The sequence below is a fragment of the Arachis ipaensis genome, chromosome B9 (genome assembly GCF_059453495.1).
Source record: "Arachis ipaensis isolate K30076 ecotype BB chromosome B9, ASM5945349v1, whole genome shotgun sequence".
NCBI lineage: Eukaryota > Viridiplantae > Streptophyta > Magnoliopsida > Fabales > Fabaceae > Arachis > Arachis ipaensis.
In genome coordinates, this window is record NC_142444.1 from 128,647,720 (window position 1) to 128,719,808 (window position 72,089).

Below are 72,089 nucleotides of genomic sequence, written 5' to 3' on the forward strand. Positions count from 1 at the left end.
TGATTCTGTCCCGCTTTTATTTTGTTCCGCTGTTCTGATTTCATTGATGTCTCTACTATCCTAACAGATCGAATTGCTGCTGGTTATTACTCCTTTGATAATCTGTTCTGTTTTGTCCTTGCATTTGCTGTAGCCATTATTAATTTCCCCTTCAAAGTTGCTGTTGCTGCTACTAGAGTTGTGGTTAATGTTGTTATCCTCGCGTTAGAACATAGAGGGCTGCTGCGTTTCCAATTTTTGTGTGGTTAATGCGACATCGAGGTAGGGATTTTCTTAAAATTTATTTTATCTTATAGAATTTTTATAAATAGATATTAATATGACAAACATATATCTGTGATTATGATTGTCTTGTGAATGTGGTTTGTTTGCTGGAATGAATGACTAATTGCTTGGTTGCTTGAGTGGTGTGTGACTTTTTAAAAGAAATTAGTTTGAAAAATTATTTAATTGATTATTATGAAAAGTGGTTTTTCTTGGTTTTGAAGTTAATTTGATAAAGTAAATGACTCGGTTTTGGAAATAATTTGAGATAGGAAAATGAATTAATTTTGGAAGCGGTTTAATTTTGAATTAGTTTGACTTTATAAATGATTTAATATTTAAGCTAGTTTAATTTTGAAAAAGATTTATTATTGGAAATGGTTGGATTTGAAAATAATTTGATATTAGAACTGGTTGAATTTTGGAAAATGATTGAGATTTGGAAATGGTTGAGAAAGGGTTTGAGGAATGTTTGGATGGGACCCGAAAAGGGTGGCAGAGTCTGAGTTTTAGAGAACATGCTGTCGAAATTTTATAAAATTGGAAGTTTCACTTAAAGTAATTATTTAAAAAGATTTGGTTTCAAATGTTATATGTTTTAAGATTGATTTATTTAGAAAAGAAAGGATGATGTTTTGAATTTGATTGTTGATGAACGGAATGCAAAGAACGATGATGAGAATTGATTTTAAAATATGATTTCTTGAAATGAATTTGGAAATGAGATATGGATTGATAAATGCTGATGATATTGAGAACGACTTAGATATTGATGAATGTTGAATGAATTATTCATATGGCTTATGAATTTGAATTATCTGAGACACGAGTTTCCCTGGATAGACGCAGTGGCTTGCCACCACTTGTTTCAGGTTGAGACTCGATACTCTGTTGACACTACGATGTAAGGGTGACCGGGCACTTATAAATTCTCGGGAATGGTGCCCCCATTTAGCAATTTGATATATATATATATGAGAAAAAGCTATGCATAGACTCATAGGGATGCGCATCGGGGGACAGTCCAAAGGTTTAGCAAACCGGACTTGTCGGGTTGGCTGTATAACCGACAGATGAGCTCATTAGCCATAGGATAGGCATGCATCATATGCATTTGTATGCTTTGCTTGGGTTTGAAATTGTTTTGGTTTGCGTAATTGTTAAAATGTTATTAACTGCTACCTGAGCTATTTACTGTAACTGTTACCAAAACCTGTGCTTTCCTTTTCTGTTTTGCCTATGTTTGTCCTGGTGTGCTACTTTTGAGAATGAGCTTCAGTGATGAATTGATGATTGTGTTGATTGATTGCGTGGTTGGTTTCTGATTAAGATTTTCTTATAAGAAAAGAAAGGTTTGGATTTCTGGATATTTAAATATTGATTCTCGAAAAAGGTTTTTGGATGACTACTTGGTTTTTAAAAGATTCAAAGGACGAACAATAATCACTGAGCTTAAAAATAGATTTCTCTTTAAATATCTTATTATGACAATTCTGAAACTCTGTGGTGAGACCGTGTGGTTAGGTTCTCACCCCCTACAGCTTTATCTTTTCACGAGACGGGTGAAAAAGCTCACGAAGGGTTGTATTGTGTTTCGATTAGTCGATAATGCTGTTTAGTTTTTATTTATTTACCCCTCGCCATCAATATTATATTTTGTAAGAGGGATAGGATTTTGTTTTATGTAAAGCTTGTAAGTTAATACTATGCATAAATATGTATATGGTTGTAAATATGGATTTTTGTTTTGTTTTAAACGGTCTTTTGAAAAATTTGGTTTAAGTTTTAAACAGGTTCATATTTCAATATTAAATATTTTAAGAGTCGTAGTAATACCTGAGCTATCAGAGTCGCGCAGCCGGAAGCATGACATTTTGATAGTTAGGGTTTTATAGCCTTCATCCAAGAATTACCCTACACGACCTGGCTGGCAAACGTCGTGCTAGTAAAGAAAGCAAACGGCAAATGACGAATGTGCGTTGTCTACACAGCAAGGTTGCGAGAACCAGACCGGTCAATGAACCGGTGAGGTGACTGGTTCACTGGTTCACAGGTTCAACCGGGTTCAACCGGTTTAATTAAATATTAAATAAAATTATTAAAAATTTAGTATATAAACACATTAAACACAACACGAGTTCCATAATGCATTGAAGAGGAAATTATCCAATTGCTATTAAATGTACAATGATGATGCCTATACCAAATGAATTATGTAAATGGAACACAAACTTAAAAAACAATCTATAACCTCTAAAGCTCTTAGTGGCTTCAGTTCCCTGTAAACTTTTTCATCTGCATTACTTATTGACTCCCCTGCCCTGTTGCATTCTTCATTGCTCTTGACCTGCTCCTCTGCTGTGTTGCACGGTTTATCAAGAGCCATTCCATTTCCATCTTTACATTCACCATTCTCTCTACAATCTTTAGGTGGAGATGCATGAGGACATCCTCCTGGCAGGTTCAGAAGCATCACTTTCAGATACTTTCACCACCAACATTCAATATAGCAGAATTCGATAGAGCACAATTGAACTTATATAGCGAAATTCAATATAGAAAAATTCAAAAACCAGAGTCCCAAAATTGAACTTTTATCAAATTTATATTCGATAAAATTCAGAATTACAAAATGATTAATCCATATAATTAACAAAATAAAAAAAATTTGAAAAGCAGAAGAACTCAAAACAAGAACTCTGCATCTGAAGTTATAACTCAAATCTACCCTAAATTCCTCACTGAATAAAAAATTAATTGAAAAAAAACAAAAAATAGAAAAAATTTCAACATAAACAATGTAGTGAAGCAATCCATCATAACACCATCAACTGAGAATCAAAAAAATCAGCAACAAACAAATGAAGTAACTCAGAAATCAGAATAAATAAAATTAACAAACACAACAGAGGAAACAAATAAAAAACTAACGTGAAAAAGGGAAGAAATCAGTGTAAATAAACAAGACCATGAAGATGTTGAGGGAAGATGCAAATTGAAGAACTCACTGGCGACGGCGAACAGCCCACGGCGGCATAGGTACGTTCGCACTTCAGACAGAAAGGTGCTCGACATAGACAGAGGAGAGATGTCTCGGAGACAGAGGCATTTTTTATGACGAGAAAGAGGCGGCCGACCACGGGGACAACAGAGAAGACTGGCGGCGTCTGAGACTAAGAGCGAGATAGATTGGGGGATTTTGCCATTTTGGTGAGACTGAGAGTGAGAGAGAAGAGAGAAGAGAGAAGCAAAGAAGCTCGGGAAGCCATGCACATCAACCACAGCTCCACCGCCTCCTTCCTCCGCCGCTGCCATGCTCCGACAAGCTTCATTCTTCCGCTACTCTCCAAAGAACCTTTGAATTAGGGATTTTGATTTTGGTACGTTGGTGACACTGAGAGTGAGAGAAGGGAAAGGGGATTCGGGGGCATTTGGGCTACGTGTTTTTTTTTTTATTAAACCAAAATGACGCCATTTGGTGTTGAAGGGAGGGAATCGGTCTTCAAAAAAATCGGCCAGTTCATTTGGTTCACCGGTTAACCACCGGTTTGGCCAGTTTTTTCACCAATTTTTTGCAGGCCGATTTTAGGCATTGACCGGACCGGCTAACTGACCGGTTTCTGGTTAACCCGGTCGAACCAGCCAATCCGGTCTGGTTTTCAGAACGTTGCTGCACAGACTTGAACAAAACTTGTGCAAAAGACACCTTCCCCCTGCCAAACATCGACGGACTGGTGGACGCCGCCTTAGGACACCAATACCTCAATTTCATGGACACATATTCGGGATATAGCCAAATACCCATGCATGAGCTGGACGAAGAAAAACAGCATTTGTAACCCCTGAAGGCACGTACTGCTACACAGTCATGCCCTTCGGGTTGAAAAACGCAGGTGCCACCTACCAAAGACTCGTCACAAAGATCTTCAAATACCTCAACAGAACAAAACTAGAAGTTTATATTGACGACATGCTAGCCAAAACAGAAATAGGCGATGAGCTTATCATTGACCTCAAATTCATATTGGGCACTCTGAAGAAGCACCGAATTCGCCTCAACCCGACAAAATGCGCATCCAGAATAGAGGCTGGGAAATTCTTAGGCTTCATAATCACACAACGAGGAGTGGAAGCAAAGCCGAAAAAATGCAGCGATATCTTCGAGATGAGTATCCCTGCAAATATTAAGGATTTCCAAGGGCTAACTAGAGTACTAGATTCCCTCTCGCATTTTCTCGCAGCCTCAGCTCAGAAGGCTTTCCCCTTCTTCAAACTCATGAAAAAGGGTATAAGTTTCAAATGAGAACCTGAATGCGGAGAGGCCTACCAACACTTTAAAAAAGTATTAGCGGAACCTCCCATACTTTCAAAATGCAAGGCAGGAGAAACATTGTACCTTTACTTATCCATAACATAGGAAGCGCTAGCAGCGGCGCTAATATGGGAAGACAAACAAAAAATGCAAGGTCCCATATGTTTCATAAGTAAAGTTTTTCAGAACACCAAGACGCGTTACTCTAGGCTAGAGAAACTTGCCTACACACTACTCACAGTGTCCCAGCGGCTCCGACAATGGTTCCAAAGCCATCCTATCGTGGTCCGAATAGGCCAAGCCGTCAAACAAGTACTTCAAAAGCCAGACCTGGCAAGTTGAATGCTCTCTTGGTCGGTTGAGCTATCCCAGTATGAAGTCCGGTTTCATCCCAGAAACGAGATCAAGGCTCAAGCCATGATGAACATCATCGCTGAGATTACCACGGGAAGCGATACTACCGAACTGTGGAAACTTAAAGGACTTCTTCTGAATGCATTCGACACCTTTTTTCATCCCAAGAAGCAATGGTGATGATGGGATTCGCCTCAAGGTGTCAGCACTCTCTGATTTAACTAGCCTTTTTCCCTTCTTCTGTTCCTTACTTTCCATCACCTTATCAAAGTTGGGAGTTCTATTTCCTTCACTACATATGCAAGTTTCTTTAGAGTAATCTTTGTTTCCTGTTGCCATAGATCTTCCAACTCCTAAGTTGATTATGTTACAGGGCCTAACATGTCGGGTTGAGCTTTAATTTCACACACTTTTTGATAGTATTAGTGTGGCTTTTTCAACAAGCCTTGAATGAAGAAAAGCTGTTATTTTAGAAATCATTGTAGGTCAACCAAGATCTTAATCAGTTTGAGATACCTGATGCAATAGAAAAACTCGAATCAACATTTTCAATATTGTGATACATGATTTGGACTTTGGGTTGATCAATCAATAGTTTGTCCTGAATCACAACATCGGGACCATTTGGAAAGAATTCTGGTTTAATGATATTTAACATTCTCCACAGAGAAGACATCTAATGATTCGGAGAACCCTCATAGCTACAAACAATTATGCAATTTAGTCATTCAAAACAGAAAAATTATGTAACAATATTTGAAGAATGAAAAATTAATTTTTGATTTAAGAATATATGAATTCAATTAAAAATAAAATCAACTTCAAAACATGAGATTCAGTACATTAAATTATTCGTAGCTGGTAGTTAATATTACAACTCTCATGTCTCTCAAGGATAAGTCTCTAGACTATTTATAAGTGAGGGGTATCCATAGTTAACAAGCTTTCATGAAGAAATTTTAAAAGTAGAGTCCAAATAATGCCTTCAATTTTTAAAAAAAAATCATGTTTCTAGCATGAAAAGAATATATTAGTCCTTGGTGAACTTTGGTGTCTTGTACTCTGGAACAATTTCTTGAAATTGAGTTTTCACTATAGAAAATTTTGGGGCAACCCGTTGTTTTAAAATTTCTAATCAAAGAAGCATTTACAATACAGGAGCATAATAGAACCATTTTCTATAATCAATTATCTAATCAAATCAAAATCTTTAATACTCCTTTTAATCAAATCGAGCAGAACTTTTTTTAAAAAGCAGAATTTACAATCATACCCTGAAGGGTGCTAATCATCCCCCAAGCCTCTTTCTATGATAGTTGTTCCTCCAAGGTGCAACAAACTGCAATGGTTCTCACTTAAGTCTTTGTTCAAAACATCAAACTAAAGAAAATATTCCCAATATCACCATTGTCAAATCCACATCTTTTTATTTTGCCTCCATGATTTAGCAGAAGGTAATGAACTTAATAAGTAAGTAGGCAACAAGTGATGCAGCATTTAAGTTCCAGTAAACACAGAACCATGAAAAAATAATTATTTCCTTTGGATAAGCAAATAAAAATGATTATGCTGTACTTCTGATAACTAGAATCACCCAAATCGAAAACAGCATAAAAAGTCCCTTTTAGCCAATGCTGGCTTAGGCTTCTCTGAAGAAGATACTTCCAAAAGACCTAAATATGCAAAAGAAGAATTAGAACAAGAATGAAGGAAAAGGAGAGAACGAAGAATATACTAATCTATTTAGAAAATTGAGACTCAAATGTAAATTAAACTCAACAATCTTTAGATGCATATAATAGCATCCCTATCTCAAATTCTCAATTCAAATTCTGTCCTTAAAACTAATCTAGGTCATGAACAATTCCCATTTTGGAGTTGATCCAACTATGAAACTAACTCATAATCAAGCTAAAATTAATCAAGTTAAACTCATCTAAACATTGAAGAATGAAGATGCTTACCTCCGATTATCGTTCTACATAGAACAAATGCTTTTCTATATAGATTTCTTGGCAAATGACCTAAAATGTAACCAAATAATCATTAAAATGTTATAACAACCATCTCTAATTAACAAGAGAGTTTTCTAATGAAAATGAATAGAAAAACTTGTTAATTTCATGGCGTGAGATATCATGAAGATCCTTAACATTAATTTCCTCATAGTTTTGTGAAAACAAAACCAAAAATAGAAACAAAATAATATGCCACATTTTCTGCAACAATAAAAGGATCATGAATTAAAAAATAAATTAATTAATTAACACACCTTAGGCAAATCCTACAATAAAAAATCTCATCACAACATGGTGCTCTAATAAAAAATCTCAACACAAATACAGAGATTCAATTTCTCGAGTTTTGCTACTATATGGAAACGAACAGAGCCAAAAGCGAAGAACAACGAAAATAGTTCAAAGTCAATAATAATATACATATCAGCTTCACTAAAAGACTATTATTGTTGTTGCCGGAGAAGTTACCAGCAGAGGCGGCAGTGAGAAAAGAACGACGCGATAAGAAGCAACAGCAGTTCTAGATGGCGATGCGACGATCTGTGACAAAGGAGTGAGCAGAGGAGCCAGTGAGACCAGAGGAGGCAACAGTGAGAAAAGAACGATGTGACAATGAGCTACAGTGGATCTGGAAGTGGATCTGGACAGTGATGCGACGATCAGAGGAGGCGACGCGACCAGAGAAAGCAATGGTGAGAAAAGAATGGCACTATCTGAGAAGATGACGATGGTAACTCCGTAACTGGGGAAGATGAGAATGGTGTGTGTGAGTTAGGGTTAGTGAGGGTAACTCGGTAGCTATCTTACTTTATTTAAATTTGCGACCAATTAGTTTATTTAAATTACTTTTCTTTAGTCACTAAAAACAACTAGTAACCGATTTAGTGATTAATTTAGTGATTTTACTCTTTTTTATCGGTTGCAAAATCGGTCGCTAAATTAAAAAATAGCAACTAATTTTGTGACCAAAAGTTCCAAAGACATTACTTTTTGTTTTGGTTGTTAATTCGGTCGCAAAATTGAAAATAGCGACCGATTTCAGTGATCAACTTTATTTTAGTTGTATAAAAATTTATCGGTTGTTATTAGTGACAGATTTTGTTGGTTGCTAAAATCGGTCGCTCTCTTAACAATTAGCAACCAATTTAGTGACCAGGACATTAGCGACCAAACAATTGTTCACGCTATTTCATTATCAGTTGCAAAATCGGTTGCTAAAATAAAAAATAGCGACCGATTTTATGACCAACTGTCCCAAAGGCGTTACCTTTTGTTTTAGTTGCTAATTCTGTTGCTAAATTGAAAAATAGCGACCGATGTTAGCGACCAATTTTATTCTTGTTGTATTAAAATTTATCGATCGCTACATCGGTTGCTATTAGTGACCGATTTAGCGACCAAAATTTTTTTGATCCTAGAAATTCTATATCAGTCCAAAAAAATGGTTGCTATTAGCAACTAATTTTTTTGGTCGCTAAAATCGGTCACTATTCTTGTAATTTCTTGTAGTGAACCTGCATTTGGCAGGTTTTGAAAGCATAGCGTGGCCTGCGTTTTGCAAAGAGGAAGTTTTCATGTTCGACACGTGTATATGAAGGAATGAGAGGGGTCTTTATATCTCGTTTTGCATTTGATTATGAAGGTAGGTAAGGAGTACATTATTTCTGCGTTTTGCTTGAGTCAAGGAAGGAAGAAGAAGACTCATGAACAGGAACAAACTTGAGTGAAGAGTAAAATTAGTCAGAAAAAATAGTTCGTGATTTTACATTACCGCAAGAATATATTATTTAGTATCTGAATCATCCTCAATGGTAAGTATTTTTTATATTTTAATTATGAATAAATTAATTTATTTGTATTATTATTAGAGTTATTAGTAAATTTTTTCTATATAATTTAATTGTTAGTTTTATTATTATTAGTAGAATGTTATTATTATTGTTAGTAAGTAGAACTACAGTTATTATTACTATTACGGAATGTTGTTATTATTATTATTATTATTATTATTATTATTATTATTATTATTATTATTATTATTATTATTATTATTATTATTAGTAGTAGTAGTAGTAGTAGTTTAATAGTGTTAATATAATAGTATTTTTTTGTAAGCTATCAGGAACTTGCTGTCCAAAAAATTTGATTTGCCATAAACTTATAATGAGATAGCTGCAGCGGCCCTAGCATTAACTGAATTTCATCATGTTTCATGAATAGACGAAATGAAAGGACATTCTGCACTGTTGAGTGCTTTAGTGGAGTGATGGAAGCCTGAAACACACACGTTTCACCTTCCAGTCAATGAAGTGACTGTGATACTAGAAGAAGTCATACATATACTTGGCCTCTCAGTTAATGGGGAGCCCTTGATAGGCAAAACAGAGAGTAGTCACAAGTTCTTAGTGGAGAATAGCTTAGCAGTTTTTCATAGGCCACTCGGTCCGGATGATCACACATTGGAGAAGGTAAACCTTGCATGGGTTCGACGATGCAGAAACACTAAACCGTTAGGCACACAGGATTTGATCTAGCGCTATATCTAGGCTCACAAATTATGCATGCTTGGAACGGGTGTGTTCCCAAACAGGTCAACAAAATCTGTAAACTTGAAGTTTTTACCTCTTCTTCGAGATTTCCACCACATTCGACTCTACAGTTTGGGGAAGTTAGTCTAGCACATCTGTACAGGTCATTGTGTCATGCATTGTGATACAACTGTAAAGAGATAGATGGCCCCCTTATTTTGCTTTGTGTTTCAGCGTGGAAGCATATGCCATTTTTAGCACATATTCCTCGCAATGAGCTTCCCGTTGTTGGTGTTCTAATTGGGCAATGGTAATAGTTATTATCATTATTATTTTTACTATTGTTGTTAATATTATTGTTACTATTTTTATTTTTGTTATTATGTTGATTATAACCATTCTAAATTTATTTAGGTAGATTCATTGGCGCCGGCTAACGAGATATACGCGAAGGTCTAGGGCGCACTTTAGGCAACAACTAGATGACATGGGAGTCAATGACGTACGTATTAACAATTTTTGTTAAGAAGTTTATTATGTCTAATAATTCAATTTATTGTCGTCGTGTTTATTGATGTCCAGTTTATATGACAGCCATATATGGGAGTGGTGGTTCCTGAGGACCTATCCTCAAATTTGGTAGTGTACTCCACGAAGTCTCCATTAATGTCATTTGAGTGTATAGAGTAGCACCCAACAAATCGAGCAAGATGCCAATTCAGGCTTGTACAACTTCAACCGGAGGAACCATTCTAGATTGGTGTTGCTCATTGTAGGCGGTTGACCGGAATATAAAACATGACTGGAGCGAAAGGAATAGAGTTTGGGTTATTATGTGAAATTTTGACAGCTATAATACACTGCAAATAGGGGATGAGATTGTTGAATTTCATCCTCTTCCGGTGTACTATGAGTGGTGCACACAATGGTACGAAAATCACCTACGGTTGTCAGATAGAGTTGTGTATCCAGAACCCGAGGTGAATGAACTACAGGCGCAACCCTTGCCACCACTTGGACCTCAGCAGCCAAATCCCCCTTATGGCAACAATTTCAGGTACTGGGCTATGAGCAACAATATCAGGTACCGATATATGAGTAATAGTTTTAGGTACTGGCTTATTGCCAATAGCATCAGCTTCCGGTTTAAGAGCTAGAATAACAGTTTCCAGCTTTTGAGCAACAACAGTACATACTAAAGCCATAACACGAGTTAGAACCGAAACTAGAACCACAACCACAGCCGCCAATAGAGCCATACATACCAATGATGGTAATTCCAGTAGAAGGCCACTTCAGTCTGTTGGTTGGATTTAATAACATCATTTTGTCTCAGGTACTGAGAGATATAGATTATTTATTTCAGCCATCTCAACAAAAGCCTATTGCTTCTGAGTCGTCTGTTTGTTGTCGCTCCCTGGTACACGAAAATGTGATTCACATATTTCACAACTCCGCACAACTAACCAGCAAGTGCACTGGGTCATCCAAGTAATACCTTACGTGAGTAAGGGTCGAACCTACGGAGATTGTCGGCTTGAAGTAAGTTATGGTCATCTTATAAATCTTAGTCAGGCAGATTAAAATGGTTATAAGTTTTGATAATTAAAAGATAAATAAAACATAAAATAAGATAAAGTTACTTATGTAATTCATTGGTGGAAATTTTAGATAAGCGTCTGGAGATGCTTTGTTGCTTCTGAACCTCTACTTTCCTATTGCCTTCTTTCAACCATGTGTGCTCCCTTCCATGGCAAGCTATAGGATCCTCTCAGTGAAAATGGTCCTCTACGGTTTCTGCACGGCTAATCAACTGTCAGATTTTTCGTCTCAGATGAAAAATACCAGGTACAGCTACCGCATGGCTAATCATCTGTCGGTTCCCGCTAGCGTCAGAATAGGATCCATTGATCCTTTTGCACACTGTCACTGTGCCCAACATTCACAGGTTTGAAGCTCGTCACAGTCATCCCTTCCCGGATCCTACTCGGAATACCATAGACAAGGTTTAGAATTTCCGGATCCCAGGAATGCTACCAATGGTTCTAGCCTATACCACAAAGATACTAATCTCACGGACTCGGTCCTTGTATTAGATATCCAAGAGAATATACTCCGGCTGTCGTCCAATGACTACGTTGAACATCATGTAGACCGCTTTGTGGTTGTCAGGCACGCGGATCTTGGCTAAGTGAGTAATGAAGATTGGGTGATTGTCACGGGTCACCCCGTTATTCTAACTTAACTGAATTAAGAACAAGAGTATATCTTGGAGAAGAAGTAGGCGTGAATTGAAAGAAAAACAATAGTACTTGCATTAATTCATGAAGAACAGCAGAGCTCCACACTTAATCTATGGGGTGTAGAAACTCCACCGTTGAAAATACATAAGTGAAAGAAGGTCTAGGCATGGCCAAATGGCCAACCTCCATGGTCTAAGGACTAAACATCCAGAGATACAAATACAATGGTAAAAAGTGCTATTTATACTAAACTAGTTACTAGGGTTTATAGAAAATAAGTAACTAAGTGTAGATAGTGCAGAAATCCACTTCCGGGGCTCACTTGGTGTGTGCTTGGGCTGAGCATTGAAGCTTTTTCGTGCATAGGCTGTTCTTGGAGTTAAACGCCAGCTTTGGTGCCAGTTTGGGCGTTTAACTCCAATTCTGGTGCCAGTTTGGGCGTTTTACGCTAGAAAGTTTTAGGCTGGCTTTGAACGCCAGTTTGGGCCATCAAATCTCGGGCAAAGCATAGACTATTATATATTGATAAAAAGCCCAAGATGTCTACTTTCCAACGCAATTGAGAGCGTGCCAATTGGGCTTTGTTAGCTCCAGAAAATATATTTTAAATGCAGGAGGGTCAGAATCTAACAGCATCTGCAGTCCTTTTTCACCCTCTGAATCAGATTTTTGCTCAAGTCCCTCAATTTCAGCCAGAAAATACCTGAAATCACAGAAAAACACACAAACTCATAGTAAAGTTCAGAAATGTGATTTTTGAATAAAAACTAACTAAAACATACTAAACTATGTAAAAATAATGCCAAAAAGGGTATAAATTATCCGCTCATCACAACACCAAACTTAAATTATTGCTTGTCCCCAAGCAACTAAAAACAAAATAGGATAAAAAGAAGAGAATATACAATAAATTCCAAACTTATCAATGAAAATTAGTTTCAATTAGATGAGCAAGACTTGTAGCCTTTTTGCTTCTGAACAGTTTTGGCATCTCACTTTATCCTTTGAAGTTCAGAATGATTGGCATCCATAGGAACTCAGAATTCAGATAGTGGTATTAATTCTCCTAGTTCAGTATGTTGATTCTTGAACACAGCTACTTTATGAGTCTTGGCCGTGACCCTAAGCATTTTGTTTTCCAGTATTACCACCAGATACATAAATGCCACAGACACATAACTGGGTGAACCTTTTCAGATTGTTACTCAGCTTTGCTAGAGTCCCCAGTTAGAGGTTGGTGCACGAAATCGTGATCATTCATTCCTTGGTAACGGCGCTAAAAACTTAATACGCACGTTCATAATTTTAGTTCTTTTTCACAATTTTGATACAACTATCCAGCAAGTGCACTGGATCGTCCAAGTAATAAACCTTACGTGAGTAAGGGTCGATCCCACGGAGATTGTAGGCTTGAAGCAAGCTATGGTCACCTTGTAAATCTCAGTCAGGCGGATTCAAAAGGTTATAGAGTTTTAATAATTAAAATATAAATAAAATATAAACTAGGATAGAGATACTTATGTAATTCATTGGTGAGAATTTCAGATAAGTGTATAGAGATGCTTTCGTTCCTCTGAACCTCTGCTTTCCTGCTGTCTTCATCCAACCATTCCTACTCCCTTCCATGGCAAGCTTTATGTAGGGCATCACCGTTGTCAATGGCTACATCCCATCCTCTCTGTGAAAATGGTCCAATGCGCTGTCACTGCATGGCTAATCATCTGTCGGTTCTCGATCATACTGGAATAGGATTTACTATCCTTTTGCGTCTGTCACTACGCCCAGCACTCGCGAGTTTGAAGCTCGTCACAGCCATCCCTTCCCAGATCCTACTCGGAATACCACAGACAAGGTTTAGACTTTTCGGATCTCAAGAATGGCCGTCCATGGGTTCTAACTTATACCACGAAGATTCTAATATCTCAGACTCGGTCCTCTGTATTAGATATCTAAGAGATACTCATTCTAGCTTGTTTGCATGTAGAACGGAAGTGTTTGTCAGGCACACGTTCATAGGTGAGAATGATGATGAGCGTCACATAATCATCACATTCATCATGTTCTTGGGTGCGAATGGATATCTTAGAGAAGGAATAAGCTTGAATTGAATAGAAAAATAGTAGTACTTTGTATTAATTCATGAGGAACAGCAGAGCTCCACACCTTAATCTATGGAGTGTAGAAACTCTACCGTTGAAAATACATAAGTGATAAGGTCCAGGCATGGCCGAATGGCCAGCCCCCATGATCTAAGAACTAAACATCCCCAGATGTCTAATACAATAGTAAAAAGTCCTATTTATGCTAAACTAGTTACTAGGGTTTACAGAAATAAGTAAATGATGCAGAAATCCACTTCTGGGGCCCACTTGGTGTGTGCTTGGGCTGAGCATTGAGCTTTACACGTGTATAGGCTTCTCTTGGAGTTGAACGCCAGTTTGTAACCTGTTTCTGGCTTTTAACTCCACTTTGCAACCTGTTTCTGGCGTTTAACTCCATAATGCAGGATGGAGCTGGCGTTCAACGCCAGTTTGCGTCATCTAAACTCGGGAAAAGTATGGACTATTATATATTTCTGGAAATCCCTGGATGTCTACTTTCCAAAGCAATTGAGAGCGCGTTATTTAGAGTTCTGTAGCTCCAGAAAATTCACTTTGAGTGCAGGGAGGTCAGAATCCAACAGCATCTGCAGTCCTTCTTCAACCTCTGAATCTGATTTTTGCTCAAGTCCCTCAATTTCAGCCAGAAAATACCTGAAATCACAGAAAAATACACAAACTCATAGTAAAGTCCATAAATGTGAATTTTAATTAAAAACTAATAAAAATATATTAAAAACTAACTAAATCATACTAAAAACTATGTAAAAACAATGCCAAAAAGCGTATAAATTGTCCGCTCATCACAACACCAAACTTAAATTGTTGCTTGTCCCCAAGCAACTGAAAATAAAATAGGATAAAAAGAAGAGAATATACTATAAATTCCAAAATATTAATGAAACTTAGCTCCAATCAGATGAGCGGGACTTGTAGCTTTTTGCCTCTTGAATAGTTTTGGCATCTCACTTTATCCATTGAGGTTCAGAATGATTGGCATCTATAGGAACTTAGAATTCAGATAGTGTTATTGATTCTCCTAGTTCAGTATGTTGATTCTTGAACACAGCTACTTTATGAGTCTTGGCCGTGGCCCTAAGCAATTTGTTTTCCAGTATTACCACCGGATACATAAATACCACAGACACATAACTGGGTGAACCTTTTCAGATTGTGACTCAGCTTTGCTAATGTCCCCAATTAGAGGTGTCCAGGGTTCTTAAGCATACTCTGTTTTTGCTTTGGACCTTGACTTTAACTGCTCAGTCTCAAGTTTTCATTTGACACCTTCACGCCACAAGCACATGGTTAGGGACAGCTTGGTTTAGCCGCTTAGGTCAGAATTTTATTCCTTTAGGCCCTCCTATCCACTGATGCTCAAAGCCTTGGATCCTTTTTATTACCCTTGCCTTTTGGTTTTAAGGGCTATTGGCTTTTTGCTCTTGCCTTTTGGTTTAAAGAGCTTTTGGCTTTTTCTGCTTGCTTTTTCTTTTTCTAGTTTTTTTTTCTGCAAGCTTTTGTATTCACTGCTTTTTCTTGCTTCAAGAATCATTTTTATGATTTTTCAGATTATCAAAGAACATTTCTCCTTTTTCCTTATTCTTCAAGAGCCAACATATTTAACATTCATAAACATCAAATTCAAAAGACATATGCACTGTTCAAGCATTCATTCAGAAAATAAAAAGTATTGTCACCACATCAAAATAATTAAACTAGTTTCAAGGATGAATTCAAAACCATGTACTTCTTGTTCTTTTGTAATTAAAACATTTTTTATTCAAGAGAGGTGATGGATTCATATTCATAACTTTAAGGCATAGACACTTAGACACTAATGATCATGTAGTAAAGGCACAAACATAAATAACACATAAGGCTCAAAAACTGAAAAACAGAAAATAAATAGACAAGGAGATTAAAGAATGAGTCCACCTTAGTGAGGGTGGCGTCTTCCTCTCCTTGAAGAACCAATGATGCTCTTGAGCTCCTCTATGTCTCTTCCTTGTCTTTCTTGCTCCTCCCTCATAGCTCTTTGATCTTCTCTAATTTCATGGAGGATGATGGAGTGCTCTTGATGCTCCACCCTTAGTTGTCCCATGTTGGAACTTAATTCTCCTAGGGAAGTGTTGATTTGCTCCCAATAATTTTGTGGAGGAAAGTGCATCCCCTGAGGCATCTCAGGGATTTCATGGTGAGGAATTTCCTCATGCTCATGTTTGAGGTCTATGATCTCTTATTTGCTCCATCCTTTTCTTAGTGATGGGCTTGTCTTCTTCAATGAGGATATCTCCCTCTATGTCAATTCCAACCGAATTGCAGAGGTGGCAAATGAGGTGAGGAAAGGCTAACCTTGCCCAAGTGGAGGACTTGTCAGCCACCTTGTAGAGTTCTTGAGGTATAATCTCATGAACTTCCACCTCTTCTTCAATCATGATACTATGGATCATGATGGCCCGGTCTATAGTAACTTCAGACCGGTTACTAATAGGAATGATTGAGCATTGAATGAACTCTAGCCATCCCCTAGCCACTGGTTTGAAGTCATGCCTTCTTAATTGAACCGGTTTGCCTCTTGAGTCAATTTTTTATTGAGCTCCTTTCTCACATATGTCTATGAGAACTTGGTCCAACCTTTGATCAAAGTTGACCCTTCTTGTGTAGGGGCGTGCGTTCTCTTCCATCATTGGCAAGTTGAACGCCAGCCTTACATTTTCCGGACTGAAATCTAAGTATTTCCCCCGAACTATAGTAAGCCAATGCTTTGGATTCGGGTTCACACTTTGATCATGATTCCTAGTGATCCATGCGTTTGCATAGAACTCTTGAACCATTAGGATCCTGACTTGTTGAATGGGGTTGGTGAGAACTTCCCAACCTCTTCTTTGGATCTCAAGTCGGATCTTCGGATACTCATTCTTTTTGAGCTTGAAAGGAACCTCAGGGATCACTTTCTTCTTGGCCACAACTTCATAGAAGTGGTCTTGATGGACCTTTAAGATGAATCTTTCCATCTCCCATGACTCAGAGGTGGAAGCAATTGCCTTTCCTTTCCTCTTTTTAGAGGTTTCTCTGGCCTTAGGTGCCATATATGGCTATGGAAAAACAAAAAGCTATGCTTTTACCACACCAAACTTAAAATGTTTGCTCGTCCCCGAGTAAAAGAAGAAAGAAAGAAGAAGTAGAAGAAGAGAAATGGAGGAGAGGGAGAGAGAGGTTGTTTCGGCCAAGGGTGAATTTAGGGTTGTGTTGTGTGAAAATGAAGAAGGAATGAGGGGTTTATATAGGAGTGGGGGAGGGTGAAGTTTCGGCCATTAGGGTTGGGTTTGGGAGGGAAATTAGTTTGAATTTGAAGGTAGGTAGGGTTTTGGGGAAGAAAGGATGGATGTGAGTGGTGAAGAGGTGATGGGAAAGAGTGATTGAGTTGATTGGTGAAGGGTATTTGGGAAAGAGAGTCATGAAAAGGTGTGAAGAGGAGAGAAGAAGGGTAGGTGGGGATCCTGTTGGGTCCACAGATCCTGAGGTGTCAAAGGTTTTTTATCCCTGCACTTTTTAGACGTGTAAAATGCCCTATACATGCAATCCTGGCGTTTAACGCTAGACTGCTGCTTGTTTCTGGCGTTAAACGCCACTTTCATGCTCTGTTCTGGCGTTTAACGCCAGGTAGATGCTGGTTTCTGGCGTTAAATGCCAGCTTGGTGCCTGTTTCTGGCATTAAACGCCAGACAGATGCTTGTTTCTGGCGTTTAAATGCCAGACTGCTCTCCTCCAGGGTGTGCTATTTTTAATGCTGTTTTTCATTTTGTTTTTTATTTTTCAGTAGTTTTTGTGACTCCACATGATCATCAACCTAATAAAACATGAAATAACAAAGAGAAAATAAAATAGATATGATTAAATAACATTGGGTTGCCTCCCAACAAGCGCTTCTTTAATGTCAATAGCTTGACAGTGAGTTCCCATGGAGCCTCACAGATATTTAGAGCATTGTTGGAACCTCCCAACACCAAACTTAGAGTTTGAATATGGGGGTTCAACACCAAACTTAGAGTTTGGTTGTGGCCTCCCAACACCAAACTTAGAGTTTGACTTTGGGAGCTTTGGTTGACTCTACAGTGAGAAAAGTTTTTCATGCTTCCTCTCCATGGTTACAGAATGAGATCCTTGAGTTTTAAACACAAGGTTGTCCTCATTCAGTTGAAGGATCAATTCTCCTCTGTCCACATCAATCACAGCTCTTGCTGTGGCTAGGAAGGGTCTTCCAAGGATGATGGATTCATCCTCATCCTTCCCTGTGTCTAGGATTATGAAATCAGCAGGGATGTAAAGGCCTTTAACCTTTACTAGCACGTCATCTACTTATCCATAAGCCTGTTTTCTTGAGTTGTCTGCCATCTCTAATGAGATTCTGGCAGCTTGCACCTCAAAAATTCTCAGTTTCTCTATTACAGAGAGTGGCATGAGGTTTATCCCTGACCCAAGGTCACATAGAGCCTTCTCAAAGGCCATGGTGCCTATGGTACAAGGTATTAAGAACTTTCCAAGATCCTATTTCTTCTGAGGCAATGTCAGTTGATCCAGATCACTCAGTTCATTGATGAGCAAGGGAGGTTCATCTTCCCAAGTCTCATTACCAAATAATTTGGCATTCAGCTTCATGATTGCACCAAGGTACTTGGCAACTTGCTCTTCAATGACATCTTCATTCTCTTCAGAAGAAGAATACTCATCAGAGCTCATGAATGGCATAAGGAGGTTCAATGGAATCTCTATGGTCTCTAGATGAGCCTCAGATTCCTTTGGTTCCTCAGAGGAAAACTTCTTGTTGATCACTGGACGTCCCAGGAGGTCTTCCTCACTGGGATTCACGTCCTCTCCCTCCCTTGTAGGTTCGGCCATGATGGTTAAATCAATGGCCTTGCACTCTCTTTTTAGATTCTCTTCTGTATTGCTTAGGAGAGTACTAGGAGGAGTTTCAGTGACTCTTTTACTCAGCTGGCCCACTTGTGCCTCCAAATTTCTAATGGAGGACCTTGTTTCATTCATGAAACTCAAAGTGGCCTTAGATAGATCAGAGACTATATTTGCTAAGCTAGATGGATTCTGCTCAAAATTTTCTGTCTGTTGCTGAGTGGATGATGGAAAAGGCTTACTATTGCTAAACCTGTTTCTTCCACCATTATTAAAGCCTTGTTGAGGCTTTTGTTGATCCTTCCATGAGAGATTTGGATGATTTTTTCATGAGGGATTATAGGTGTTTCCATAGGGTTCACCCATGTAATTCACCTCTGCTATTGCAGGGTTCTCAGGATTATAAGCTTCTTCTACAGAAGATGCCTCTATAGTACTGTTGGATGATTCCTTCAATCCATTCAGACTCTGAGATATCATATTGACTTGCTGAGTCAATATTTTATTCTGAGCCAATATGGCATTCAGAGTATCAATTTCAAGAACTCCCTTCCTCATGGGCGTCCCATTATTCACAGGATTCCTTTCAGAAGTGTACATGAACTGGTTATTTGCAACCATGTTAATGAGTTCTTGAGCTTCTGCAGGCATTTTCTTTAGGTGAATGGATCCACCTGCAGAATGGTCCAGTGACATCTTTGATAGCTCAGATAGACCATCATAGAATATATCCAGGATGGTCCATTCTGAAACATGTCAGAAGGACACTTTTTGGTCAGTTCCTTGTATCTCTCCCAAGCTTCATAGAGGGATTCACCTTCCTTTTGTTTGAAGGTTTGAACATCCACTCTAAGCTTACTAAGCTTTTGAGGAGGAAAGAACTTGGCTAAGAAAGCCGTGACCAGCTTATCCCAAGAGTTCAGGCTATCCTTAGGTTGAGAGTCCAACCATATTCTAGCTCTGTCTCTTATAGCAAATGGGAAAAGCATAAGCCTGTAGATCTCGGGATCAATCCCATTGGTCTTAACAGTATCACAAATCTGCAAGAACTCAGTTAAGAACTAAAAAGGATCTTCAGATGGAAGTCCATAAAACTTGCAGTTCTGTTGCATCAGAGAAACTAATTGAGGTTTAAGCTCAAAGTTGTTTGCTCCAATGGCAGGAATTGAGACGCTTCGTCCATGTAAATTGGAATTAGGTGCAGTAAAGTCACTAAGCATCTTCCTTGCATTGTTGTTATTTTTGGCCATGTCTCCTTCTTTTTCGAAATTTTCTGTCAGATTTTCTCCAGAGAGTTGTGCTTTAGCTTCCCTTAGCTTCCTCTTCAGAGTCCTTTCAGGTTCAGGATCAGCTTCAATAAGAATGTTCTTATCCTTGTTCCTGCTCATATGAAAAAGAAGAAAACAGAAAATATGGAATCCTCTATGTCACAGTATAGAGATTCCTTTATGTAAGTGTAAGAAGAGAAGAGTGTAAGAAGGAGAAGAGGAAAAATTCGAACATAGAGAGGAAGATGGGGTTCGAATTTTAGGTGAAAGAGAAGTGTTAGTAGATAAATAAATAAATAGAAGGAGATGAAGAAGAGAAGAACTCGAAAATTAAACAAAATAGAATAAAAATATTTAAAATTAACTTTAAAATTCGAAAATTTAAAAAAAAAAGAAAAATGAAATTAAATTAAATTAAAGCTTAAAACAATTAGTTAATTAAAAAGGAATTTTGAAAAAGATGGAAGGGATTTTCAAAAATTAGAAAGAGAGAGTTAGTTAGGTAGTTTTGAAAAAGATATGATTGAAATAGTAAACTTTTAAAATCAAACAAAAAGTCAAGTAGTTAATTGAAAAAGATTTGAAAATCAAATTTTGAAAAGATAAGAAGTTAGAAAAGATTTTGAAATTGATTTTGAAAAAGATGTGATTGAAACTTATTTTGAAAAAGATTTGAAAAAGAAATTTAAAAAGATTTGATTTTGAAGATTAAAGTTGATTACTTGACTAACAAGAAACTAAAAAGATATGATTCTAGAGTTTAAAGATTGAACCTTTCTTACTAGGCAAGTAACAAACTTAAAATTTTTGAATCAATCACATTAATTGTTAGCATTAATTTTGAAAATATGAGACAAAATAAGAAAAAGATTTTTGAAAATCAATTTGAAATTTTCAAAAATTATGAGAGAAAAATGAAAAAGATTTTATTTTTGAAAAGGATTTGAAAAAGATAGAATTTTTAAATTGAAAATTTAATTTGACTCATAAGAAACAACTAGATTTTAAAAATTTTTGAAAAAAAATCAAGTCAAATATTCGAATTTTGTGAGATAAAAAGGGAAAGATATTTTTTTATTTTTTGATTTTTAATAAAGAGAGAGAAAAACATCAAAAAGACTCAATGCATGAAAATTTTGGATCAAAACAAATGATGTGTGCAAGAACACTATGAATGTCAAGATGAACACCAAGAACACTTTGAATGTCAAGATGAACACCAAGAACTTATTTTTGAAAATTTTTAAGAAAAGAAAAACATTCAAGACACCAAACTTAGAAATTTTCAATAATTAGACACTAACAAATTGAAAATGCATATGAAAAACAAGAAAAGACACAAAACAAGAAAATATGAAGATCAAACAAGAAGACTTACCAAGAACAACTTGAAGATCATGAAGAATGCAATGCATGAATTTTCGAAAAATGCAAGAAAGAGATAAACATGCAATTGACACCAAACTTAAAATTTGACTCAAAACTCAAACAAGAAACATTAAATTTTTTGTTTTTATGATTTTATTAAAAAATTTTTGGATTTTTCGAAAATATTTTGGAAAAGAAAATAAGGATTTTAGAATTTTTAATGAGAATTCCAGGAATCTTGCAATGTTAGTCTAAAGCTCCGGTCCAGGAATTAGACATGGCTTACTAGCCAGCCAAGCTTTCAGTGAAAGCTCCGATCCAAAACACTAGACATGGTCAATGGCCAGCCAAGCTTTAGCAGATACAAATCAGACATACAACAGCTGATACTTCATCTAACTTCATATGCTGATAAGTGGAAGCCTCGGTCCAAATGAATTAGACATGGCTTTACAGCCAATCAGGCTTCAACGTGCTTCATGAAACTCTAGAATTCATTCTTAAAAATTCTGAAGAAAAATATATTTTTGAAAATATTTTTTTTTGATTTTTTGAAATTAAGAATAAAAACAAAAAGCTTAAAATTAAAATAAAATTACCTAATCTGAGCAACAAGATGAACCGTCAGTTGTCCAAACTCGAACAATCCCCGGCAATGGCGCCAAAAACTTAGTGCACGAAATCGTGATCAATCATTCCTTGGTAACGGCACTAAAAACTTAATACGCACGTTCATAATTTTAGTTCTTTTTCACAATTTCGATACAACTAACCAGCAAGTGCACTGGGTCGTCCAAGTAATAAACCTTACGTGAGTAAGGGTCGATCCCACGGAGATTGTCGGCTTGAAGCAAGCTATGGTCACCTTGTAAATCTCAGTCAGGCGGATTCAAAAGGTTATAGAGTTTTAATAATTAAAAGATAAATAAAATATAAACTAGGATAGAGATACTTATGTAATTCATTGGTGAGAATTTCAGATAAGCGTATAGAGATGCTTTCGTTCCTCTGAACCTTTGCTTTCCTGCTGTCTTCATCCAACCATTCCTACTCCCTTCCATGGAAAGCTTTATGTAGGGCATCACCGTTGTCAATGGCTACATCCCATCCTCTCTGTGAAAATGGTCCAATGAGTTGTCACTGCATGGCTAGTCATCTGTCGGTTCTCGATCATACTGGAATAAGATTTACTATCCTTTTACGTCTGTCACTACGCCCAGCACTCGCGAGTTTGAAGCTCGTCACAGCCATTCCTTCCCAGATCCTACTCAGAATACCACAGACAAGATTTAGACTTTCCAAATCTCAAGAATGGCCGTCCATGGGTTCTAACTTATACCACGAAGATTCTAATATCTCGGACTCGGTCCTCTGTATTAGATATCTAAGAGATACTCATTCTAGCTTGTTTGCATGTAGAACGGAAGTGTTTGTCAGGCACACGTTCATAGGTGAGAATGATGATGAGCGTCACATAATCATCACATTCATCATGTTCTTGGGTGCGAATGGATATCTTAGAGAAGGAATAAGCTTGAATTGAATAGAAAAACAGTAGTACTTTGTATTAATTCATGAGGAACAGCAGAGCTCCACACCTTAATCTATGGAGTGTAGAAACTCTACCGTTGAAAATACATAAGTGATAAGGTACAGGCTTGGCCGAATGGCCAGCTCCCATGATCTAAGAACTAAACGTCCCCAGATGTCTAATACAATAGTAAAAAGTCCTATTTATGCTAAACTAGTTACTAGGGTTTACAGAAATAAGTAAATGATGCAGAAATCCACTTCTGGGGCCCACTTGGTGTGTGCCTGGGCTGAGCATTGAGCTTTACACGTGTAGAGGCTTCTCTTGGAGTTGAACACCAGTTTGTAACCTGTTTCTGGCGTTTAACTCCACTTTGCAACCTGTTTCTGGCGTTTAACTCCAGAATGCAGCATGGAGCTGGCGTTCAACGCCAGTTTGTGTCATCTAAACTCGGGCAAAGTATGGACTATTATATATTTCTGGAAAGCCCTGGATGTCTACTTTTCAATGCAATTAAGAGTGCGCCATTTGAAGTTTTGTAGCTCCAGAAAATCCACTTTGAGTCCAAGGAGGTCAGAATCCAACAGCATCTGCAGTCCTTCTTCAACCTCTGAATCTGATTTTTGCTCAAGTCCCTCAATTTCAGCCAGAAAATACCTGAAATCACAGAAAAATACAAAAACTCATAGTAAAGTCCAGAAATGTGAATTTTAATTAAAAACTAATAAAAATATATTAAAAACTAACTAAATCATACTAAAAACTATGTAAAAACAATGCCAAAATGCGTATAAATTGTCCGCTCATCAGAGGTGCCCAGAGCTCTTAAGCACACTCTTTTTGCTTTGGACCATGACTTTAACCGCTCAGTCTCAAGCTTTTCACTTGACACCTTCACGCCACAAGCACATGGTTAGGGACAGCTTGATTTAGCCGCTTAGGCCAGGATTTTATTCCTTTGGGCCCTCCTGTCCATTAATGCTCAAAGCCTTGGATCCTTTTTATCCTTGCCTTTTAGTTTAAAGGGTTATTGAATTTTTGCTCTTGCCTTTTGGTTTAAAGAGTTATTGGCTTTTTCTGCTTGCTTTTTCTTTTTCTTTCTTTTTTCTTTATTTTTTTTCTTTTTCTTTTTTGCCATTTTTTTTGCAAGCTTTACTTTTTCACTTCTTTTTCTTGCTTCAAGAATCAATTTTATGATTTTTCAGATTATCAATAACATTTTTCCTTTTTTATTATTCTTTCAAGAGCCAACAATTTTAACATTCATGAACAACAATATCAAAAATATGCATTGTTCAAGCATTCATTCAGAAAAACAAAAAGTACTGCCACCACATCAAAATAATTAAACTATTTTAAATTTCAAAATTCATGTACTTCTTGTTCTTTTTCAAGTAAAAGCATTGTTTATTTAAGAAAGGTGAAGGATTCATAGGACATTCATAACTTTAAAGCACAGGCACTAGACACTAATGATCATGTAATAAAGACACAAACATAGATAAACATAAAGCATAAAAAATCGAAAAACAGAAAAATAAGAACAAGAAAATTAAAGAACGGGTCCACCTTAGTGATGGCGGCTTGTTCTTCCTCTTGAAGATCTTATGGAGTACTTGAGCTCCTCTATGTCTCTTCCTTGCCTTTGTTGCTCCTCTCTCATGGCCTTTTGGTCCTCTCTAATTTCATGGAGGATGATGGAGTGATCTTGGTGCTCCATTCTTAGTTGTTCCATATTAGAACTCAAATCTCCTAAAGAGGTGTTGAATTGCTCCCAATGGTTATGTGGAGGAAAGTGCATCCCTTGAGGCATCTCAGGGATTTCATGATGAGGAATTTCCTCATGCTCTTGTTGAGTTCCATGAGTGAGCTTTCTTGTTTGCTCCATCCTTTTCTTAGTGATGGGCTTTTGAGATAAATCTCTCCATCTCCCATGACTCAGAGGTGGAGGCAATTGCCTTCCCTTTCCTCTTTCTAGAGGTTTCTCTGGCCTTAGGTGCCATTAATGGTTATGGAAAAACAAAAAGTAGAGCTTTTTCCACACCAAACTTAAAATGTTTGCTTGTCCTCGAGCAAAAGAAGAAAGAAAGGAGGAAAAGAAGAAGAAATTGAGGAGATGGAGGAGTGTGTTGGGTTCGGCCAAGGGGGTAGGGGTGTGTAAGATATGTGAAATTGAAGGTGGTAAGGAGGGGTATTTATAGAGAGAATTCGGTTATGGAGGGGTGGGTTTGGGAGGGAAATGGTTTGAATTTGAATGGTGAGGTAGGTGGGGTTTATGATGGATGGATGTGAGTGGTAAAGAGAGTATGGAGAAGAGGGTAGGATTTGATAGGTGAACGGTATTTGGGGAAGAGAGTTATGAAAAGGTGTGAAGAGGAGAGAAGGAGAGGTAGGGTAGGTGGGGATCCTCTGGGGTCCACAGATCCTGAGGTGTCAAGGAATTCGAGTCCCTGCACCATTTTGGCGTTTAAACACCCACTGTGTGCCGATTCTGGGGTTTAACGCCAGCTCTGCTACCTTTCCTGGCGTTAAACGCCAGTCTGCTGCCCTTTTCTAGCGTTTAACGCCAGCCAGACACCCTTTTCTAGCGTTAAACACCAGTCTGTCTGCCATTTCTGGCATTTAACGCCAGCCAGATGCCATACACCCTTTTCTAGCGTTAAACGCCCAGAATGCTGCCAGACTGGGCGTTAAACGCCCATTCTGCTATCCTTACTGGCGTTTAAATGCCAATAAGCCTGTCCTCCAGGGTGTGCTATTTTTGATGCTGTTTTTTGTTTTGCTTTAATTCTGTAGCTGTGATGTGTGGAAAATGATCCAACACAAAACTCACCGGCAAGTGTACCGGGTCGCATCAAGTAATAATAACTCACGTGAGTGAGGTCGATCCCACAGGGATTGAAGGATTGAGCAATTTTTGTTTAATGGTTGATTTAGTCAAGCAAACAAGAGTTGATTGGAGTGATTTGTAATTAACAGAAACTAAATTGCATGAATTGTAAAGGGAAAGGGAAGAATTGCCGTAAATTAAAGAGCAAAGGAAGTAAAGAAGCTGAATCTTAAAGAGCAAGTAAAGTGAATGGCAGAAACTTAGAGTGCAAGAAATGTAAATAACTGAAACTTAAAATGCAAGAAATATAAATGGCTTGAATAATAAAAGGATTCGGGACCAGAAATTAAAGTAGAGAAAGTAAAAGGGCATTAAACAGAGAAGTAAAGGGTGAATTAGAATGCAACAGATCTAAACAAGAAAAGAACAATTGCTTGAAAATCCAAACAGAAAGAAAAATGTAGCTCAATTGCATTGGTTCAAGAGAAGTCAAAGATCTCAGGGTTAGAAGAGACTAGAGAACAAGTCTAGATCTCAATCCTTCCTTGATCCAACCAAGAACAATTGCAAGAGAAGTAGAAAAGTTAATTGCAGGAGAAGTAAAGAAGAAAGCAGTAAAGAGAATTCAAATCCAAAGTCACAATTCCTTCAATTATGCAGACAAATAAACAGAGAGAGATCCCAAGGTGAGATTGAAACAGAATTTCTTCAATTCTCTACCCAAGATCCAAAACAAAGAATAAAAAGTGTAGAAGCAAGAACAAGGAAGAAGAGAGATCAATTCTCCTTCCCAATTCCCCAAAATAGAACTCAGAGATCCAAAGTCAAAGAAAAACTCTCAAAATTACAAGTAAAATTTCTAAAAGAAGAAAAAGGTTCTCTCTAAATCAAAATAACACATATTTATACACTTCCTAATTTGAATCTAAGAATTTGGGTGGGCTTTAAAATTTGGTGAAGAAATGAATTAATTTTGATTTTTGATGAATTTTTGGCCCATGGTGCACCTCCCAGGGGAAAGCTCAGCTCTTGGCAAGAGCTTTGGCCAAGAGCTTTGGTTCCCTTCCTTGCCAAAGTGTGCGCACGTTCCTTCCTTGTGACAAGAGAATAAAGCTCTTTGCAAGAGCTTTGAGCTCTTGGCAAGAGCTTTGCTTGTTCTTGAGGTCCCTGGTTCAAGCATTGGGTGAAGCAAAATTGGTTGCAAGTTCATGAAGAGTGCAGCGCTCCTTGTTGTTTGAGTGAGGCTCCCACTTCGATTTCCAGTGAATGCATTTTGTGGAGCCAATTTTCTTTATGCCTAGCAATATAAAGTAGTGCTCAGTTAAGTAGAGCAACTGAGCGCCCTTGCCCCATTGGAGCAACACCTTCTTGTTATCCTTCAGGTGCAAGGTTCAAGTCTTGGGGGTTCGAATCTCCTGGAGTGAAAACAAGCCAATTTTTGCTTGTTTTCCTTGTAAGGTAGCGCTACACTCTCCCCCTTTGGTCTTGAGTTCAAACCTTGGTGAGTGCATTGGTGAGCTTTTCTTCCTTGATTTTCTTCAAAGCAAGCCCGAAAAAGCTCTTGGCAAAGCTCTTGGCAAGAGCTGAGCTTTGAGTTTGCCTTGCTTCCTTATTCCTTGTAGCATTTGGCTAAGCTCTTGACAAGAGCTCTAGGCTCTTGGCAAGAGCTTTGTGCTCTTGCTCCTTGCTTGGCCTTTGATTTTTGAAGTAAAGCTCTCCACAAGAGCTCTAAGCTCTTGGCAAGAGCTTTGTGCTCTCACTCTTTGTGTGAACCACGCTTTTTCTTTCCTTGGGCCACTCTTCTCTTCCTTGTGCACGCTTTCTTTATTTCCTTAGATCATGCTCCTTAGGCTACGCTTTCCTTATTTTTTTTCTTTTCTTCACCTACAAGTAATCAAAACAACCAATCAAAGTATCACAAAATTCACAAAGCTTAAATTTCATTTAAAACCAATTAATTTTAGCTTAAACTTCATGATTTTGTGCCAATTAAAGGATGGTTGATTGATTCAAAGAAACCATGCAATTCCACTCCAAATTACTAACTTACAATGCAAGAAAGTGCATAAAAACTAATGAAACAAGTGAAAAATGCTTGCAAAATTAGCATATGATGACTTGTCATCACAACACCAAACTTAAATCTTGCTTGTCCCCAAGCAAGCATCAAACATAAGAGTAAATGAAATGAAACAGAGAAGTGTGCATATCCTTATTAGGCATATAGTTGAACTTGGTTCATGGGATTTTTATGCAGACAATGATGGCTCATTTATTGCTTGTTGTTACATAAGAGATGCTTCCTCAAAGGATCACTAAGTTTGCTACTATAAGGCTTTACTTTTGCTTGTTCCCTTGCTAAGTTTTCCTTCTTTGTTTTGCTCAGAGAGCTTATTGTTCTTTGAAGGCTTGGTGGCAAATGTTGCAGCAGCCTTTGGCTTAACTTTGTTCAACATTCCTTCACCATAGACACATGGCTCACCATTTTCTTCCTAGGATCATTGATGCCCATCATCTCTTTAGATAACTAAGTGTTTTGTAGCTAGGTTGCTCTTTATTGTGGACTTTCAGTTGGCAATCCCAAATCAGTTGATCTAAGTGGCCAAGTTTTGAAATACTCCTTAGAACTTACTTGTCCAAGCATATCCTAGCACAAAAACACCACAGGCATGTGTCCTAGGGTCCAAGCTATTGGTGCCTAGCCTTATTATTTGTTTTCTTTGCCATTCTTGGCTTTTTCTCTTTCTTTTTCTTTCTATTTTATTTCATTCTCAAGGGATCTTTAATGATTCAAGCATTTATAACATCAAACTAGTTCCTTCTTTAAAGAACATATTATTATGCAGCATTTATTTTATGAGCCATGCATTAAATCAACAAATACCACCACTAACTTTCATTCTAACTTATGCAACATTGGATATTTACTTCCTAATTCAAATATTTCTCTTTTATTCAAGTATATGGGAAACAAAGCAAAACTCAAGCTAAGTAATGGGCAACAAGCATTATGCAGATCAGCATTCTTGACAAACAATTCCACTTGCAACCAACTGAATACTTTAGTAAGACATACAAGAATTTCCAATTTAAAGTACTTCTTCAACAACAAGGATTAAGTGTAGACACAACCTTTTGGGTTGTAGCTTTTCATTCTTCCTCCTGTTGTATCCCTTTTGAGTCATAATGCAGACTGTCTCCAAATGTTGGCTTCTTTCCTGCATAATTCTCAAAAGTGGCTTGCTTCTCAAACCCTTAAGTAGATGGTTAATATGCATGAATTTAAGGCGGCTTTCAAACTTATTTTGGTGTGGGAACACCAAACTTAATTCCTTGCCAATGCCTCTGATGCAATAGGTTAACCATATGTGAAATCCTTTTATCTTTGCTAAAGGCAATAAAAACTGGAAAAACTAAAAGGTAAACAATTGGTTAATCGGTTTATCTGATTGCTCGGAGCTAGCAGCCAAGTATGCAGAAGGTGAGAATGTGCTTTTAAATGAGATTTTGGTGGAACACCAAACTTAGAATCCTTAATTCTCCCTTAATTTATTTTGGTGTGCAACACCAAACTTAGCTCCTTGCAATATAGATAAGTCTAATTAACCCTTTTATTAAAATAGCTATGAAGAGTGAACTACCTCAAGTTGGGTTGCCTCCCAACAAGCGCTTCTTTATTGTCACTAGCTTGACATCTCATCCTTTGATCATGGGGGTTGAAAATCATAGTGCCTCACCTTTTCTCCTCTTACTGTGAACTTCCTTCCGGTCTCCTCTTTGATGATCTCTAGGTGTTCAAGTGAAAGGATCCGGTTCACAGTATAGCACTCAGATAATTATGGAAACACCTTCATTGGTTGGGTGTTTAACATCACTTTATCCCCTGGTGAGAAGCCTTCAGTGGGGATATTCTTGTTTCTCCACCCTTTTGGCCTCTTCTTCTTTTCTTTCTCAGAAGATAATTCATGCCTTGGTAGCTCTTTATCTGGGGTGTTGAATTTCTCATCTGGGGGTTTTGGATCTAGTTCCTCCTTGATTTCTTTGGTCTGTTGCACCATTTCTACTTTTTTCAAGCATAGATTTAGAAGTTTTGGAGTTAACTCATTGACTGTCTCCTTCAAACTTTGATCTCTGGCCTTATCCTTCATACAATCTTCTTCTTGAGTGGGCTCATGCAGGGTTTTAAAAACATGGAATGCTAGGTGCTCATCATGCACTCTCAGCAATAATTTCCCTTTTTCAACATCTATCAATGCTCTGTCCGTAGCTAGGAAAGGCCTCCCCAGGATGATGGGAGTGTTAGGGTCCTCTTCTATATCTGAGATAACAAAGTCAGCAGAGAGAAAGAATTTTCCCACTTTTACCAACACATTCTCCACAACTCCCAGTGCTTGCTTAATGGATTTGTTAGCCATTTGGAGAACTATTCGTGTGGACTTCAGCTCAGAAATTTGAAGTTTCCTCATTAGAGACAAAGGCATCAAGTTTATGCTTGCACCGAGGTCACAGAATGACTTCTTAATTGTTATGTTTCCTATGGTGCAAGGTATGTAAAAACTTCCAGGATCATCTTTCTTCTCTTGCAGCTGTGGCTCAAGGATATTTTTGTCTCTCTTTGAGCTTTTTGCATTCTTGGTCTTTCTATCCTCTTCACTTTTCTCTTCTGTCTCTTCTTGTGGAACTTCTCTGTTATGTTCTTCTTGATTGATGGCTTCCTTCTCCCTAGTCTCCTCACTTTCCACTATGATTACTTTGCACTCTTCCCATTTTGTAGCTTCTCCTTTGTCTCTTTCAGTGACATTGGGGAAGGTAATTGCTCTCTTCTCACCCATTTCTGAAATTTGCTTAGCCATTTACTCCAAATGCCTCTCAAGGTTTCTGATTGATGCTTCTTGGTTTTTGCTTGCCATCTCTTGATCTTTTCTTGCTGCTTCTTGATCTTGTCTAGCCATCTCTTGAGTTTTGATGAGTTTCTCTATTAATGTCTCTAGACTAGAGATTCTTTGAGAGTCTGGATTTGGTTGTGGTTGTATGAGATGAGATGGTTGTTGCTGAAGGTTGTTTGAAATATTTGCAGGGTTATTTTGTTGGTGGAATGTGGATGTGGAAAGGCTATTTTGGTGGTTTTGTGAGTTGTTATGGGGTTGGTGATATGTGTTTTGTGGGTTTTTGAATTGGTTAGTATCTTTAGATGAATGGCTTTGGTTGTTTGTGTTGCTGAGGTTTCCAGAGTTGAAGTTCCTTTGCCTTTGATTCTGATGCTCACCCCACCTTAAATTAGAATTAGTTCTCCAGGGTGTTTTGTATGCATCACCATGGAAGTTGTGTTGGAATGAACTTGAGGTGTTGTTCATGTATTACACCTGCTCAGGGCTTGGTTGCTCATGATTGAATGTCCCAAAACTTTCTTCAGATTGATTCCACCCATGTGCAGTTTGAGATTGGCTTTGTGTGTTTACTGCAGCACTTTGCAGTCCATCAATTTTCTTGGTCATAATCTCTATTTGTTGCTGAAGTTGTTGGTGCATCTGTTTGTTTTGTGCCAAGATAGTGTCAACACCTTCAAGCTCCAGGACACCTCTATTGAGAGCTGGTGAGCATTGCCTTTGATGAGCAAAAAAATATTGATTATTTGCCATCATGTCTATGAGGTTCTGAGCTTCTTCAACTGTCTTCATGAGTTGCATTGAGCCTCCTGCTAAATAGTCAAGTGCCTCTTGAGCTTTCATTGTCAGTCCTTCATAGAAATTTTGGAGTTTATCCCATTCATAAAACATCTCTGGTGGACACTTCCTGAGTAAAGCTTTGTATCTCTCACATGCTTCATACAATGACTCTCCATCCATCTGAGTAAATGTTTGGACCTCTGTTTTGAGCCTGATGATCCTTTGAGGAGGATAAAACTTGGCTAAGAACTTGCTCACTAGATCCTCCCAATTGTTGATGCTTTCTCTTGGAAATGACTCCAATCATTGAGTAGCTTTGTCCCTCAGAGAAAATGGAAACAGCAACAATTTGTAACTGTCAGGATGCACACCATTGGTCTTCACTGTGTCACATATCCTCAAGAAGGTGGATAGGTACTGGTTTGGATCTTCCAAGGGGCCTCCTCCATAAGAACAGTTGTTCTGCACCAAGGTGATGAGTTGGGGCCTCAACTCAAAGTTATTTGCATCGACATTTGGGGTAAGGATGCTACTCCCATAATGCCTTGGATTAGCAAATGTATATGAAGCCAATACTCTCCTTTGGGGCTGACCATTGTCATTGGCCACTCCCACTTATAGATTTGTTAGATTTTCTTCCATTTCTTGGTTCTCTTCTCAGGCTCCAAAGTGTTTCATGATCAAAAGGTGTGGATTCATCGCTTCTTCCTCCTGACATAAACACAGCACCAGGAACCAGAATTAAACACTCTATTGCTAGAGTGAAGTTAGTGTTAGCTTAAGCAAAAATTCAAACAGTTAGTATGCTTAGTAAAAAGAAAAAGAAAAAGTGCTTAATCTAGACCACCACCTTACTTAGTCATTGTCAATCTAATCAATCCCCGGCAATGGCGCCAAAATCTTGATGTGTGGAAAACGATCCAACATAAAACTCACCGGCAAGTGTACCGGGTCGCATCAAGTAATAATAACTCACGTGAGTGAGGTCGATCCCACAGGGATTGAAGGATTGAGCAATTTTTGTTTAATGTTTGATTTAGTCAAGCGAACAAGAGTTGATTGGAGTGATTTGTAATTAACAGAAACTAAATTGCATGAATTGTAAAGGGAAAGGGAAGAATTGCAGTAAATTAAAGAGTAAAGGAAGTAAAGAAGCTGAATCTTAAAGAGCAAGTAAAGTAAATGGCAGAAACTTAGAGTGCAAGAAATGTAAATAACTGAAACTTAAAATGCAAGAAATGTAAATGGCTTGAATAATAAAAGGATCCGGGAGCTGGGAATACAGAAATTAAACAAGAGAAAGTAAAATGGCATTAAACAGAGAAGTAAAGGGTGAATTAGAATGCAACAGATCTAAACAAGAAAAGAACAATTGCTTGAAAATCCAAACAGAAAGAAAAATGTAGCTCAATTGCAATGGTTCAAGAGAAGACAAAGATCTCAGGGTTAGAAGAGACTAGAGAACAAGTCTAGATCTCAATCCTTCCTTGATCCAACCAAGAACAATTGCAAGAGAAGTAGAAAAGTAAATTGCAGGAGAAGTAAAGAAGAAAGCAGTAAAGAGAATTCAAATCCAAAGTCACAATTCCTTCAATTATGCAGACAAATAAACAGAGAGAGATCCCAAGGTGAGATTGAAACAGAATTTCTTCAATTCTCCATCCAAGATCCAAAACAAAGAATAAAACGTGTAGAAGCAAGAACAAGGAAGAAGAGAGATTAATTATCCTTCCTAATTTCCCAAAATAGAACTCAGAGATCCAAAGTCAAAGAAAAACTCTCAAAATTACAAGTAAAAATTCTAAAAGAAGAAAAAGGTTCTCTCTAAATCAAAATAACACCTATTTATACACTTCCTAATTTGAATCTAAGAATTTGGGTGGGCTTTAAAATTTGGTGAAGAAATGAATTAATTTGGATTTTTGATGAATTTTTGGCCCATGGTGCACCTCCCAGGGGAAAGCTCTCGGCTCTTGGCAAGAGCTTTGGCCAAGAGCTTTGGTTCCCTTCCTTGCCAAAGTGTGCGCATGTTCCTTCCTTGTGACAAGAGAATAAATCTTTTGCTTGTTCTTGAGGTCCCTGGTTCAAGCCTTGGGTGAAGCAAAATTGGTTGCAAGTTCATGAAGAGTGCAGCGCTCCTTGTTGTTTGAGTGAAGCTCTCACTTCGATTCCCAGTGAATGCATTTTGTGGAGCCAATTTTCTTTATGCCTAGCAATATAAAATAGTGCTCAGTTAAGTAGAGCAATTGAGCGCCATTGCCTCATTGGAGCAGCGCCTTCTTGTTATCCTTTAGGTGTAAGGTTCAAGTCTTGGGAGATGCATTTTGGCCAATTTTGACTTATTTTTCTTTGTGAGTAGCGCTGCCCCCTTCCCTCATGCCTTGGGTTCGAATCTCCTGGAGTGAAAACAAGCCAATTTTTGCTTGTTTTCCTTGTAAGGTAGCACTACACTCTCCCCCTTTGGTCTTGAGTTCAAACCTTGGTGAGTGCATTGGTGAGCTTTTCTTCCTTGATTTTCTTGAAAGCAAGCCCAAAAAAGCTCTTGGCAAGAGCTGAGCTTTGAGTTTGCCTTGCTTCCTTATTCCTTGTAGCGTTTGGCTAAGCTCTTGCTCCTTGCTTGGCCTTTGATTTTTGAAGTAAAGCTCTCCACAAGAGCTCTAAGCTCTTGGCAAGAGCTTTGTGCTCTCACTCTTTGTGTGAACCACGCTTTTTCTTTCCTTGGGCCACGCTTCTCTTCCTTGTGCACGCTTTCTTTATTTCCTTAGATCATGCTCCTTAGGCTACGCTTTCCTTATTTTTTTTCTTTTCTTCACCTACAAGTAATCAAAATAACCAATCAAAGTATCACAAAATTCACAAAGCTTAAAATTCATTTAAAACCAATTAATTTTAGCTTAAACTTCATGATTTTGTGACAATTAAAGGGTGGTTGATTGATTCAAAGAAACCATACAATTCCACTCCAAATTACTAACTTACAATGCAAGAAAGTGCATAAAAACTAATGAAACAAGTGAAAAATGCTTGCAAAATTAGCATATGATGACTTGTCATTAAGTTGTTTTTGTGACTTCACATGATCATCAACCTAAGGAAATCATAAAATAACAACAGAGAACAATTATATAAATATAATTAAATAACATTGGGTTGCCTCCCAATAAGCGCTTCTTTAATGTCAATAGCTTGACAGTGAGCTCTTAGAGAGCCTCACAGAGATTCAGAGCTTAATGGTGGCCTCCCAACACCAAACTTAGAAGTTGAGTGTGGGGGCTCTGTTTGACTCTGTATTGAGAGAAGATTTTCATGCTTCCTCTCCATGGTTACAGAAGAAGATCCTTGAGCCTTAAACACAAGGTAGTCCTCATTCAATTGAAGGACTAACTCTCATCTGTCCACATCAATCACAGCTTTTGCTATGGCTAGGAAGGGTCTTCCAAGGATAATGGATTCATCTTCATCCTTCCCAGTGTCTAGGATTATGAAGTCTGCAGGGATGTAAAAGCCTTCAATCTTTACTAAGACATCCTCTACAAGTCCATAAGCCTATTTCCTTGTTTTGTCTGCTAATTCTAATGAGAAATTAACAGCTTGTACCTCAAAGATCCTTAGTTTCTCCATTACAGAGAGTGGCATGAGGTTTATTCCTGACCCCAGGTCACACAGAGCCTTCTCAAAGGTCATGGTGCCTATGGTACAAGGTATCAAAAATTTTCCAGGATCTTGTTTCTTCTGAGGTAATTTCAGTTGAACCAGATCATTCAGTTCATTGATGAGCAATGGAGGTTCATCCTCCCAAGTCTCATTACCAAATAGCTTTGCATTCAGCTTCATGATTGCTCTTAGATACTGAGCAACTTGCTCTTCAGCAATATTTTCATCCTCTTCAGAGGAAGAATACTCATCAGAGCTCATGAATGGCAATAGTAAGTTCAGTGGAATCTCTATGGTCTCTGTATGAGCTTCAGATTCCTTTGGTTCCTCATTAGGAAACTCCTTAGTGGCCAGTGGACGTCCATTGAGGTCTTCCTCACTAGAAATCACTGCCTTTTGACTCTCGCCAGGTTCGGCCGTGTGAGGTATATTGATGGCCTTGCACTCTCTTTTTGGATTCTCTTCAGTATTGCTTGGGAGAGTACTTGGACGGAGTTCAGTAACTCTTTTACTCAGATGACCCACTTGTGTCTCCAAATTTCTAATGGAGGACCTTGTTTCAGTCATGAAACTTTGAGTGGTCTTAGATAGATCAAAGATTATGGTTGCTAAGTCAGAGAGGCTCTGCTTAGAATTCTCTGTCTGTTGCTGAGAAGATGATGGAAAAGGTTTGCTATTGCCAAACCTGTTTCTCCCACCATTATTATTATTGAAGCCTTGTTAAGGCTTCTATTGATCCTTCCATGAGTGATTAGGATGATTCCTCCATGAAGGATTGTAAGTGTTTCCATAGGATTCTCCCATGTAATTCACTTCTTCCATTCCAGGATTCTCAGGATCATAAGCTTCTTCTTCAGAGGAAGCTTCTTTAGTACTGCCGGTTGCAGCTTGCATTCCAGTCAAACTCTGAGAAATCATATTGACTTGCTGAGTCAATATTTTATTTTGAGCCAATATGGCATTCAGAGTATCAACCTCAAGAACTCCTTTCTTCTAAGTCATCCCATTATTCACAAGATTTCTTTCAGAAGTGTACATGAACTGGTTATTTGCAACCATTTCAATGAGTTTCTGGGCTTCTTCAGGCGTCTTCTTCAGATGAAGAGATCCACCAGCAGAGTGGTCCAATGACATCTTGGACAATTCAGACAGACCATCATAGAATATACATAAGATGCTCCATTCTGAAAGCATGTCAGAAGGATACCTTCTGATCAATTGCTTGTATCTTTCCCAAGTTTCATAGAGGGATTCATGATGACATGTCATCATGTCATGTTTTTCTATGCTTTTTCATACAAGAAATTGATGATTAGTGCTTAAATATTGCATTCTTTGGTGCTTAAATGGTATATTTCTTTGATCTTTTGATTTGATAAACTTTGTAGGAAATAAGAAGAAAAAGAAGCAAAGAAGCACAAAATAAGCTAAAAAGGAGAAAAAAAAGAGTTTTGGGGCACACTTTGAAGTTGGAGCACACTTTGGAGCCTTAGGCTACGCTTTTAAAAGCGTGGCCCATGACCAAATCAAAGAAAATTGGTAACCAGCACTCAAAGCTCGGTTAACTTAGTGAACTTAGCTTTGCCGTACAAGAAACTTAGCTTGGAAGCAAGAATTTTCGCTAAGTTAAAACTTGGGCGTTTACAACATGACCATGCCTCCTTCAAAGGGCTATAACTTAAGCTATAGATGTCCAATTGATGTGCTTTCAGTTGTGTTGGAAAGTTGACATTCAGAGCTTTCCAACAATATATAATAGTCCATATTTGGCATGAAATTGAAGCACAAGTGAAATGCATCTTTAAAGGCCAAAAATAGGCAAAAAAAATCAGCCAATACTTCCACCAAGGTTCGAAGCTGGAGCCTCACTCCAAAGCAAAATAGCGCTCAGTTTACTTTCCCAACTGAGCTTTATTGGGCTCCCACTCAAGAAAATTCAAGGAAAATGCTCACAAAAGTGCTTCCACCAAAGTTCGAACTCAAGACCTCACACTCAAGCCAAAGGCGCTACCAAGGCACACAAAGGAAAGCTCAGTTCACTTTCCTAACTGAGCACTACTCCCCCATGCACTCCAACAACGTGACACGAGCAAGGATCAAAGGGGACAGCAACAAAGAAGGCTTGGTGCGCACAACTTGGCACACCAAGTGCAAATAGAGAGCTCAGTTTGATATTTGAACTGAGCCGTGCCCTGGGAGTGTCACCCATGGGCCAAAATTCAACCAAAATTCCAATTAAATTCAATTCTCCACTAAATTGAAACAAGGCCAACCAAACACATCTCTCTTCAAATCCAAATCAAGCAAAACTCACATCATCACTCAAAGGCCAAGAACAAGCTAGAATTAGGATTTTTATTTAATTTGTTTTTCATTTCAATTTCATTTTATTTTCATTTTGTAAAAAACCTATATAAAGGTATCATTCTCATTTTCAAAAGGTGAGTTCCATTAGAGAGTATAGGGGCTGGCTCCATTTGAGAGCTCTCTCTCTTAGTTTTCATTTGTGTTTTAAATCGTGGATTGAGATTGAAAGGAATTCTATTTTCATTCTCTATCTGCAACTTCTCTTGTTCTTCTTCTGCAAAATTTCAAGTGAATTGTGATTTGAATCAAAGTTCTCTTCATTACTTTCATCTTTAATTTTCCTGCATCTTGTTCTCTATTGGATCAAGGAAGGGGGTGAGATCTAGACTTGTTTTCTAGTCTCTTTGATCCCCTGAAATCTTCACTTGTCTTTTTAGATCTCACAATTGAATTGAGTTTTCTTGCTGGTTTACTTTTCTGCTACAATTTCCTTCTCTACAATTTTTACTTTCTGTTCCTAATGCTCTCAATTTATTTTCTTACACTTTTGTTCATCTACATTTTCCATTTGAGCTTGCTCTGATCTTGATTTATTTTCCTGCAATTTACAATTCCTGCAATTGCTCTAAGTTCTTATTCACTGCAATTTTGCTTCTCTGTTTACATTGCTCCTAATTTATTCTTCCTGCAATTTAAATTTCCAGTTGCTTGATCTATTACTTTCTTCAATTTCCAGCACCCCAGCCCCCTTTTACATTTCATGCAATTTACTTTTCTTGCAATTTAAGTTTCAGTTATTTTACTTTCTTGCTCTTTAAGTTTTCTGTCCATTTACATTCTGTCATTTACAATTCTTGTCAATTTACTTTCTATTGGCTACATTTCATCCAATTTCACTTCAATGTTAGCTTGACTAAACTAATCACCCATTAAAGTTGCTTGATCCATCAATCCCTGTGGGATCGACCTCACTATAAGTGAGTTTTACTACTTGATACGACCTGGTACACTTGCCGGTTAGATTTGTATGTTTGGAAATTCATTTTCCAAAATATCCATCAAGTTTTTGGCGCCGTTGTCGGGGATTGATTTAGATCAACAATGATTAAGTGGGTGAGAAGTCTAGATCAAGCATTTTCTTTATTTTTGTTCTCTGTTTTAAATTGATAGCAAGGTGTTTGAGCTATTGCCTCACTAAGAAATTCTTTCTCTGTGACATGAATTTCAAATTTCATTAATGTTTACAAAATACAAATGGAGTTCAACTCATCTTATGGTCAAACAAAATTTTATGGGATATCACCCACCATCACCAATCTCTAATGGTGGCTGGGAATATCACCAAGAGAATACACATTCTGAGCACTCCAATTCATGGAGATTTGCTTCAGAGATACAAGATGAGCAAGAGAATCATATGGGATATTTTCCTCCACCACAAAATGATGCAAGTCATTATTCTAATGGTGGCTGAGAGTATCACCAAGGAATGAAAGAGCATCCACCCTCACGTCCCAATTTCTCATTTGAAAGTTCATCATCACTTGATTATGCCTCAACACAAAGTTTCCTCCAAAATCCATCACACAACTCATTCCACACCCCTCAACACAACTTCACCACAACACATCCATGTCACCAAAATTATTCTCAACCTTCATCTCTTGAACCAGCAGATGAGGATTACCTTCAAGCCATTGAAATACATAGAAAACTCGTGGAAAGATACACACAACCCCAATCCTGGAAAGAAATCATCCTCAAGAAGATGAATGGGCCCTTAGAGCAAACAAGGGGGAACTTAGAACCATCAAACAGTGAGGATGAAGACCAATTTGTGAGTGAGGAAGTGAAAAAACAAGAACAAAAGGTCCCTGTTGCAAGTGAAATTGCAATAAAGGATGAGGGACATGAGCCAAGGATTTTTCCAATCACAAAAGCTACTTGAGGTGACAATAAAACATAAAGATTCCCTCCCAAAGGAATTAATGGAAAATCATGAAGAAAAAATGGAGGAAGATACTCAAGAGAAATCACACTCAAGTGAGGCTGAGAAGTACATGAAGGAAGAGCTCCTTGAGCCACCAATTCAAAAGGCTCTGGATGAAGACAAAACTCCAATAATTATACAGCAACCAAGTCTTGAATCCAAAGAAGTGAAGGCAACTAGCAATAGCACCAATTCTGTCCCTAATCCAGCAAGCAAGCTCAATCAAGCTATTTACAAAATGAAGCTTGCTGAGGAAAGGCCAACACAAGGGACACTAGCTGAATCATCTCCCCAATTTAGGTCATTCCTCTTAACAAATTGGAAGAAGAGAAAGAAAGTGAACAACATGTCAACCGTAGGTATAATTTCTCTTCTCTACTTTGTTTTCGTTCTTTGCTTTGTTTAAATTCAATAAATTGGCAAATGGTTACATTCTAAGTTTGGTGTTCCCTTGCAACAAATTGTTTTCAATCTTTTTGAATGCTTGCATCAAATCAAAAATAAAAGTGACACACCAAGATTCTAAGTTTGGTGTGCCACTTATTTTCTATGCAATTCATTCAAGCAACACTACTTGTCTGCATAATCATAATGCCTCTGCAGTTTTATTTTTCTCTTTTAATTTGACACTTTTTTTTATTCTACTTGCTTTAGTCATTTTTCTATCTTTAATTGCTTTCATTTAATTTGCTGTTTAACTGTTCTTGTTAATATTTCACCAAGACATCCTTATTCATGACAGATTCTTCACTTGGTGATTGTATTTAACATATAACAGTTTTTCTTTTTTCATTTAGTTTTAATTCAAATAAATTGACATAGGATTGCATTCTAAGTTTGGTGTTGCTATGCAACAAAAATTTGGTTCCCATATCTACTAGATACTTGCATTAATTTCAAGTGAAAGTGTCACACTAAGTTTGGTGTGCCACTTATCTTTTATGCAATGTATTGTGCACACCTTCTTATCTATGCAATCAAAATGTCTTTGTCTCTTGTGCCTTGATTGTTATCTTTAATTCTGCTTGCTTAAAACACATGTGCTACTAACATTTCATTGTATAAGATACTCATGATCCATCTTAGCCCCATAGCCATTGTTCTAATTGTTGCTTGAAGATGAGTAAGTATTCTGAGTTTGGAAAAGGAAAGAGGAAGAATAGAGGAAAAAGGACAACAATAATGAAGATGAACTACAAGGTTGTAGAGTTCCTTTTCTCCTCATTTGTTTCCAGCACTTAAATTGCATGATTGTCTTCATCTTTTCTGTTTACATGTGTGTATGAATAAAGCATAGCTTGAATCTTGATTTGTAACATGTTGCTGTGGCATTATGACTACCAACTTGAGTTTTGTGAGTTCAAAAGCAATAAAGCATTATGATCATAAACAAACAAGGAATTAAAGAAGATTTTAGCATGTGTATACAAGTATTGGAAAGCTAGTATGATTAATTGTTGCTCAATTGCATTGGATTTTATTTAATTGAAGTTTTCATCTAGTACATTTTGTGAAATCTTTTGAAAATCATGAAAACCTTGAAGGAAGTAAATGCAAATAAAGCAAGAAAGAAAAAGGGAAAGAATGAGAAAGCTGAAGGCTCTGAGTACCAATGGCAATTTATTTGTTAAGTACTTGTGGTGTTTATGTATCAAGCCAAATCCTTGAAAACAAAACACTTAGAAGTCAAGGCTAGGCTCAAGTGCAAAAGCACTCCCTCAAAGCTCAAGGTTCTGAGCATCAATGATTAGAGAGTCAAGAAAAGAAAAGAAAAATGAGCTTAATGAAGTCCTCTAATTCAAATGCTTGTGGTGCTTATGTATCAAGTGGTAATACTTGAAAACAAAGCATTTAGAATCGTAGCTTTGTTATCAACTCATGGGGCAAAGCACCCAAAAGGAGAAGCTAATAAGAAAATCAAAAGCCTGTTTCAAGGAAGAAATATAAGAAAAAGATTTCATAAATTGAGCTAGATAGAAGCATCAATCATTTACATTTCTTTTGTGATTGTAGCATGCATAGAAAACTAGCTAACCATGAATAATTGAGTTGTTATCCTTCTTACCTTGGGTTGTCAATCTTAATTGCATGATTCTTTTCTTGCTTGGGGACAAGCAAGGTTTAAGTTTGGTGTTGTGATGACATGTCATCATGTAATATTTTTCTATGCTTTTTCATACAAGAAATTGATGATTATTGCTTAAATATTACATTCTTTGGTGCTTAAATGGTATATTTCTTTGATCTTTTGATTTGATAAACTTTGTAGAAAATAAGAAGAAAAAGAAGCAAAGAAGCACAAAATAAGCTAAAAAGGAGAAAAAAAAGAGTTTTGGGGCACACCTTGAAGTTAGAGCACACTTTGGAGCCTTAAGCCACGCTTTTAAAAGCGTGGCTCATGACCAAATCAAAGAAAATTGGTAACCAGCACTCAAAGCTCGGTTAACTTAGTGAACTTAGCTTTGCCGTAAAGAATTTTTGCTAAGTTAAAACTTGGGCGTTTACAACATGACCATGCCTCCTTCAAAGGGATATAACTTGAGCTACAGACGTTCAATTGATGTGCTTTCAGTTGCTTTGGAAATCTGACATTCAGAGCTTTCCAACAATATATAATAATCCATATTTGGCATGAAATTGAGGTACAAGTAAAATGCATCTTTAAGGGCCAAAAATAAGCAAAAAAAATCAGCCAATGCTTCCACCAAGGTTCGAAGCTGGAGCCTCACTCCAAAGAAAAATAGCGCTTAGTTCACTTTCCCAACTGAGATTTATTGGGCTCCCACTCAAGAAAATTCAAGGAAAAGGCTCACAAAAGTGCTTCCACTAAAGTTCGAACTCAAGACCTCACACTCAAGCCAAAGGCGCTACCAAGGCACACAAAGGAAAGCTCAGTTCACTTTCCTAACTGAGCACTACTCCCCCATGCACTCCAACAACGTGACACGAGCAAGGATCAAAGGGGGCAGCAACAAAGAAGGCTTGGTGTGCACAACTTGGCACACCAAGTGCAAATAGAGAGCTCAGTTTGATATTTGAACTGAGCCGTGCCCTGGGAGTGTCACCCATGGGCCAAAATTCAACCAAAATTCCAATTAAATTCAATTCTTCACCAAATTGAATCAAGGCCAACCAAACCCATCTCTCTTCAAATCCAAAGCAAGCAAAGCCCACATCATCACTCAAAGGCACAAGAACAAGCTAGAATTAGGATTTTCATTTAATTTATTTTTCATTTCAATTTCATTTTATTTTCATTTTGTAAAAAGCCTATATAAAGGCATCATTCTCATTTTCAAAAGGTGAGTTCCATTAGAGAGTATAGGGGCTGGCTCCATTTGAGAGCTCTCTCTCTTAGTTTTCATTTGTGTTTTAAATCTTGGATTGAGATTGGAAGGAATTTTGTTTTCATTCTCTATCTGCAACTTCTCTTGTTCTTCTTCTGCAAAATTTCAAGTGAATTGTGATTTGAATCAAAGTTCTCTTCATTACTTTCATCTTTAATTTTCCTGCATCTTGTTCTCTGTTGGATCAAGGAAGGGGGTGAGATCTAGACTTGTTTTCTAGTCTCTCTGATCCCCTGAGATCTTCACTTGTCTTTTTAGATTTCACAATTGAATTGAGTTTTCTTGCTGGTTTACTTTTCTGCTACAATTTCCTTCTCTACAATTTTTACTTTCTGTTCCTAATGCTCTCAATTTATTTTCCTGCACTTTTGTTCATCTGCATTTTCCATTTAAGCTTGCTGTGATCTTGATTTATTTTTCTGCAATTTACAATTCCTGCAATTGCTCTAAGTTCTTATTCATTGCAATTTTGCTTCTCTGTTTACATTGCTCCCAATTTATTCTTCCTGCAATTTAAATTTCCAGTTGCTTGATCTATTGCTTTCTTCAATTTCCAGCACCCCAGCCCCCTTTTACATTTCATGCAATTTACTTTTCTTGCAATTTAAGTTTCAGTTATTTTACTTTCTTGCTCTTTAAGTTTTCTGTCCATTTACATTCTGTCATTTACAATTCTTGTCAATTTACTTTCTGTTGGCTACATTTCATCCAATTTCACTTCAATGTTAGCTTGACTAAACTAATCACCCACTAAAGTTGCTTGATCCATCAATCCTTGTGGGATCGACCTCACTCTAAGTGAGTTTTACTACTTGATACGACCTGGTACACTTGCCGGTTAGATTTGTGTGTTTGGAAATTCGTTTTCCAAAATATCCATCAATTCACCTTCCTTCTGTCTGAAGGTTTGGACTTCCACTCTAAGCTTACTCAATTTTTGAGGTGGAAAGAACTTTGCCAAGAAAGCATTGACCAGTTTTTCCCAAGAGTTCAAGCTTTCTTTAGGTTGTGAGTCCAACTATGTCCTAGCTCTGTGTCTTACAGAAGGGGAAAAGCATAAGTCTGTAGACCTCGGGATTAACCCCATTGGTCTTAACAGTGTCACAGAGTTACAAGAATTCAGCTAAAAACTGATGAGGATCTTCCAATGGAATTCCATGAAACTTGCAATTCTGCTGCATTTGAGAAACTAATTGAGGCTTAAGCTCAAAGTTGTTTGCTCTAATTGCAGGAATTGAGATGCTCCTTCCACAGAAGTCAGAAGAGGGTGCAATAAAGTCATCAAGCATCTTCCTTGCATCTCCACCATTGTTATTGGGTTCGGCCATGTCTTCTTCTTTTTCGAAAAGTTTTGTAAGGTTTTCTCCAGAGAGTTGTGCTTTAGCTTCCCTTAGCTTCCTCTTTAGAGTCCTTTCAGGTTCAGGATCAGCTTCAACAAGAATGTTCTTATCCTTGTTCCTGCTCATATGAAAAAGAAGAGAACAGAAAAGAAGAGGTATCCTCTTTGTCACAGTATAGAGATTCCTTTATGTGAGTAGAAGAATAGAAGAATGAGGTAGAGAGAAAGTAAGAAAAATTCGAACACAGAGAGAGGGAGAGGGTTCGAATTTTTAAGAAGAGAAGTGTTAGTAATCAAATAAAATAAATAGAAAGAGATGAGAGGGAGAGAGAATTCGAATACTAATTTAAAAGAAAAGAAAAATACTTTTGTTTTTATTTTAATTATTAGTTAGAATTCAAAATTATTAAAAGAGATAAATTAAAATTAGAATTTAAGACAATTAGCTAAATAAAAAGATTTTTGAAAAAGATGTTAGTGATTTTCAAAAATTATAGAGAGAGGAAAGTAGTTAGATAGTTTTGAAAAAGATAAGAATTTTAAAATCAAACAAAAAGTTAAGTAATTAATTGAAAAAGATTTGAAAATCAATTTTGAAAAGATAAGAAGTTAGAAAAGATACAAAAATGAAAAATGAAACAAAACATACAAATTTAAGATCAAAACAACTAATTCATGCAAGAACACTTTGAATGTCAAGATGAACACCAAGAACACTTTGAAGATCATGATGAACATCAAGAACATGTTTTTGAACATTTTTAAGAAAAGAAAAACATGCAGGACACCAAACTTAAAAATTTTTTAAACTTTAGACACTAATGATTCGAAAATGCATATGAAAAACAAGGAAAGACACAAAACAAGAAAAATTAAAGATCAAACAAAGAAAATCATCAAGAACAACTTGAAGATCATGAAGAACACATGCATGAGTTTTTCAAAAATTTAGAGAAAAAATTAAAAAGATGCAATTGACAACAAACTTAAAATTTGACACTAGACTCAAACAAGAAACACAAAATTTTTTGTTTTTATGGTTTTACTAATTTTTTTGGATTTTTCGAAAAAATTTTTTGGAAAAACGAAAAAGAAGAAATTTTTTTTGAAAGATTTTTTTGAAAATAAAAATAAAGGTTGAAACAAGAAGAAAATTACCTAATCTAAGCAACAAGATAAACCGTCAGTTGTCCAAACTCGAACAATCCCCGACAACGGCGCCAAAAACTTGGTGCATGAAATTATGATTCACACTTTTCACAACTCCGCACAACTAACCAGCAAGTGCACTGGGTCGTCCAAGTAATACCTTACGTGAGTAAGGGTCGATCCCACGGAGATTGTTGGCTTGAAGCAAGCTATGGTCATCTTGTAAATCTTAGTCAGGCGGATTAAAATGGTTATGAGTTTTGATAACTAAAAGATAAATAAAACATAAAAATAAGATAAAGTTACTTATGTAATTCATTGGTGGGAATTTCAGATAAGCGTCTGGAGATGCTTTGTTGCTTCTGAACCTCTGCTTTCCTATTACCTTCTTCCAACCATGCGTGCTCCCTTCCATGGCAAGCTATAGGATCCTCTCAGTGAAAATGGTCCTCTACGGTTTCTGCACGGCTAATCAACTGTCGAATTTCTCGTCTCGGATGAAAAATACCAGGTACAGCTACCGCATGGCTAATCATCTATCGGTTTCCGCTAGGGTCGGAATAGGATCCATTGATCCTTTTGCACACTGTCACTGTGCCCAACATTCGCAGGTTTGAAGCTCGTCACAGTTATCCCTTCCCGGATCCTACTCTGAATACCATAGACAAGGTTTAGACTTTCCGGATCCCAGGAATGCTGCCAATGGTTCTAGCCTATACCACGAAGATACTAATCTCACAGATTCGGTCCGTGTATTAGATATCCAAGAGAATATACTCCGGCTGTCGTCCAATGACTACGTTGAACATCATGTAGACCGCTTTGTGGTTGTCAGACACGCGGATCTTGGCTAAGCGAGTAACGAAGATTGGGTGATTGTCACGGGTCACCCCTTCATTCTGACTTAACTGAATTAAGAACAAGAGTATATCTTAGAGAAGAAGTAGGCATGAATTGAAAGAAAAACAATAGTACTTGCATTAATTCATGAAGAATAGCAGAGCTCAACACCTTAATCTATGGGGTGTAGAAACTCCACCATTGAAAATACATAAGTGAAAGAAGGTCTAGGCATGGCCAAATGACCAGCCTCCATGGTCTAAGGACTAAACGTCCAGAGATCCAAATACAATGGTAAAAAGTGCTATTTATACTAAACTAGTTACTAGGGTTTACAGAAAATAAGTAACTAAGTGCAGATAGTGCAGAAATCTACTTCCGGGGCCCACTTAGTGTGTGCTTGGGCTGAGCATTGAAGCTTTTTCATGTATAGGCTGTTCTTGGAGTTAAACGCCAGCTTTGGTGCCAGTTTGGGCGTTTAACTCCAATTCTGGTGCCAGTTTAGGCGTTTTACGCCAGAAAGTTTTAAGCTGTTTTTGGACGCCAGTTTGGGTCATCAAATCTCGGGCAAAGTATGGACTATCATATATTGCTGAAAAGCCCAGGATGTCTAATTTCTAACGCAATTGAGAGCACACCAATTGGGTTTCTGTAACTCCAGAAAATCCATTTCGAGTGAAAGAGGGTCAGAATCCAATAGCATTTGCAGTCCTTTTTCAGCCTCTGAATCAGATTTTTGCTCAAGTCCCTCAATTTCAGCCAGAAAATACCTGAAATCATAGAAAAACATACAAACTCATAGTAAAGTCCAAAAATTTGATTTTTGAATAAAAACTAATAAAAATATAATAAAAACTAACTAAAACATACTAAAAACTATGTAAAAACAATGCCAAAAGGGTATAAATTATCCGCTCATCACTCCCTCTCAGGTCATGCTAGTGACTTTTTGATGGATTGACCACTGCGTAATATTAATCCTCCTCGTCCTTCCGCACCACCGCATTCTGGGTTGCTTGATTTTAATGAATATTCGTAGCAGGAAAAGGGATTTGGAGAGGACGATATGCAGCACGAGTATTATTATGCTCCAAACATGAGTTCTTCTAGTATTTATGACATCAACAGAGCCAACATGCTGGATGTTGGTGATTCTAAGGCTTGAGGGGGTGGCGGACCTAGTGGCTAGGATACGGGTGCTTCTGAGGGTCATCTTCCTCGAATAAATACACCCCATCGTATTATTTGAAGAAAGCGACGAAGTTGCTCCAAAAAAAATAGCCTGCTGCAATTTTTTCTACTTCTTGTCTTTATTATTGTACGTTTCTTTTTATTGTCGACTTTATTAATGTACTTTTGAGTTTATCTATGGACGTTTCTTTTCATTCCTGTCATTATTATTGTACGTGTAATTTTATCGTTGGACGTTTCTTTTTATTCTTGTCTTTCTTATTGTATGACTGATTTTATATTTAGACGTTTCTTTTTGTTCTCGTCTTTATTATTGTAAGTTTGATTATGTTTTATTTTAACGCATACATAAGAAATTGCACATGGTTAAATACGTAAAAAAGTTACATAAGAAAGTGCACATGCTTAAATATGCCAAAAAGTTACATACAAAAGTTAAAATGCATAAATACATAAAAAAAAGTTGCATAAAAATTGAAAAATACACCAGGAAGGTTAACCACTATTGACCTCCAGTAGAGCTTGGACCTACGTGCTGAGGACATCGACTACGGCTATATCCTTCTCGTCCATATACAGTACAACGGCGAGAAGGACGCATACTGCGAATCCATCTCATTCAAGTAGCGGGTTGACTTTGGTTGTCCTTTAGTCGTGTGCCTCAATATCCAATTGACGATCACCTTTACTCTATCATATCTAGACCACGTAGATGGGTCACCCATCGGAACAAACTCGCCTCTATAAATCTTGCAAATTTCAAACATCTTGTATAAGTCATGTGCATATACTTGCCAATCAAGACGTTAGTTAGCACAACATGCAAGAACGTGGCGACATGAAAGTTGCTCGACCTGGAAATGACCACAATCGCAATGTCGTTGCGTAAGGTTAACAATGTTATGGAATTGTTTTGCATTTCATAAACCTCAAACATCTCATTGCGCCTGTCGAACCGGTTGACAACAATGTTTCTAGCATGTCAAAAATTTTCTTCAACTCGTTTAGTGGCAAATTCTGAATACGTAAATCCATTACGAACGTACTCATGAGCTTGGACGCACTTCTGAGTAAACAATTCATTTAGCTAATAGAAAGTAGACCTAACGATGGCAGTCACAGAAAAGTTGCGCATACCCTTAAGGACATAATTTATGCACTCCACCAAATTTGTCATCATATGACCCTAACAATGATCCCTGTCAAATGCCAACACCCATTTCTCAACACTAATCTCATCGCACCATCGAATATATACCTTACCCCACTCTTTAAGCCTTTGGTAGTTTTTGTTATACTCCTACTCCGTCCTATAATAGCCTGTAAAACAAAATATATAATCATAAGCAGACACCACAAATTACTAAAAATAGGACTTTAACAGCAAATTCAAATACATGAGTAACTACGAGTTTATGTAAATATGGAACCTTGAACCTCATTAAAAAATTGGACCCGATGTGCCTGATGCAGAACATGTGCCACGAACTTGGTGGTTACCATGCACCATTACTGCAAGCTATTGCTGCATTGATAGAGTTATGGCAGTCATAAATAATGGCCACACCATCTCAAGTAACAGCATATCTTTGCAAATTAGTAAGAAAAAACTCCCACGTGTCTATCGTTTCACCCTCCACGATGGAAAAAGTAATTGACACAATATTTTGGTTCCCGTCTTGTGCCACTACAACTAAAAGTGCACCTTTATATTTTTTGTAAAGGTGTGTGCCATCAACGTACACCAATGACTTGTAGTGTCTAAATGTTGTAATACACTGATAGAAGCTCCAAAGTACCCAATGGAGAACTTTTACACCATTCACTTCCTCACTCTCACGATAGACAGGGATAGTTTTTATTTGAACACGAGATCTTGGCATCTTTGCAGCCATTGCTTTTAACCATACTGGCAGAGTCTAGTGAGAAACTTTCCAATCACCAAAAACCTTTGCGACAAATTTCTACTTTGTCAACCAAGCCTTGCGATAACTTGCAATGTAGTTAAACCTGGATTGAACTTTTGTAATAATAGACTTTACCTTTATTGATGGGTCTGCTTCAACCAATGGCTTAATAGCATCTGCAATTGTGTCTGAGTCCAACTTGGTATGATCTTGTGAAATCGTTCCCATGGTGCACGCGTATTTGCCATTGTATCTTCTGATCTCCCAATAACCTCTCTTTTGAATCAAGCTAGCTCGGATAAGCCAATCGCATCCTGTAGCATACCCAGTGTAATCATACACAGTGTAATCAAATCCTCTAGAGATAGTATAGCTTTTGGTTGTAGAGGTTACCGACTCTCTAGAACCAAATTCCATTCTGACACCAAATTCACTATCTTCCACCGCAGCATTATCTTCACCTACAAAATGTGAACCACTGTTAGTCGGTCAAGGCTAAATAAAGAAATGGTAATGGTAACTTTAATTAATAAACATAACATACCCATATTTGCATACTCAGAAAATTTCAGGACATGCATGGCTGCGAGATCCAGAGTTCACATAAAAGACGAAACACCAAAGGGGTGCTAATTGACAAGTGCATCTGCTTCATTTTGCACCGTCGGATTGCCTGCCTCGTCTCCGTCATTGTTTTTGTCATCAACTTCGTAATTGACTTTGAACTCTCTTTACTGCCGTTGTTATCTTCTTCCCAATCTATATCCCCGAGCTCATCCATATTCACTTCCTCGCCAACCGCGTCCAGCCCCATATACTGTTCATACTCAACGTACAACTCTATCATTGGCACGTGAAATCGGGTTTGTTGATAAATATAGAACATCTGCTGCATACATACATCATCAGTGATGGACATTGTTTGAAACTGTATTAGCCCACCAAATACTTATACAGGATTCCTGTATAAAATGTTGCTCACTCTCTTTGAAATGTGACTTTGTATGTTCTCACAAAGACTATTTCCTAACTCTACAAAACTCATGGTGCATGGAATAGTAAAGAAAAACGAACATTCATAAACAAAAGTCACTCCTTCGTGTGTATTTAGTATAATCTCACCGTTATAAGACAACCGCAAATTTACAATACCTTCCATAACCTCAACCTTATCTCATCCAACTTTTTTGAGACTACTAATTGTAAAAAAACTCACAAGTATAAAAGATAGAGGAATGGGGCTGAGGTATGAAAGACAGAGGAATCGACTGTAGTATTTATAGGCAAGACTCTTGATTAAAATATTTTTTTAATCAAAATGCAAGCTACGTTTTGCAGCTTTCAAAAAAAAATTTAAAATATAAAACGCAACATGCATTTTGTAGTTTCAAGAAAAAAATACATGAGTAAAACGCACGTTGCACGTTTATAAAAAATATTAAAACACTAAACGTAACTTGCGTTTTGCAAGTTTTGAATTTTAAAAAAATCGAAGAAATAAATTGCTACCTGCATTTTATACTGATATCATATCAATGTAATTATTTTATATACATCCATTTCAACATCAAATTCCACATTTCTTTCCATATAAAAAAATAAGTCACATTAGGTCTTAGTATTTTTTTAAAAATAAAAACTAAGAATATTTTCAAAATAGAACTTGAAACTTCACTTGCAATTCCGAATCACATTCAATTAATGAGATAACTAAATAAATAAAGGAAAATGACGCCTCAATTTATCCATTTGTGTTTGACAATATTGTACAATGTGCAACTCCTCCGATAGAGAAGCAAAAAAGCAAAAAGAAATCAGTTGTAGCTAAAGGGTAAAGGAACCTAATTATCCTTTACTCTTTTAAGGCTCTTATGTTAGTTGTATTATTTTCTTCCTTCACATTGTAGTGAACACAGGCAACGCTTCTTCATTCCAAGAACAACTCTTGTTATGTTCCGAAAAACATTAAAAGTCACCTCCATCAGTTCATGCGTTTGCACCAAGAAATGCTTGCTGTAAATGGGAAGAACGAACCAAATTAAAAAGAAATTAATAAGGATAATCAATTAAACATTTCAGAACATGTGCTGAACGTGTTTATTATATTTTATTACTAACAAATAAAAGCTGTCTCATAAAGCTTTTTCTATGAATTATCATTGTTTTGGCACACAGTATTTTGATTCATTGTTAATGAACCTCATCAAGTTCAGGATTCAAGAAATCAAAATACCTTGAATTTTGTGGTAGGACTAGGCTTAACTGTAGTTGTGCTTCCATAACCAAATTTATAAAGCTGCTGCAGCTTTTGATTCTCTAGAGGCTTCAATATTTGGAAAGAACACACAAGTGTCTCATCAACACTCATCATAGCACCAGCATTGTCAAATTCCCCACAGTAATTTGGTGCAGAGAAGATTGTCACAAGTTGCCTATTAGCAAAGAATTCATATCCATCTTCCACCACCTGCACAATGAAACACACTTACCACATCACAATCCTCAAATTTGTATTTATGTTCTGTCTTGAGACAGTTACCACGCTATATGTCCGCAAAATATTAGCCACTAAATTAGTCATCTATATAGAACATATATTAAAATACAAAATATATATTGAAAATGAGTTAAACAATACAATTTAACACAAATATATGGTGACTGATTTAACAATACAAAATATATGTCACAAATAGATTGTAAACCGAGTCATATAGAATACGAAACCTGATGTGCTCTACAGATCAAATCAAGATCATGCTTCCTCAGAAACTCAGTGACCCTATCAGGGCCGAAAGTACACGAAACTCCGCGTTCGCTTCCTCCCCAGCCTTGAATGTCTCCGCAGGGATCAGACCAGAGAAGATCACATAGCAGACCACTGTCGGGCACTTGGACCGGACGGCGCAAAGTCCTTATCCGGTTCAAGTTGTGCAATTCAGGGGAGAGTCCACCATGCATGCAGAGTATCTTGTCGTCGATAAGAGCCGCCACGGGCAAGCAGTTGAAGCAATCCGTGAATGTTTTCCACAGCTTCACACTGTATCTTCTCTTGCATTCGTCGTAGAAACCGTAGATACGGTTTATGGAAGCGCATTCATGGTTTCCCCTGAGGAGGAAAATGTTCTGAGGGTATTTGATTTTGTATGCTAGAAGAAGAGATATTGTCTCAAGACTTTGGTTTCCGCGATCAACGTAGTCTCCTAAGAATAAGTAATTGGAACGAGGTGGGAAGCCACCATTTTCAAAGATTCTCAGAAGATCATAATATTGACCATGGATATCCCCTGGTTCATTGAAATAATTGCAATTAGTAGTTATTCTGCTTTGCCATAGTCATCACTATTTCATACTTAGGAAGAGAAACATACCACAGATCTTGATTGGTGCATCAAGTTCCAAAAGGTTAGGTTGTCTCAAGAAGATGTCCTTGGAGACAAGGCATAGCTGCCTGATCTCAGCCTCAGAAAGCTGCACTTGCTTCCCCGGTTTGCCTCTTATTTCTAGAAGCCTGTTGATTATGCCATCCACAACCCCACGTTCCATTTTTCTTCTTCTTTCAAACTTTATTAATATGTGTGTCACAAAAACAAGTGCTAAAAAAGGACAACACAACAAACAACAAACAACCAAAAACCGTTTTATGTTATGGGGTTGGGGTGTGTTACGTTTCTTACATTTATATTGCCATCATCCTCATCATGGCATGGAGAACGATTGAGTTTGAAAACAATTATAAAGACGCGAATTATTATCACTTTAGCTCTCTTTTTTAAGATAAAGATAAGGATGCCTTTATTGCTTTATGAGTTTTGTGGTTTGCATAAATAAGTGTTTATTTGTGTTTTATGGTTGATATATAGTGGTTAATTCATTATATATATATATATATGGGGTTAAGGGTGGCCGTTGAAAGCTGAAAAAGCTAGGGAAGCATATATTCGGATTAATATTAATGAGTACTAGATTTCAAATGAAGGGGAATGGAAGATTGTGAGAGGGAAATTATGTATATACCCTACTTAATGTTGTAGAATAAGTATATAAAATGAAGCACTGATTTAATGATCATTACTAAACTAAGTGTACACTAAATTTAATTATTTATGTAAAATATATATTAAAATATAAAATATATATTAAAAATAAATTAAAATACATATTTATACATAGATATATAATAATTAATTTTAATGTGCAGTTAACACTTTTTAGTTATTTAAATATACAACTATTGACTATAGTTATAATTTTATAATACAAAAAGAAAAGAAAAGAAAGTAAGAAGAGGAAGAATATGATGTAATATGAGTGGGGAAGTGTTTGTGGTGGTGAGTGGGCCCTAGAGAAGAAGGGACCTAATGGGAAGTTGAAAAGGGGAAAGATGGAAGACAAATAATAAGGAGAACGCCGAAGGGGTTGATGCATGACGCGGTTTGAATTTGCATACGAAAAGGTTTAGGGCCAGCAATTTTTATATTTTGTGGTTAGTATTTAATTATCAAAAAAAAAGTGAGTGATCTTTTATTATTAAATGTAATCTCATACCATTAAAAATATTATTAATAACCAATTAATGATTATAAAATATAAAAATTACTGACCTCTAACACTCCTCATTTGCAGATAGTGGCAAATTGGTTTGGTAGCTTGCATGCTAAGGTATGGGGCACTTGTTCTCTCTGTCTTGTGCCAAACTAAGAAAGCGAGAAGCCGAGAACACAAGTTGATTGTCTAACACTACCCGCCATCCACACATATATCTAGTGGTCATGGTTTTCTAGGAAACTTCTCTTTGCTAACTAATTAATCAATCATAATTCTTACCATCCGAATAGAGAACCAACAAAAGGTGCAGTTGATTGTAGCCATTAGTAGTTTTTTTATTTTTTCTTTTTAATTTGTTCAAAAAGAATGTAAATTCAAATTATCATAAAAAATATTTAAAATTTAATAAAAAAAATTTAAAATTTTTAAAAATTTAATCTTAATAATAACAATTATGTAAAATTATTTTAAAATTTTATTTTAAATATTTCAAAATCATTTTTAAAATTTTAGAATTTATTTTAAACATTCAATTATTTTTTAAATTCTAAAATTTATTTAAAAAATTCCAAAATTATTTCTAAAATCATCTTATAATTTTTTAAATTAATTTTAAAAATTCAAAATCATCTTAAAAATGTTACAATTTATTTCAAAAAAATTCTAAAAGTATTTTAAAAATTTTTAATAGAAAAAATCTGAAACGTAATTAAAAAAATCTAAAACCTAACAAAAAAGAAATATTCAAAATTATTTTAAAAATTTCAAAACATAATAGAATGAGACATCTAAAAAATATTTAAAAAATATGAAAAAATTAAGAAAAAACATCTAAAATTATTTAAAAAATCATCCAAAATTCAAAACAAAACAAAAAAAAATCGAAACATAAGAAAAAAATATCCAAAACTTAGGAAAAAGAAACATCAAAAACCAATAAAAAGAATAATGCAAAACCAAACAAGAAAAAATCCAAAACATAACAAAACCTAGCAAAAAACAAGATAACCGAAACCTTTTAAAAAAATTTTTGGAAAGAACATCAATTCAAATTATCATGAGAAATATCCAAAACTTAATGAAAAAATATCAAAATTTTAGAAATAAATCTAAATATTTAAAAAAGTCCAAAATTTAATAAAATGAGACATCCAAAATTATTAGAAAAGAAACATCTGATAACTTAAAAAAGAAACATCCAAAACTATAAAAAAAATTCTAAAATCAAAGAGGAAAAAATCCAAAACAAAGAAGAAGAAAGGCGTCGCCGTAGCAACAGGCACAAGGTGAAGAAGAAGTCACGACAGACCCGAAATGAAAAAGAAGAAGAAGAAAGTCATCGTCGGCAACCTGTGACTCGTGCGGATGGAGGGGAAAGTCCGCGATGACGATGACGATGACGAGGTGGGGGATGCACTGCGTGGATGGCGCGAGCGTCTTCCTCACTAATTCTTCTTTCACGAGCGCCCCTGCGTGAACGGCAATGAAGGCAGTGGTTGCCACTGCGGCTGATTCCATCACGGAGAAGGGATGATAAATCTCTGACCGACGCAGCGACAGCTTTCTTCTATTTGCGAGGGCACAACTAGAAAATTGCTTAATACAGATAGATTTAGTCTTTATTACAGACGGATTTTTGGTTACCGACGAAATTACCGACGGATTTTGTCCCTCTGTAAAAGCCTCGTTGGAAATTATTTACTGACGGATTTTTTCGTCGGAAAATTACCGACGGATTTTTACCAGTTACCGACAAATTTTTTCTCGGTAAATTCTCCCCTCTATTTCCCTGAAACGTCGAACTTTTTGACAAATTTTTCCTCGGTAATTAGAGACGGATTTTCCGTCGGTAATTAGCAACAGATTTTTTGACGGATTTTCTGTCGGTAATTGGAGCCTTGAAAAATCACTCCAAACTCTGAATACAGATAGAAAATCTGTCTGTAAATCTGTTAGTAAGGTAAAATAATTTTTTTTTAGATTTTTTAATTACAAAATAAACCTATTTTCATACAAAATAAATATAAATTTAATAAATACAAATTTTTGTCTAATTTGTATTCGAATATTTATAATACTTCAAAAATAAACAAATTCATCGTATTATCAAACTAAGAAAAGTACTATAAACAAGCAAGTCAATATAATTCAAAACATAAACAAAGTGTATTGATACATCAACTATAATTCTCAGTGTATTGTTCAACCGTACTAAATTTATCAGCTATAATTCATAACATTGTATTATATGAGAAAAATTACATTATGCAAATCTCTACAAGTCAATCAACCAGTATATCCCGCGCATGCTTTGAGTAATGTCGTGTTGCTTTATATCTCTTAATGAAATTGGAAAAGGGATACACTTCTTGCCTGAAAATATTTCAAAATTCTGCATGTCAGTAAAAGTACACAGCAGTGAAAAATACATGAAAAAACGTCAATAGTAAAAGTTATTCAAAAAATGGCATTTATAACGCCAAGCGGCACCTACTACTACAAGGTAATGCAGTTCGGGTTAAAAAATGCGGGAGCAACTTATCAAAGGCTAATGAGTAAAGTCTTCAACGAACTCATCGGAAAGTCAGTAGAGGTGTATATGGACGACATCCTGGTAAAGACCAGCAAGTCAGAAGACCTAGTTGGGGACCTAAAGACCGTGTTCGCGTCCCTCCGATGACACAATATGAGACTTAACCCCCTCAAGTGCGCCTTCGCCATGGAGGCCAGAAAGTTCTTGGGATTCATGATAACCCAGAGGGGAGTAGAAGCCAACCCTTAGAAGTGCAAAGCGATTTTGCGAATGACGAGCCCGGGGTGCATTAAAGACGTGCAGAGATTGGCCGGAAGACTTACGGCCCTATCCCGTTTTCTCGGTGCATCGGCAGCCAAAGCCCTTCCATTCTTCATTTTGATGAAAAAGGGATAGGTTTCAAGTGGACCCCAGTATGCGAGGAGGCTTTCAACCATTTCAAGAGCATACTCTCGGCACCCCCAGTTCTCGGCAAATACAAGGATGGTGAGACATTGTTCTTGTACTTGGCAGTAACGGACGAAGCCTTGGCAGCCATTTTGGTATGAGAGGAAGGAAGAATCCAACAGCCAGTCTATTTTGTTAGCAAAGCACTGCAAGGGGCAGAAGTAAGATATAGTAAGTTGGAAAAGCTAGCGTATGCACTCCTGACTTCATCTCGAAGGTTGCGACAATACTTCTAGGGTCATCGAGTGATCGTTAGAACGGATCAAGTGATACGCCAGGTCTTGCAAAAACCCGACCTTGCGGGACGGATGATGACTTGGGCAATCAAGCTATCCCAATATGACCTACAATGTGAGCCCAGACATGCAATCAAGGCCCAGGCCATGGCAAACTTTTTGGTGGAAGTCACGGGAGACCCTTACGAAAACCCCGGGCACACGGTGGAAACTCCACATTGACGGAGCTTCCAACCAGACATTTGGGGGCAGAGATAATCCTCGAAAGCCCGACAGGGATAGTATACGAGCAGTCCGTCAAGTTCGAGTTCCCGGTCTCCAATAACCAGGCGGAGTACGAGGCCATAATTGGCAGCCTGCTGTTGTCAAAAGAAGTCAGGGTCACAAGAGAAGAGGTGAACAACAATTCTCAAGTCGTCACCTCCTAAATCAATGAAACTTATCAAGCTATAGACCCTCTGCTATAAAAATACCTAGAAAAGGTTAGGGGTGTAACCCAGGACTTTGAGGAGGTTGTGGTGCAGCATGTCCCAAGGGAAAGGAACACACGAGCCGACCTCCTATCCAAACGGGCTAGTACAAAGCCAGGAACGGGAAATCGCTCTTTGATCCAAGGATTAGTGAAAGAACCGATAGTCACCCTGTGCGTGACCCAAGCAGATGTTGTCCCCTCATGGATGGACCCAATCGCTGATTTTTTGGAAAGCGGAAAGCTCCCTGACGACCACAAGGCGGCAAAGGCATTGAGAAGAGAGGCGGCCAAGTACGTAATAATACAAGGCCAGCTATTCAAGAGAGGGCTGAACTAACCCCTGTTGAAGTGCCTACGACCAGACCAGACGGACTACGTGCTAACGGAAGTCCATGAGGGATGTTGCGGCCACCTTATCGGGGGGAAGGCTTCGGCCCAGAAGCTCGTGAGGGCTGGCTACTTTTGGCCCTCGATAATGACGGATTCCCAAGAATTCGTCAAGAGATGCAAGAAGTGTCAAGAAAATGCTAACTTTCATAAGACCCCGACATCTGAGTTAAGTTTGCTCATGGCCTCCTGGCCTTTCAGCCAGTGGGGGATTGACCTCTTGGGGCCTTTCCCAGTAGGCCCGAGACAGGTTAAGTACCTGATCGTGGCCATTGATTACTACACAAAGTGGGTCAAAGCGGAGCCACTAGCCAGCGTTTTGTCAGCAAACTGCCGTAAGTTCATGTGGAGACAGGTAATCTCCAGATTCAGAATCCCAGAGACCGTGATATCGGAAAACGAGACGTAATTTGTGGACAAGAAATTCAGGGAGTTCCTCACAGGTGTAGGTATAAAACAGAGGTTCTCATCAGTGGAGCACCCACAGACAAATGGCCAAGTGGAAGTAGCGAACAAAGTCATCCTCCAGGGCCTCAAAAGGCGACTTGACCAGAAGAAGGGAGTGTGGGCAGACGAACTAGCGTCAGACCTATGGTCGTATAGAACAACACCTCAATCCTCCACCGGGAAAACCCCTTTTCGACTTACCTACGGGTTGATGCGGTCATCTCTGTGGAAGTCAGGGAGCCAAACCCACGACTACTCCTGGGTGGAGTTGAGGAGGCTGTAGAGAAGGACCTGGTCGACGAAACCAGAGAAATGGCGCATTTGTCAGAAGCGGCGCTGAAGCAGAGAATAGAAGTTCGTTACAACACCAGGGTACTAAGGAGGAGTTTTGAGCCAAATGACATGGTCCTACGACGTAACGACGTAGGCTTCCCACCCCTGGGGAAGGGAAGCTGGCGGCTAATTGGGAAGGCCAATACAGAGTTAAGGAAGTGGTCGGCAACGGGGCTTATAAGCTGGAGAGACTAGACGGGAAAGAGGTACCCCGAACATGGAATGTGGAAAACTTGACTAGGTTCTACTCCTAGAATCCAAAACGACCACCCGTCCCACCGATTCAGTAACACCCGTTTTACCTTGTGTTGAATTATCATCAATTTTTAATTTTCGCGAATCACTTAATATATTCCTTTTTCACTTTATTTCTATTATCTTTATTTACTTGCCAATTAACCAGTCTACTGCGACTACGGCTACACGGGACTGATCACCCCGGGAGCCAACGACACCGTCTACACTACACTACGCGGCTACGAAAATGAGCCAATATTCGAAGTTTTGTACGAGAGCCACGAACCGACTTCCCCAATTACCAATGACAAAACGAATGGTAAGCAATTCGCTAATTACCAAAAGTTGAAATGGTAAACGAGTCGTCAATTACCAACAAAACGGTAAATAAGTTCATAGAAACTACTAGAGTTCAGAGGTCTATACAAACCATTACAGAGTTCAAAACAAAATACAACAAAGTAAAATTACATCACTTCTTTGGGATGTCCACAATCTGACCATCCTGAATATTCTTGAAAGCTCCAATCGCAGAGATGTCAAAGTCGGGAGAAAGTAGCTTGACCTGGGCCTTAATCGCCTCTTCGGTCCCATTGATCACCTCCCTTGCCTTCTTCACCGTGTCCTTATTCTTTTTCTTCAAGCCAGCAACCTCTCCTTTCAGCCCGGCGACCTCATCCTTGGCACTCTTTGCCGACTTCTCGGCCTCTTCAAGCTTGGCCTCTAAAGCAGTAATCTTGGCCTGGGCTACAGAAGTTTCGCCACGAGCAGAGCTGAGCTCAGACTCGAAGGTCATCTCCCGTTCGGTAAGACGGGCGACTGCTTCGTCGGAAGTCTTCAGCTTCCCCTCTGTATCGGCTAACTTCTCTTTTAAGACCCCGACCTCAGACTTCAGCCTCCCAACATCTCGAAGGGATTGACGATACTTCCCGTACAATGCCCCGGCTTGAGTCAAGATAGGCTCAACTCTCCTAGCAATAGTCGCAGCCCTTAGCATACACCGGTAGATCCATCGAGCCTGGGCGCCGAGGTCCCCACCATGGAAAAACTCTTCAGTACCGGGCATGAGCTGTGAGTCAATAAAACCCCCAGTATCAAAGTTTTTCTCCGTAACAGTGAGCGACCCCTCAGGACTGGAGGACGGCTTCCGCTTGCGGGGGTTCTCGACTATTGCCACGTCGGGACCCTCCCCCCCCCCCCCGACCGACTCTGCCTCAGGGGGAACTACACTGCTACTACCCGGGACATCCTTTACGATGGGGCCAGTAGGTCCCAGAAGGGGAGGTGGAGCCGACTGCACTTCAGGAGTAGGAGAGGCAGAGTGCTCAGCAATATGAGTCGCAGAGCTATCTTCGCTATGCCCAGGGAGAAATTAAGCCATCAAATCTTCAATTCCAGTGCGCTCGGCGGCCATGTCCACTGCAATACACACAACAACCCGTTATCTCGGTAAAAAAAATAAAGAAAAAAGGGGGGGAGTGGGTAATACCAGAACCAATCGACCACTTACCCACGTAGCTCCTACCCATCTCCCGATCACCCATTAAAAGATGGGGGTTGATGTTATTTTAATTAAATATGGCCAACAACACGTCGGCTATATTCTTATCCCTTTGAGTCAGGCCTTTGTATGTTACATTAGTGAAAGCGTTGGACCTGGCCCCGAAGCTCCAATATGTCAGAATTCGTCTCTCCCCCTCCAAAGTGAACCAAAAAGGGTGATGGCCCTCGGCAGGTCGGACCTTAAAGAATTTATCCTTGAAGCCATGGAACGAATCTTCGAATACCCCAAAGATTCGTCTCCCCTGAGCGGCCCAGAAGGACATGAACCCTTTTTTATGCCTGCCCTCCTTGGAAGGGTTTGTCAAAATAAAGAGCCACAAAAACACTTCGACGGAGGCTGACAGCTCGAGGTATTCACAAACCATTTCAAAGCACTGAATAATGGCCTAGCTATTTGCGTGCTGCTGCGACGGAGCCACGTCGCACCGATTTAAAAGGGCCATCTAAAAGGGAGAGAAGGGGATGCGAACCCTCAGGACGGTAAACATGGCTTTGTACATCCAAATTCAGTCAGCAACTCGGGGGGTGTTCAAGTTAAGTTGGTAAATTCGTTCGTTGTCTGCGGGAACGAACACTTCGTAGCGTTCTTCCTCCGGACCTCCCCCACACAATTGGTCACGAAGACAGAACTCCGTTAGCTCCTCTAGGGTTATTTGTGAAGGTGTATCCTTCACGTCTGAGGTGACCCAGGCGTATCTGTCAACACGGGGCCTCAACAGAGGAAGTGTGCCATACCTACAGTGGGGGCACCACTCAAGGTCAAACTACAAGGTCAGTAGGTTGGGAAAACAGGAACTAACGCTAAATTCTACAATGAGCCTATCTACAGTTAAGCCAAGGCTAAATCTATAGCTAAATAAAGACCAAAAATCAAGAACCTAAATGGCAACCCCCTAGCATCTACCTAACGTTGTTACAACTCAAACATGCAAATCCAACACTTAATCCAAATAGGCATGAATATGGGAAAGCATGTAAGCAACATAAGCATGCAACAAAGATAAGAAGCAGGAAAGAAAGAAAAAACTTACCAGAATGATGATGATGATCGAAAGAAACTGTGGAGTATCGAAGAGATTTGGACGAATTAGGGGCGATTAGGAATGAAGAACTACAGAGAATATGGAAAGGAAAGGAAGAGTGTGTGATGGCAATTTGGGAGTGGGAAACTGAAACGCAAAGGCAATGAAAGCTGAACAGTAACTGACGCCTAGAAGCGCGAAAGACAGGGGCAAAATGGACATTTCACTCAGGGTTCAAATCAGCAATTAAGAGCATTAAATGTCCAGCACGAAGAACGAGGCAACGAATGACATTCCCTCAAAACGATGAAACCCACTCGCGCGTAGGAGGCACGCCCCAATCACGAGTGGCCGACACAGCGATGATACGACTGAAGGAGACCAGAGCGCGCCAACAACTGCGCTCACAACCATAGCTGACGCATTGAGGGCACTGTTCCGGCCCGGCCCAGCTGGCACAATGCCCCGGCCCGGGCGGCTAACCCGACGGGCATGTCAAGCCCGAACCAGGAGGAAGACCCGACACCTTCCCCCCTCCAGCAAGACACATGACAGCTGGGGAAAAGGAAGCTTCCTGGAAGGATTGTCTGTTCCTGTGGGACCCACCCTAGGTATAGAGTATATAAGGGGAGTGCCCTACCCCTCCCTCGAGGTACGTCACGATTCCCTCACTTTCTGCCATCTGTACGGATTCTGACTTGAGCGTCGGAGTCCTTTTTGCAGGTGGCTCCCCCTTCTCACCACAACAACCCGGGAGGTCGCGAGGCTCCAACTCTCCACCCCCGTCACGAACTCGGGAGGTCCATCCACCCACCAACAAGCCAGGTCCAGATTCTGCCTGTCTCCTTCACTCACCTTGCTTCTTGACCCGTTCGGCACCCGGCTAACCGAATACCCTCCTTCTATAAACTCGTTTATTTAGTATGTTTTAAAATATTAAATTAACTTTTAAATATATAATTAATAATAATTTGATAAATTTATTTAAATAAAAAATTTTAAATATAAATAACAAGTAACTTTATAATTAGGGGTGTCCATGGATCGGATTGTATCCGTAAATCCGCGGTAAATATCCGCATCCGATCTGAAAATTGCGGATACGATCCGATCTGCAAATTGATCGGATCGGATCGGATCCGATCCGCACCCTTTGCGAATCGGATTGCGGATATCTGCTCTACATCCGCGTATCCGATCCGCAGATCCGCACTATAATAATTAAAAAATAAATAAATATATATATGTTTGGTATTATATTTACTTGTTTGTATGTTTTAGTTAGTAATTATTATTCATATATTGTATTATTTTATTTTTGTTATTTAGAGAGAGTTTGATTAAACATAGAAATATGATTAAAAAGAGAATGTTTAATTATGCGGATATATCCGATCTGATCCGATGAAAATTGTGCGGATCGAATCGAATTTTCGGCCATATCCGATCCGATCCGATCCGCGGACACCCTATTTATAATAATTTAATTATTTTTATTATTTTATGTAAAAAATTGTTTATTAAGGTCTAAAAAAATATTAAATTTAGTACTATTATTAATATTAGGAAAGAAAAATAAAAAAATTATATAAGAATTAATTTGATTAATTTTTCAAATTTCAGGGATGAAAATGATTTACGTATGGACTTTGAGGGATTATTTTGATTATAAATAACTTTTTTTCATGTCAAGTGATACATGGCGTGCTAGTGTCACTGACCTGACATGTCAACCAATCATCTTGTGACACGTGGCATTAACTTACCACGTCATCATCTAACTAATGAAAGGACCAATTTGACTGACGTTTTATCTTTAAAAGACTAACATGACTAAAAAAATTATTTGAGGTCAAATTTAAAAAATGAATGATATTTCAAAAACGAATTCAACTATTAACCCATAAGTTATTATTCAACTAAACTTTCAAAGCACCTCCAACATAAAATAACATTCTAAAAATAAAATCAACCTCTTTCTTCTTCTTCTTTTTCTTCCATAATTTGTATTATTCTTCTTTCTCCTTCCACCTTCTCTTTCTACTCCTCCTCCTTTCTTCTATCCCCTCCCCTTTCTTTTTTTTATGGCTCTTCTTGAGAAGCAAAAAAAGAAAAAATTTTAAAATTTTTGTGTAAAATTTTTGTGTTTTGTCAAAAAAACTTGATACTTTTTGTTTCACTTTATATATATTTCTTATTTTTCTTTTTGGGATGAAAAAAAAAACACTTAAATTGAATCATACTAAAATTTTAATTCATATATTTTGGTTCTAAATAAATTTTTATTTTCTAAGAATTTTCAAGAATTATTCTCATCGAACAAATTGGTCTCTTCATTGTTTTAAATTAAATTTTGATACGCGTATTAGACAAATAAATCCCAAACAAATTTTATTGTAAGACAATTATATCTCTAAAAAAATTACTATAAAACAAATTAGTCATTTTTCAAAATGATGGAAAGACTAATTTATTTGACAGAGTAATTTTTAAAAATTTTTAGAGACTAAAAATTTATTGAAAAACTTAAAATGATGATCCAAAATTCTTAAAAAACAAATGAGATGTTTAGAGAATAAAAAATGAAAAAACATAAAGAAAAACACACATATGAGAAGAAGAAAAAAATGTAGAACTTTTATATCTTTATTCAAAAATTTATATTTTTCTTGAAAAACTTTGATATTTTTATTTTCAAAAATTTATGTTTTTGTTATTTGAAAAAACAACAATTTCAAAAACAAAATAATAACTTTTTCATAAACTTAGTTGAAAGTTATTAAAAAAAATTTAGTCACTCAACATTTTTCAATCATTTGTATATTAAAAAAACAGAAAATTTTGAGGGTAGCATATTTTAGTAATTTTTGTTAGTATTTAGCCAATACAAATAACAAATTATCTTTAACAAATAAATTTATTAATTTATGTGTATAAATTTTGATAAATATAAATATAAATTATAATCATATAAATTCTAATAAATATAGATATAAATTATATATTTTAAATGTGTCACTTTTTATAATGCAGATATAAATTATTATTAAACACTGACCTAAAATTATAATATGTATTGCTGTTAAAATAATTAGGTTTAATTATTCTGTTAGTCCTTATATTTTCACAAAATTTTTAATTTGGTCCCTATATTTTTTTTCTTTTTAATTGAATCTTTACATTAATTTTTTTTAATTGGATCTCTATATATACAATTAAACCAATTACTGTCAAGAGGAACCTAATTAAAAAAAATTGATACAAAGACTAAATTAAAAAAAAAATATTTTAAAATTTAATTAAAAATTTTATAAAATTATAGAGACTAATAGAATAATTAAACCTTAAAAATATACGTGAAAAGAATCAAGTTGTTGTCATGTACTGAGAAGACTAAAGTGAAGTCAGACCAAACAGTAAAATTAGTCTTTCACTTTTTTTCCCCTTTCGGGAAATTGGGTTGAACGAACCAAGTTACTTAAGGAACCATAGAATAAAGTAAACTTGATAAGAAATGAGAGAAAGTGGTAAGAGATAACGAAGAATAAAAAATGATAAATATATTCGAGACTTTGGCCATAAAATTTTTGGATTATCTATTCACTACGTATTGTTGTAATATTAAACACATAAATTAAATTACTTAGAACATATCTAACAATTTCAATCCATAAACAAAAATACTATTCATTATTAAAATTAGTCATTAAAATCAATTATTAATATATTTATGTATAAATATATGTAGTTTAATTTATTTTTAATGTGTATTTATATTCTAATATATATTTTATATTGATAGTTGATTTTGGTGTACACATAACTTAATCGATAAAAGAATTAATAATTGGATTACGAAAGTAATTGCAAAACATGTAACCGAACAAATTAAATGACATGGATAAGATAATTTAATGATCAAATGCTAATAAGTGTCTACTAGTTAAATTGTAGATTTCTTTTTTCTTTTTCTTGACCAAAAATTATTTTATTGTTAAGAGGGCAAGTCCGTAGTTCTATGCTTTTAACAATTATTCACAACAATAAACTTTTTCTACTTTCTAGTACCGTAAGATGGGCTTTTAGTTTTGTTGGTAATATTTTTGGAAGCAAGTTTTGTTGGTCATGTAAATGGGCTGGGGAAGATTGACAGGGCTGCTGAAATGACTTGTCGGGTTTGTATGAATCCTGCCCATTTGATTTTAACTCACCAAGCTTCATAAATTTTCATGATATTAATTATTTGGTTCGATTAAACATTAAGAAATCCAGGACGCAAACCACAAAAAAGAAAAAAAAAAGAGATAGAAGAATAAATGCTCAAACCAAAAAGGTAAACCCATTCGAAATAATTAATGTCTAAAAAGTAAAAAGAGTTTTTTTATTATGAAAAAAATTTTTCTCTCTATATGGGTTTTCCTGTATGGCCACTGCCTCATAAAGTTTTTTCCATAGGGTAATGTTTTTCTATCGTGATTTGAATTACTCAAAGTCACCATTTATTTGTTTCGCCTAAGTGCTCATAGTGATGCCTTCGTACTGATAGTATTCGGCTTGTTCTGCAATGGAGACAATCATAGCTCAACAAAGTATTCACAAGCAACATTAGCCAATAACACTTGAAGATGAGGAAGAAACTCTTATTGTGTATGATGAACATGATATACAAGAAAGGGTTCACAAGTGTTATCATATTTTAGTTGGCAAGCTCATTACCGACAAACCTATCAATACCAATTGGATACATAGTGCCATATCTAACATATGCAAGCAACCAGCTGGATTCCAGAACAAAGAAATACAACCAAAGGCAATATTAGTTCTTTTTTACTAGAGAGCAGGATATGAACCAGGCCCTTACCGGCAGTCCATGGCTATTCCACAATTCTTGGCTACTTCTCCAACGTTGGAAAAGAAATACACCATCGACACAACTAAACCTTTTACAAGCGAAGGTGAAACTGCAATTATGGAACCAACCTAAACATTGCAAAACGATTACGTTAGGGAGGAAAATTGTAAATTGCAAAACGATTATTGGTTTTGGGTATTGAGGAATTGTAAAATTTTGATGGTTTAGGGTTACTCTAGATCGAGTTATAGTTGGGTTCCGTCCAATTGTCTTGTGGATAAAGGTAAGAAACTATTATCCTCTTTGAATTTTCCAATTATATGAAATTAGGGTATTGAAATTGTGTATGTGTATGAAATTATATGAAAGTAGGTTGAATATATGTGAAGTTGATGTCAATTTGAAGAAGTGGTGTGTTTGGGAGTAACTTTGGTGGCTAGACTAGCTGAATTGGTGACATTGGAACTTGAAGGTTAGTGTGACAAGAGATTTTGTGGCTTGGGGAGAAATCAGCCAAGGTATAGTTTTGGTTTCCTGTAGTTAATTTATAATGTTATGTGAAAACTTAGGCTAGTTGCCATAAGATAGGCCTGAATGCTATGAATTGTGGATATAGTGTATTAAATATGAATAAATGTGTTGTTGATATTGATTGATGAAGTTGGTGAAATTGTATGTGAAAATAGTTTGAAGGAATTGATGAATTTATGTGTTAGAAAAATTGAGAACCGGATAATGAGTATGTGATAGTGAGTAGGAGTAATTGGCATTGATTTAGTTGTGGTTCAGTTGGTTTTGAGTTGAGAATTTTGGAAAACTAGAGGATTTGAACTTTTGGTAAAAAAATAAAATTTTGACTAAATTTGGCGGGTCATAACTTGGCTTCTGAACTCTCAAATCTTGTGAAACTTGTCTTGAATAAAAATTGGATTCGTGAAATTTATGACGTTTGAAGAACGGACTAAAAATGATTTGTAACGAAAAAGTTATCCGTGTTTGAAGTTTGGTGTAAAAAACTAATTTCTGCAACTTAACACCTTTTTCTGAAAATTTGAGAACATGCGTACGCAGACAATGCGTGCATACGCGAGTTTGGGCCTCTGCCAGTACTCATGCGCACGCAACATTGGCATGCATATGCGAAATTGCTTCATTTACACTCACGCGTATATGACTGATGGCTTGCGTACGCGGGGACCCATTTCTGCCCCATGAAATCGCGTACGCGACAATGCGATTTTAACACTCATGCGTACGCAGAAATGAACATGTGTACGCTTGACCGGTCAAATCTCTATTCAATCGTCACCCTCACAAAAGCGTGGCCATGGGCCTTTTTTCTTGTAGTAACCCCTGTTTTCTAAAAGTTGTATTTTTGAGATTTTAACTTATCCTCTAGCTTTTCAAACCTCTGTAAAACCTGTTTAAGGTCCGATAGCTAGTTTTTAGGCTTTGGAATAAGGGTAAATATGTTGAATAAGTTAGGTTGATATTGAGAAAGATTTGCAAAGTGGATAATTGAGTTAATGAGGCATTGGTAATGCTGAAAGAGATGTGATTGATAAAGATGATGATAATACTGATGAATTGTGATTGTATGAGATATGAATTGATTGTGATGATGACATTGATAAATAATGAATTAAAGATCCATTTAGCATATACATTCAAATTATCTGAGACACGAGTTTTCCTAGGTAGATGCAGTTGCTTGCTACCACTTATTCCAGATTGAGACTCGATACTTTGTTGACTCTCCGTTGCAAGATGTGACCAGGGACTTTAACTCCCCGGATTCCCCCATTGACATGATAATTGATTGATGATGTATATATGCATAGACTTTTAGAGATGCGCACATGCAGAGACTGTTCAGCATTTGCTACCTGACATGTTGGGTTTGGCTGGATAATTGACAGATGAGACTCATCGGCCATAGGATAGGCATGCATCATATGCATACTACAAAAAAAAGTGTATAAAATGGCATTAACATTATGGCACTTTTATAAAATTGCCGTAATATTCATTAATTAGGGCAGTTTGTGTGACCGCCTTAATTCATCTCTTTTACAATGGCGACTATTGGTAATTCCGGCGGTTTCAAACCGCCCTATAATCATCATACTATTAAAAAGAAAAACTAAATCCCAAAGTCTCAGATCTAAAATTCCATCCAAACACGTGAAGTTCCAGGTTTGCTCTCGCAGAAACGCCATTTTTGCTCCTTAGAGCTTCTCCTCCCCCGTCAAGATTTTCTCCAGATCTGTGAGCTTCTCCTCCTCCGTCAAGATTTTCTCCAAATCTGCGAGCTTCTCTTCCTTCTTCGACCTTTTGTTCTGCTAGCTTCTCCTCATCCATTAACGTGCATTTTCCTCCACGATCTGTTTCTCAGTTTGCGTTCTAACTTCTCACTTCTAGATCTGTAACTAAATTCACATCCTCTGGTTCTAATTACTTCAATGATTGTTATATGCTAATTGTTCTAATTACATTCACTCTTAATTATTGTTTTTAGCATTTCGCCTTTAATGCGGCTTTGATAATTGGCTCGATGCTCCTTATCGCTTATTTCTTCCTCGTAGTTTCATGGAAGTTCTATTTTGGTTCATTTCTTGTAATGTGTTGTTATCAAATTACCAAATTTAGGGTTTTTCTTTTCTCAATTTTGGTTTTGGTTCCATCCAATTTTGATTTGGTCCACTTCCTGTAATTTTTAATTTTGTGATTGTGCCACTGCTTTAATTTTGGCTTTTAATTTTTTATTTTTTTTGCTCATGCAGAAGTACATAAAGCAGAACACTGACGTGACTCTCTGTGCACTCGAGATGGGTATCAATTTTCTTCACTTCTCTACTTTCTTTTGTTCGTGCACCTTATTACCTCATTATTCCTTTTCTGTTAGGTTCCATCAAGAAAATAAACGGTTTTTGAAGTTTGATCTATGACATTTTATTATTTTTAATTTATGATTTTATTAACAAAGGATATCAGAGCTTTTCTTTGTATATTAATGTAGGGAGTGAGTAAGTTCTAATAATAAAAGAGGTTTAGGTTGTGACTTAATTTGTTGGAAAAATGAATGAAAACCATATATATATATATATATATATATATATATATATATATATATATATATATAGGTTTAAAATTTGATTATGAAATTGATAATTCATATTGCTTTGTACCCAGGGAAGCAACCATATCAAGAATCTGCAGGTATATATAATTAGGTGCTATATGGCTTAGCTTGTATATTGCATGTTAAAAAGGTAATTAAAAAGCTTTGATAGTAGTTGTTATTGTCTACTACTAATATACATCAAAAGCTAATTAAAAAGCAATGATGGTTGTGAAAGATTTGGAGAATATATTATTAAGATTTCATTCCTACGAAAATATACTGAAGTATCTGATTTGTTTAATAAATTGAGTTTGCAAATTTTAAGGCTGGAGTGGTTAGCCTTTTTGGTCTATATTCTCAGCAAAGGGAGCCAGATTGAGCCAAAACCAGGTACTAATTATTAGTATTTTAAGGTTTGTACTATTTGTTGATGGAAATTGCGAGAGAAAGTTAGTAAAATGGATTATTTATTTTATTATTAATGTTAGTTCTTTTTCTTTTGTTGTATTGATTGGTTAGGAAGAGTGGTGTTAGGGGATCTTAATCAAAGTAAATAGGGCCTTTTGTTGCTGAGTGAAAGTTGGAAAAAGCAAAGATTTTTTTTGTTATTTTTTTTAAAACTATTGGCCTTTTGTCATGAAAACAAAAATTCAATCCATATTTGAAGATCATTTCATTGTCTTGCATGTTTCTTCTTAGCTATTGTATTTTGTCAGAAACTGAAAGTATAGATTAATCCATAGAAAAAATTGTGTTCATATCTAGACACTTGCTTGGTTTAGAGCTTCTTTCTTCGATTCTATTTGATCAGGAGTAAGCATTGCAGATTGTATTTTGTTCATATTTAGAATTTTGAAGACTTTACAGGAGAATTCTTCCACTACCTTAATCTCATTGCAGACACATTAAATGGCTTGGAGGATCGTGATGGTAAGTTGGAGACTATATAAGAGTGCAAGAAATCGTATTATTTTTTGCCACATAAAAACTCATACTTTTGATTATATCTCAACTTGCCTGTTTCTTATGTTGGACTTCTTGTTTAATAGCTATTGCGAGAATCGGGACAAGATGCTTATCAGCTGTCAGTGTGCATGATAATACTCTGGAGAATGTCGAGACGTTAGATGATGCACAGACTAAGTTTGATGATATCCTTGATTCTCCTTCTATTGATGTAGCTTGTGAGAAGATCAAAAGCCTTGTGAAGTGTCCTCTTACTACAATAAATTGAATGCAGAATTTAGTAAACCAAAGCTAGGACTATTCAGTTTACAATTTGAATGCAGAATCTCAAAGACAGCTTTGATTTTAGATGAAGTGTACTCACTCTGCTGCAGCAAAAAACATCTCTTCTTCCTTTTGATTTTCCTTTTCTGCACTTGTACTTTTATGTGGTCAGATTATAAAATTTTCCTTTTCTGCACTTGTACTTTTATGTGGTAGGATCATGGGATTGGATTCATCACTCATTCATGGTGGACTTTAGTACCTTGCGGCCAGTTCTACTACTACTACTTTCTGCACTGTCAAAAAATATTAAAGAATAAAATTGTAAGTTTTATTTATTTTTATATTTAATTATTTATGTATTTTTTTCAAATGAATTATTATGTCTGAAACATTTTTGCATTTGTAACCTGGACAAGTTTCCAAGCAAGTGCACAGTAGGTAGTCTTTGGTTTTTACTTATAATAAGATGTTAGAGTGAGAGAGAAACGGTTTAAGTGTTGAATTGTGAATAAAATAATTTTATTTTTTTAATCCCTTTCCAATAAGAATAACTCAGGAGACACAAGTAGTTATTACTAGTTTAGTTATAAGAGTTAATAAGAATAAATGATTGATAGCGGACAAATTTAATTTTGTTGTATTTGTAAGATGACCAAGACAATACACATATATAAAATCGGAATTGCTTAGTATGTTATCTTGAAAATAATTATTGCATATATAAAGGGATAGATGAATGGTGAAGAGATACAAAAGTGAGTTTAAGAGGCGGTTGTATGAGTAGACTTTCATTTTCTTATCCCAATCAGGATAGATATATAATTAAGCACATGGAGTTGGGAAACAAACAACAATGGTGATTGTTTATGGTAATGTATGTGTGTTGGGCCCACGCATGCAGTAATATGTAGTCCTTGATATCTATGGCTTTGGAAGCTTTAAAACCAACAGGTAATATGTAATTTTAGAAGTGCATCCATTAGACTTCATTAATGGAAGATATTGAAAGCACCCTATGCTTGTTTTCAATTCTTTGTAACTCATTTTCAGCCTATCATGCTCTGCAGCTTTGAGCAGTTTTGCATTAGTTTCTTTGTAACTCATTTTCAGCCTATCTATGGCTTACTCATGAAGAGGTAATATTTTTGGCTTAGATTATGACACCCTACTGGTCTGAAACTAATTTGAAACAAGCTAATATATTATGCAAAATTGAAAGACCTAAGTACAATGAAACTTCAGGGAAGCAGCAAGGAACTTTGAGTTCCTATTGTGACAATGGAAAAAGAAATAAAACAAAATCAGTCAGGGTGCCTCCAAAGGAAGGTTAACATGCTAAAAATCTTGCCACAGAGAGGAGATGAAGGTACAAAGAGTTGGTATTTCTTTGGTACTTGTTTATTCATCATAGACCTATTATGACATTTTTAACATGTTCACCAGATGCAAACAGAAGTGAATCATATAAGCAGAACAGAGTTCTTGCTTAAGGTATGCTGGGAGCAGAAGCCAGGTGGGTTTTCAAGGTTCATGGAAGCT

At 37.1% G+C, this 72,089-nt stretch overlaps 1 protein-coding gene and 1 non-coding gene across 2 annotated transcripts; one reads left to right on the forward strand and one right to left on the reverse strand.

Moving 5' to 3' along the window:
* The first annotated feature begins 19,482 nt into the window (after positions 1–19,482).
* LOC148546287 (small nucleolar RNA R71) lies at positions 19,483–19,586 on the forward strand. Its single transcript, XR_015902029.1, has one exon. It is a non-coding gene; the product is annotated as a small nucleolar RNA R71 (small nucleolar RNA).
* A 31,249-nt stretch (positions 19,587–50,835) lies between these two features.
* LOC107619039 (serine/threonine-protein phosphatase PP1 isozyme 2) lies at positions 50,836–53,101 on the reverse strand. Its single transcript, XM_016321249.3, has 4 exons — positions 52,488–53,101; positions 51,844–52,403; positions 51,350–51,583; positions 50,836–51,129 (listed from the first exon to the last, which is right to left on the reverse strand). Exons 1-4 carry the CDS (start codon positions 52,660–52,662, stop codon positions 51,103–51,105), a joined length of 996 nt encoding a protein of 331 aa, XP_016176735.1. The 5' UTR covers positions 52,663–53,101; the 3' UTR covers positions 50,836–51,102.
* Between the last annotated feature and the right edge of the window lie 18,988 nt (positions 53,102–72,089).

Excerpts from the sequence above, each read along its gene's own strand:
- LOC107619039 (XM_016321249.3), bottom strand. The coding sequence starts at position 52,662 with ATGGAACGTGGGGTTGTGGATGGCATAATCAACAGGCTTCTAGAAATA. Across the intron at positions 51,584-51,843 it reads TGATCTGTAGAGCACATCAG|GTGGTGGAAGATGGATATGA; the intron begins GTTTCGTATTCT and ends TTCATTGTGCAG. Across the intron at positions 51,130-51,349 it reads GTCCTACCACAAAATTCAAG|CAAGCATTTCTTGGTGCAAA; the intron begins GTATTTTGATTT and ends TCCCATTTACAG.